General features: G+C 41.4%; 2 protein-coding genes across 2 annotated transcripts in view; one reads left to right on the forward strand and one right to left on the reverse strand.

Moving 5' to 3' along the window:
• Positions 1 to 36,359: 36,359 nt before the first annotated feature.
• PSMB2 (proteasome 20S subunit beta 2) lies at positions 36,360 to 56,284 on the forward strand. The gene is made up of 6 exons (XM_083369726.1): positions 36,360 to 36,536; positions 38,362 to 38,484; positions 39,328 to 39,398; positions 52,184 to 52,346; positions 53,900 to 53,949; positions 56,063 to 56,284. Exons 1-6 carry the CDS (start codon positions 36,446 to 36,448, stop codon positions 56,168 to 56,170), a joined length of 606 nt encoding a protein of 201 aa, XP_083225852.1. The 5' UTR covers positions 36,360 to 36,445; the 3' UTR covers positions 56,171 to 56,284.
• A 7,090-nt stretch (positions 56,285 to 63,374) lies between these two features.
• Positions 63,375 to 65,772, reverse strand: part of TFAP2E (transcription factor AP-2 epsilon) — a gene marked incomplete at both ends in the record, with an annotated part of 70,274 nt that continues 67,876 nt past the window's right edge. Inside the window, 2 exons of the mRNA XM_083369780.1 lie at positions 63,375 to 63,663; positions 65,348 to 65,489. Of these exons, the coding sequence (XP_083225906.1) occupies positions 63,375 to 63,663; positions 65,348 to 65,489 (431 nt within the window). The remainder of the gene's footprint in view (positions 63,664 to 65,347; positions 65,490 to 65,772) is intronic.

The raw sequence follows: 65,772 nt of genomic DNA on the forward strand, positions 1-65,772 counted from the left end.
AGGACTATCTGTAGTTAAGATTTGCCTACAGATAGTCCTTGACTTACAAGCATTCATTTAGTGACTGTTCAAAGTTATAACGGCACTGGAAAAAAAGTGACTCAAAACCGTTTTTCAGATTTACAATTATTGCTGCATCCCTATGGTCATGTGAACAAAATTCAGATATTTGCAACTGGCTCATGTTTATGATGGTTGCAGTATCCCAGGATCACGTGATCCACTTTTGTGACCTTCCAACAAGCAAAGTCATTAAGGAAGCCAGATTCACTTAACAACTGTGTTATTAACAACTGCAGTGATCGATTTAACAACTGTGGCAAGAAAGATTGTAAAATGGTGCAAAACCCACTTAACAACCACTTAGGAACGAAAATTTTTGGGTTTAATTGTGATCATCAGTCAAGGACTACCTATATAGTGTCATGTACAGGAAAGGGGCTGCTTCTTTGGTTGCAACGCACTTCCTCTTTCTCCAATTAAGTAAGAATATCTCCATATATCAACCTCCATTTTTTAAGCTTGGCTGTTTTTGTGTTATGTCCTACAGCAAAAAAAAACTGTCCAGAATTCCTTGAAGATGAAGCCGCTAATGTTTTTAACACAGCGGTATCAGACAATCGCCTAATAATTGTGAGATTAAATGTTTGTGCATGCATGGAAACTTACACAATCACACGTCTTCCTGACTCCGAGTGTAAGCAGTGTTTGCACAAACGAAAGAAATTAGCCTTAATGTGATGACAATCACACCTCAAATAGGCACTGGAGCTGAAATGTTCCTTTCTGAATCTATTTTTTTTTAATAACCAAGCAGTCTTCAGGCAGAAGCATGTTTGGCCACTTAAATAGTTAACCCTTTTTAAAAAAAGAGGAAAAAATACAACAGATAATTTATACAATTTAGCAACATTATCACAAGAGACTGGTTGTGCCATGTCTTGCCTTGCTGCAAAACATACAAAAGGACTAGGGGCTTTTTGCTGGTTGGGGTATTCTGGGAATTGGTCCACAAGTCTTAAAGTTGCCAAGTTTGGAAACCCTCCCAAAAGACCAACAATTTTCTGATAATAAGGTAAAGGTAAAAGTTCCCCCACACATGCGTGCTAGTCGTTTCCAACTCTAGGGGCCGGTGCTCATCTCCGTTTCAAAGCCCAAGAGCCAGCACTTGTCCGAGGACGTCTCCGTGGTCATGTGGCCGGCATGACTAGATGCCAAAGGCACACGGAACGCTGTTACCTTCCCACCGTAGTGGTCCCTATTTTTCTACTTGCATTTTTACGTGCTTTCGAACTGCTAGGTTGGCAGAAGCTGGGACAAGTAACAGGCGCTCACTCTGCTACATGGCACTCGGGATTCGACCCGCCAAACTGCCGACCTTCTGATCAACAAGCTCAGTGGCCTAACCCACTGAGCCATATTTTTCCTCTTGGCAAATAGCAACATCACAAATCCATGCATTTATAAACATGGACACCCCCCAAAAAATCATTTGGGGTTGTCCCAGAATACAGGTACTCCTCAAATTATGATCAATCACTTAGCAACTGTTCTAAGTTACAATGGACCCTGAAAAAGCTATTTATGATCCAGATTTGAAGTTCCAATGATCATGTCACTACATTGGCCTGCATTTATGGCCATTTGCAGCACCACACAGTCATGTGATCACAACTGATGTAGAAGAACAGGCAGAGCTTGGGAGTGGAGTTAAGTGCCTCATCAGCTTAGAATTGTTGCATTCACACAGGCTCTCGAAGTCCAACCCTTCCTGACCTCTGTTGACCCTTATCTGGTGCTAACATACAGATGAAATTTAGTTGACCAGATTTTTGTGTATAGGCCTGAGTAAATCTTCTATGCTGCAACTAACTGGCGGTCCAGATTCTTTGTGCCTGACATTTATGATGTTTTTGCCAGAAACCAGTGTTTACTTTCAATTTCTGACAAACAACACTCCATACCAAGCAATGGATTTGCTTAATGACCACAGCATTTACTTAATGCTGCCGCAAAAAAAGATTGTAAAATTGGGTGCAGTCACATGGTGACCTGCTTATTGACTGTCATGATTTACAACTGTAATTGTGGCTCAGTTAAGATTGTAAGTTGAGGACTATCTATATGCCTAGATTCTTAGTGGCTACTGAGGCCCATCCATGACCATATTACCTTTAATGAGATCTATTATTATTTAATATTAACTTACCTGAATGTTTTTTGGGAAACATGTAAAGTTTTTGAAGTTGCATCCTGACTTTTCCCAACAAAGCTGAAGGCAGCCTATTAGGGATCAACTCCAGTATCCCAACAAATTGAGGGATTTAGGACTAGCTCCTTATAACTGCCTATTGAAAGAACACCTCTGTGAGATTTTTGTTGAAATAGGAAGCAGCACCCAATTCTAAGAGAAAGAAAGAAAGAAAGAAAGAAAGAAAGAAAGAAAGAAAGAAAGAAAGAAAGAAAGAAAGAAAGAAAGAAAGAAGAAAGGGCAGCGCATGGCTTCTTGGTCTGCTATCCAAGGTTCGCTAAGGTCTAGCCATCTTTTGCCTGATTCAGAGCATAGAATCTAAGATCTAGCCATCTTTTGCCTGATTTAGAGCATAGAATCATTGGGTTGGAGGGTACCTCAGAGGTCTTCTAGTCCACCCCCATGCTCAAGGCAGGAGACCTTATACCATCCCAGTCAAATGGTTGCCCAGATTATTTTTGAAAACCTCCAGTGATGGAGAGCACCCAAGTTATTCCATTGATTAATTGTTCTCACTTCAGAAAATCTCTCCTTACTTCTGGGTTGGATCTCTCTTTTAACAAATTTCCATTTGTTACTTCTCGTCCTGCAATCTGGTGCTTTGGAGACAAAGTCAATCCCCTCTTCTCTGTGACAGTCCCTCAAGTAGTGGAACACAGTTATGTCCCCAATAATCCCGCTCTTTGGTAGGTTAGACAGACCTAGTTCCCTCAACTATTCATCATATTTTAGCCTCCAGACTCTTTATCATCTTTGTTGCTTTTCTCAGCACACTTTCTAGGTTCTCAGTAGATACCCAAATAGTGCTAGACTGATGAAATCATGTAGGTTGGCTAATGAAACATCTGCAAGAAAACAACCAAGCTCAGAGAGTACCAAGGACATTGCAGAGTTAAATAAGATTGCATTCAAAGGCAAATTAAACCCACTTTCCCTCTATCCCTCCTGAAAGCCATCGTCAATGGTCAGAGTTCAGCCAGGGAAGCTAACATGGACAATAAGGGCCTTTAGAATCAAGTTAAGCCTGGACCATTGTGCTTTTTTAAAAAAAAACACACAAGATTGCAGCTTCTACTTTCTGACTCCAGCAAGATGCAACTGCCTTGCAAAACTAGCTGCCAAACCAAAATCTGTTCTCTTGTCTCTCCTCCCATCAGCCTTAAGGCACTTTGACACCCTGGAAAGACCTGCTGGGTGTTTGTTTTCAGAAATGGATGAATTTGTTCTCCACACACCGAGTGACCAAGAGGCCTAATCTGCTCTCTCTTTAATTGATTCAACCGGCTCCCCCCACCCTTTTTATCCTCAGGCGATGGGAATGGGGAGCTACAGCCCAAAAAAAGATTAGCGCCCTTTAGTTAACAGATCAGACAGGCTTGCTTCCTTCCCCAGCCTTTCTCTCCTGCTCCAGCCATGCATAGAAATAACACTAATCTCATTAAGGCACAGAAAGGAAACTTTCAGAGTTTATTAATAATGGGAGAGGACAATTATGAATCTGGCTTCTGATGTGAAAACGGAGACATAGGGATAACAGATTCGTTGAAGGGCTTGTATTTGTGGTGGGGTGGGGTGGGGGAGAGATTCTGAGGTGAGCAAGGGATTAAAAAAAGCCCACCTCCTTTGCAAAGTAAAATCCAAATGCCATATTCCACAGAGTAGAATTTCAAACGGTTGTTTAAATGAAATGGATGCACTGATATCCAGTTAGAGATAAGCCATAGTCATTGTTGTGTGTTCTAAAAGCTAGCTATGTTTTCTAGATTCAGTGTTCTAGTAAGAGATGCTTTGATGATCATTTTTTTTAAATATTGAAACCAGCCAGTCAGCCAACCCACCCACATACCCATCCATAAACCAACCTATTTATTTTATTTATTTATTTATTTTATTATATTTATATACCGCCCTATCCCGAAGGACTCAGGGCGGTTTACAGGGTGGTTAAAACAAAAAATACAAAAGTTAAAAACAGATTTAAAAAATTATATCCGTCCCTGAAAAATAAAACCCCAGTTAAAATTAAAATTAAAATTCTCAGCCTGGGCCAGAGAGCTCGAAGAGCCAGGTCTTCAGGTCCCGGCGGAACGAATGGAGGTCGGGGGCAGTCCTGAGCTCCACTACATACCTGAGCTTCAAGACTTTATGATTACAGGTTGTCCTTGACTTACACCCATTCATTTAGCAACAGCACTGACTTATTTTCCACACTTAGGTCCATTACAGCATTCCATGATTATGTGATCAACATTCAGATGCTTGGCAACTGGCGTGTATTTATGATGATTGCAACATCCTGGAGTTATTGATCACCTTTTGTAACCTTCTGAGAAGCAAAGTCAAAGGGGAAGCCAGATTCATTTAACAACCTTGTTACTAAATAACGACTGTGGCAAGGAAGTTTGCAAAAGAAGGCAAAATTCACTTAACAACTGTTGCTTAGGAATGGAAATTTTCGACTCAATTGTGATCATAAGTCAAGAACTATCTGTACAGGCAAAATTTCAGAAAACCAGTGAGAGGCAAAGGGGTGAAGGTGAACAGAACCTGCTTCTTTTTTTTCCATTTGGAAATGACACAGGACTTCTCTTCTCTTCTCTTCTCTTCTCTTCTCTTCTCTTCTCTTCTCTTCTCTTCTCTTCTCTTCTCTTCTCTTCTCTTCTCTTCTCTTCTCTTCTCTTCTCTCCCCCCCATTTATAAAAGGAGAATAAAATAGAATAAGCCCTCCCTACAGGAAAAGGTGTGCCATGTTAAGCCGTAATTTTTATTTTGGAACTGATCAGATAATAAATAGAAAATGTCTCACATGGCTTCAGAGATCCATTTATTCAAAAACCTGTGAACATTGCCTCTCAAATTAGCCAAGAATCATGTATGATAGATCATTTCAATTTCTTGCTAAGTTTCCTGCAGGCATTGTGACTCTGCCTGTTTTTCAAAAATATATTCTGCGTAAAACTGAGCTGTATTGCATCACAAGGATCTTTGATATATCGGCCAACTTCAAAGGAGGAGCCATCATACAAAGCCTTCATTGGCAGCCAGTGTGATTCATGATTCTTCCACACGCAATCTCCGTCTCACACAAGGCTTGTCAAAACAAATCTTCCCACAACATTGGAGCTTTCAGTCAGAGTTTAGGTTTGCTTGCACATATAATTTATTGTTGACGTCCATTCAGTTGTGTCCGACTCTTGGCGATTCTATAGGTCAGATCTCTCCATGTTTTCTGATCTTGCACTCCTTTTTTGAGTTGTTCTAGGCTCTGGCTGATGTCAGCGTTGATAGTGTCCAGCCATCGTGTCCTTTGGCGGCCTGGTTTCCTTTTACAGCTAACTCTATCACACATAATTGCTTTTTCCAGTGGATTGCCCCACATGACATGGCCAAATTAAATGAGATGCAGTTTTGCTATTTTATATTACTCACCGCAGCCATGTGAAGAAATTCTCCTGTATGGTTTTCCTACTAGTTCTCTCTTGGTGGGAGAAATAAGAGTTTACTTTGGACATTTTCTTTCCAGAGGGAAAGAAAAACGCCCCTGGGTGAAGTGGGCTGTTCTTGCACTCATGAGTGACACAAGGGCCAAGCGCTGTTTGTCTCTTTGTGTTCTCTTTTTCACTGTAGAATCCTGGAGGTTCTACAGGGGGTCTGCCATGGGGTTGGCTTCCCACAATCAACAAAATCTCAAGGGGAGATATAGAAATCATTAGGGGGCAGCAAAAAATCCTTTGGAGCAATGAGAAGATACCTACAGTAGACAATCTCACAATGACATTGTAAACCATCGCAGGAGAAACGGGAAGGAAACATTCACACCTTCTGAGAATACAGGTAGTGCTTGACTTACAACCATTCATTTAGTGACTGATCAAAGTTACAATGACATTAAAACAAGGTGACTTACAACCAGTAACTTGCACTTAGTAACATGGCTGTAAAGTGAATCTGGCTTCCCCATCGACTTTGCTTGTCAGTAGCTCTCAAAAGATGGTCACATAACCCCGGGATACTGTGACTGTCATAAATATGAACTAGCTGCCAAGAGTCCAAATTTTGATCATGTGACCATGGGGATGCTGCAATGGTCATAAGTGCAAAAAACAGTCATAAATCTCTCTTTTCAGTGCTGTTGTTACTGCAAATGGTCACTAAACAAATGATAGTATGTCAAGGACAACCTACACTGACTTCCCTTGTCCTACCACCATGATAAATTTGAGCAAAACCTAAATCTGCAGATGTTTCCTAGCTGAAGACTCACCACATCTGTTGGACTACAGCACCTATCATTCACAATCAGCACCGCTATGGGAGGACAACAGGGGCATCTGGAGCAGGGTAAAAATAACCGAGATGGTTGAGCTCAACCATGTGAAGCCAACCTGTCTCCACTTTTTTGATAGACCCCTGCAGATCTTCTGGAGGACAAGAGGCTACAAAATGACAGAGCTTCCTAAAGTTGGTTGAAGCACTGCTGAAATTTAAAATGAACTGTGGTTTCATCCATATCTGGTGACAATTCACCTCAAATATTGGAGGGGGGGAAGGCTTAGAAATTTGGGGCAGGGGGAGGTAGGGCAGCTGAGGGAAGAAAACCCAGAGAAGGGAGGATGGGTCCTCAGTGCCTCTCCCTCTAGGCCTAACCTAATCATGATCTCTCTGCTTTAATACTCTACCTAACACAGCACGCTTTTAAATAAAATATGCAAAGATTTCTCAAATTATTTCCTCAGGGCCTAGCATACTTCCTATCTTCTCTCGTGCATGTTAATCTGAAAAATGTAAATGCCAAAAGAAATACACACACCAGCAATCTGTTGAGATATGCCTATTTATTATGTTATTCCCCTTTTCTCCTTGAATGTATACCCCCCACCATTTCTTACATAAAAATAGCTTTTAAAAATCTGGTTAAAAGCAGAAAATGTTCTGTTTTGTTATCTCGCTCCAGTTCTCTGTCTATATGTATTTAGAGGAAATGGTATTTCCTTGTGAGGATGTGAGTGTGTGTTTTGTATCCATTCTCTTTTAACCAACAGATCACAAAATGCCAGGCTTCAGATCACAGCCCTTTCTCTTAGGGACTACATGAGGGTCTTGTAACAAAATATTGCTGCATCAACCAGCCCTTAACAGAAGTACTTCACTTCAAAGCTCAGTCTCAGTCTAATTTCTCTAACACTGCTTATGAATTTGCAGCCAGGCAGATTCCAAGAACGAGCAAAATGATTTATTTCATTCCCAGCTTTTCACACATTTGCTAAAAAGCATCAAACTAGATTTCCCTCCCTGGTGCTATGCAGATCAGTTGATCTAAAGTTCTCATTTTTCATAGTTATGCCTCATTCTGCAAGTACTAACCAGCCCCAAATAAGCCAGGGTTTATTATCAGTATCTCTAGCAATCCCAATATGGAACCCAAACTACAGTAATTACTGAGCACTGTCCTGTTTCTTGACTTGGATTTCAAAGTAGCATCAGCTTCCAGTGTCATTTTAACTTTCAAGATTTCTTATCTGTTCCACAGGCACCATCTCAGTCTGTCTGTCCATCCATCCATCCATCCATCCATCCATCCATCCATCCATCTCTGTCTGTCTGTCTGTCTGTCTGTCTGTCTGTCTGTCTGTCTCTCTCTCTCTCTCTCTCTCTCTCTCTCTCTCTCTCTCTCTCTCTCTCAAGCAAATGTATTGTTGTTGTTAGTTGCGAAGTTGTGTCCGACCCATTGCGACCCCATGGACAACGTTCCTCCAGGCCTTCCTGTCCTCTACCATCTTCTGGAGTCCATTTAGGCTCATGCCTGCTGCTTCAGTGACTCCATCCAGCCACCTCATTCTCTGTCGTCCCCTTCTTCTATTGCCCTCGACCTTTCCCAACATTAGGCTCTTATCCAGTGAGTCCTTACTTCTCATTAGAAGTATACATGGCCAAAGTATTTGAGTTTCAACTTCAGGATCTGGGCTTCTAAAGAGCAGTCAGGGTTGATCTCCTCTAGGACTGACCGATTTGATTGTCTTGCAGTCCAAGGGACTTGCAGGAGTCTTCTCCAGCACCATAGTTCAAAGGCTTCAATTCTTTGGCGCTCAGCCTTTCTTATGGTCCAACTTTCACTGCCATACATTGCAACTGGGAAGACCATAGCCTTGACTATAAGCACTTTTGTTGGCAGGGTGATGTCTCTGCTTTTTAGTGTGCTGTCTAGATTTGCCATGGCTTTCCTCCCCAGGAGCAAGCATCTTTTAATTTCTTGGCTGGAGTCCCCATCTGCAGAGATCTTGGAGCCCAGGAAAATAAAATCTGTCACTACCTCCATTTCTTCCCCATCTATTTGCCAGGAATTGAGAGGGCCGGATGCCATGATCTTGGTTTTCTTAATGTTTAGTTTCAACCCAACTTTTGCACTCTCCTTCTTCACCTGCAACAAGAGGCTCTTTAGTTCCTCTTCACTTTCTGCCATTAGAGTGGTATCATCTGCATATCTTAGGTTGTTGATATTTCTCCTGGCAATCTTAATTCCAACTTTTGATTCATCTAGCCCTGCCTTTCTCATGATGTGCTCTGCATATAAGTTAAATAGGCAGGGCGACGGTATACAGCCTTGCCGGACTCCTTTCCCAATTTTGAACCAATCAGTGGTTCCGTGTCCAGTTCTCACTGTTGCTTCTTGGCCCGCATATAGGTTTCTCAAGAGACAAATAAGATGGTCTGGTACACCCATCTCTTTAAGAACTTGCCACAGTTTGTTGTGATCCACACAATCAAAGGCTTTAGCATAGTCAATGAAGCAGAAGTAGATGTTTTTCTGGAACTCCCTAGCTTTCTCCATGATCAAGCGTATGTTGGCAATTTGATATCTAGTTCCTCTGCCTCTTTGAAATCCTGCCTGTACTTCTGGTAGTTCTCGATCCACATACTGCTGAAGTCTAGCTTGTAGGATTTTAAGCATGACTTTACTAGCATGAGAAATGAGTGCAATGGTGCGATAGTTTGAACATTCTTTGGCACTGCCTTTCTTTGGAATTGGAATGTAAACTGATCTTTTCAAACATTAAAAATCCACATCATAAAAACCATACCCTTCTCCCATGGCAGCAGCAATATAATTAGACCAACCACTTGATCAGCTCCATCTCCAACACTTCAGGGCCTTTCGGAAAAGCCACAAAGTGGGTAGCAATCATAGCCCCAGAGGAATGATGCTCCAAAAGGGAAGAGGTCACCACCAAGAAGGTTCTTTTTCATGAAGGGTTTAGCTACCGTACCTTGCAAGTTGGCAAAGTAACAAGGTGTCAGTGTGGAGCGAGATGGCAAATGGGCTTTCCCTGAACATGGCATGAGAGATGGTGGAGAGGCTCAAACGAATAGAGGTAGAGAGTGGACATAAACAGTTAAGAGATGGAAAGAAAGTCAACTGGCAACTTATCTTGCAAAAGGCAACTTGGCCTAGCTGCAACAAATGTGGAAAGAATACAATCCCTTCTGTAATCCCTTTTAGGACTGATGATATTATCTTATTTGATGATGAAATTTGTTCAAGAAAACCGTCAAGCTTAGAGAGCACCAAGAACCACCAAATGTGGAAAGAAGCATTTCAAATTATTCAGAGCTATGGCCCCTTAATGTCCTCAGTAAAAAATAAGGGCTGGACATTTCAAATTTCTTGTATTTATCCCAGTTTAGCATTAAAAAGTCCTTCCTGACATCACAGATGTTTTTGCTTCCTTGATCTTGGCTAGTTGATTGGGTTAATACGTGGGTCTCACACCCTTTTGAAAGAGTGATAATCTACAGTATATCCATAACAGCCTGCCTGAAAGTGTTGCAGGGATGAAAAGACGCAGGATGAGCCAGGGCTTCTCCTTCCTGCTTCATCCTGTAATCCCCCTTCACACTCAGGCTGAAAAGAGAAACACAAGTCTTCACAATTCAGTCTCTTCATTTGGGCTCCTTTGTGTCCTGGAGTGATTGCAGGGATCCACAAAGTATCTGAGACAGGGGAGAGACACTCAAGAGGAATACATCAGATGGAGTTGGCTGAGATTTTAGGTACAAGAGACCCGAGATAGCTAAGAGATGCAGAGGATTAAGGAGATGGCCTTGAAGATGGAGAAGGTTGGCCTGGTGCCAGGTTTTTGTTCTTTTTTTTTAAAAAATAGTGCATTCAGTTTTATAGTTTTAATATGATTTTATACGGTGTTTTAACTTTTGATTGGGAGCTACCCAGAGTTGGTTATAAGATGGGCAACTATATAAATGTTCTAAATAAACCAACCTAGAACTAAGGAGAGAAATTTCCTGACAGTAAGAACAATTAATCAGAGGAACGACTTGCCTTCAGAAGCTGTGGGTGCTCCAGCACTGAAGGTTTTTGAAGAAAATATTGGAAAGTCACTTGTCTGGAATGGTATAGGGTCTGATGCTTTGGCAGGACTTTGGACTAGAAGACCTCCAAGGTCCCTTCCCACTCTGTTATTCTGTATTCTGTAAATAAAAGAGTTCAATAACTTTTATATAAGTATCAACATAGCCTGTACTTATACATGGGGGTAAGGAATAAATCCAAGATTGCCCATCTGAATTTTCTTTGGTATAAGAGAAGGGAGAGAAAACATCTGCCCAGGTTGTTGTTGTTGTACCCTGTAACAATAAAGTTGAGTGCCAACAGTTTCTGTGGTATCTCTTTCCTGTCTTGGTCAATTTCCTGATTTAGTCAGCCTTGGAAGGCACCTGAGTGCATCTTCAGTCCCATGACTGAGGGGGCCACACAGATCATGTCCACAACAAAACCTATGTTGGGAGAAAGGACAAAAATAGTAACACTGGAAGAGCTTAATAAAAATTTAAGCTGTCTTTATACAGTGATCTGGGGATGCTATAAAGACAACATATTCCTTAAAAATGCTACATAGAGATTGATGCCTTTGAGCAATTATGTGTTCTTCATTTGTACACAACTGCATTTCAAACTCCACCTTACAATGTTGAAAACCATCCCATGTGAGATAGCTTGATTTATCAACCTTTTATCCCACCACAATCACAAGACTCACAGCCAATATTCTGCTTTTTTCAGAAAGTAGAAAATGACCTGCTTTTATTCCCAAGTGCCAGATGATCATTTTCCTGTGAACATTTAGTGGCTTTCAAAGATGAAGCCTTGAAATTAGAATCCATGGTATCTCTTTGAGATTTGGGTGGCCTGGGTATCTTTGGTTGTCAGGCACAAATAACCAGGAACATTCATTGAGTTCAATGCTATCTATATACAAGAATCTGGTCAACTAATGGTCAAAGCTAAAGTGGCACTACATAAGGGTCATGGAATTCATGGGGGTTGGACTTTGGTCTCTTGTGGCAATGCAATGACTCCAAACTGATAACATGTTTAACTCCACCTTCCAGCTCAGCCTGTTCTACAGTGGCATGGCAAAGTCAAGGTTAATGTATATTTTAAAAATCATTATGTTAGATATGTCTTGTTGAGAATATGAAATAGAGAATATGAAATATGAAATCCAGGTTGTGCTCAGAAACACTTTTCTGGTTCTTAGCACAAAATCCATTTTATAGATGAGAAATAATAGGAAAAATACAAATGGTAACTTTTTTGGAAAAAACTAAAATTTTGTCATACTAAAATTTTGTCATACAAAATAAAATCAAGACAAGAACTGATAGCAGAGGGACATAGTTGCCAATGCTTTTCTTATTTAGAAAGTTATTGTAGAGACCGGTGGTGGTGGAGTGGTTAGAATGCAGTATTGCAGGCTATTTCTGCCAACTGCCAGCAGTTCGATTCTCACTGGCTCAAGGTTGACTCAGGCTTCCATCCTTCCGAGGTCGGTAAAATAAGGACCCGGATTGTTGGGGGGCAATAGGCTAACTCTGGAGACCATTTAGAGAGGGCTGTAAAGCACTATGAAGCAGTATATAAGTCTAAGAGCTATTGCTATTAAAACGATTTAAAGTAGACCAAAGAGTTTATGGTTTTGAACATTGTAAGGTGGAGTTTGAAATGCAGTTGTGTACAAATGAAGAACACATAATTGCTCAAAGGCATAAATCTCTATTGAAATTTGAAACAGAAGAACAAGTGAAAGAATGTATGATAAACTGGGCTAAAGATTTTGTGTATAATACACAGATGAAACAATGGGGCAATGGGCAGTGTTTCTCAGCTTTAGCAACTTTAAGATGTGTGGATTTCAACTCCCAGAATTTCCCAGACAGCACACTAGCTGAGGGATTGTGGGAGTTAAAATTCACACATCTTAAAATTGTTAAGGTTGAGAAACTGCAATAAAACCCCACAATAACGCAGCATTTCAGTCTCTGACCAATAGTTACTGAGAAAACCAAGTTGTTGACCAATGAACAAAGTTGTGACCTATCACATACCTATAACTCTTGCTATTCATATTTGCTTTGGTTTTTCTTTACACCTTGGATGCTTTTTTGCAATCCAATATCTCAATAATGACAGTAACTCTTTAAAGGGGGAGAGGCGGCGGGGTGGGGGGGGGGGAGAGAAGCACATTCTTCTTTATTGCATTTTTTTTTCTTGCGAAAAGATGTCTGCAAGGGGAACTGCCAGTCTGAAAAATGATCCTTGCTTTCCCCCCATTTTCTTGGTATTTTCCTTCTAGCTTGTGATAATCTGTTCAGGTAAAAAAAAAACAACCACCTACAGGCACATTCATTAAATCTTTGTCTTTGACACCTCAGCTGGTTTGTAGCCCTGGGCCCCCTCCATTCCTTGTTTTCCTAATTTCTTTCTCTTTTTTTCCTTTAAAAATTCCTTCTTTCCTGCTTTCCTTCTTTTCCCTCTTTCTTTTCCATTTCTAGCTTTGCCTGGTTGGCAAACAGGAAGGCTGATGGAGAGGGGAAATCTGCAGCTGGTGTCAATAGATCATCTGGGTTTTCTGTCCTTTGTATATCAAATGTTGTGTGCAGCTCATTGTGTTGCCAGCAAGAAGGCATTTATCAGCAAAAAGAAAGGGGAAATGAAAGGGAAAGTATATTTATGTAAGATTTCCAGAGACCAATTTATCAATAGAAATGAAATTTAAAGGGAAACAATTGCTTAATTTACACAGAAATGCAACTCTTTTCGAATTAGGGACCACAAATCTATAGTGTTGTTATGGCTACAGTGATACCTACAATCTTTATTATAAAGGAGAGTCCTTTATTTCAGAAAGGTATCCTTTAGATTTATTTCATGATTTACTTTCTTGGTTTTGCTCTTGAATTTTCTTTTGTAAAGCAAAGTTAAAGCCTAAACATTTTTTATTTTCATGAACTTCTTTCAGATTTGCCCCCTTTTCAGGTTTCTCCCTTATTTTCCCCCCAAGAAAATATGGTCGTTGTAGTTATAGACCAGGGGTGTCAAACTGCCGGCTCATGGGCTGGATGCATCATAGCGAAACAGCGCCCTCCCCATTGCCGGCAATGGGAAAAAAAGTTGCGATACATCGCAACATGTCACATGGCGTTGTGAGTTTGACACCTTGTTAGAGACCATCACTGTGACAGCTACCTGAATCTCTTAGCACATGCTCAAACTTGTCTTCCTGACATGCTTTTCCTGCTTTTATAATCTTGGTAGTCCTTGACCTACAACCTTTCACTCAGTGACTGTCCAAAGTTACAATGGCACTGAAAAAAGTGACATGACCATTTTTCACATGACCATTGCAGCATCCCTATGGTCATGTGATCAAAATTCAGATGCTTGGCAACTGGCTCATATTTATGACCAGGGTCATAGGCGACTTTCTGACAAGCAAAGTCAATGGGGAAGCCAGGTCCACTTAACAACCGTGTTACTAACTTAACAATTGAAGGGGCAACTGTGGCAAGATAGGCCGTAAAATTGGGCAAAACTCACTTAACAACTGTCTTACTTAACAACAGAAATTTTGGGCTCAATTCTGGTCTTAGGTCGAGGATTACCTGTACTAGAAACAAGTTGTTTTATAAACAGGGAGACGCAAATGAGATTATTAATGGCATTGTGAAATTGACTAGATTGAATTGTACGATGAAACATGCTAAGAGGAAAGTAACTGTATGGGAAGCTGGTCTGTGTATTGTATATGCACGCAAGCACACTGGCACAAAATTCTTTTATTACTTAATTGCATCTCTTCCCACCCCCAGACACCTTCACACATACAGGGTTCCTTGCTGAGTGTCATTTTTCAAGATATCAAACATTCTGGGAGAGGCCATTGTTTATCAGGGGTGGGAAGTAAAGCAGGCCCAGAAACGAGGAGGCTATTTTAAGAATCTCAGAAAGAGACAAAACTGTTTGGGGGTTTTTAATAAAGAAAGTGGACTATTAGAAGAGTAAGGGAGTGTTTAATGTAGTAATGGTCTTGAAGGTACCACCATTTCCCATCATATTCCCCCAAACCAGCAGGGTCAATATTTTAACCTCTCTCTTTGTTATGTCTCTGTATTTCTTAGCATAGGGGTAGAAGGTCCCAACTTGCAGCCTCAACTGAACGGCTAATCTGAATGACAGTGATTGGATCATTGATCTGAGGACCCCTTGATCTGAGCAGAATGCTTAGCTTCAAAAGGGGCTATCAGATCACAGCTGCAATAATCCAGATGATCAGTAGAGGGCAGCAAAGAATCAAAGAGCAAACCCCACTTCCTACTAGTGTTACCTAGCTGGGTTATGAATTGTCTGCTAGAAAATAACCAAGCTCAGAGAGCATCAAGGACCCCACAATCAGACCTACCAGATTGGATAGCTGCAATCTGGATCTAGTTAGTCCTAGTCTGCAATCAACAGATCTCTCAATATTGCAAAGGCCACTCCACTTAGCCATCAGTGTGGTTGTTTGTAAATCAAAGCAGAGCCTTGAAGCATCTTAGAAAGTGAGCTTCATCTTATAGAAATCTTACAATCTGCCTTCTTTTTCCTCTCGAAGTTCAGCTGAGCTTGTTTTGGTCATCCTCAGTTCCTCACCTAAGCAGATTTCCTCTCTTTCCATACTCAACTTACACCTGCATCGCTTCATTGTAAAAATCAATCCTGCGATTATAGGTGAGTGCTAAGGTGGTGACATGAGTGGAGCAGCATTGTGGTTTATTAAATGTTTTGCTTTCAGAGAACTATTTCTCATGTTATTCTGTTTGCCAAGGAACTTTGCACACTTCTCACAGAAGTCCAGCATGGGAAAGATAATTTTTTTTGGCGGGTGGGTGGAGGCCAATTTTAGTTTGCACATTCAGTGTATACTATCATTGTTTGGATTCACCCAGCATGCTAGTCTAGCATAAATGTAAGAACAGGGCAGGATGTTGCAAAAACTCAGCCAGTCTTAGCATGTGGTGTAAATTAGGCTATCTCAATAAGCCACGCGTCACTATTGGTGGGGAAAAGAAGACATAGACTGCTATTTGAACAAAGCCATTGGATTTCACATGTGAGAACCCATCCTCACTGTTGGGAACTGGGGAGCGCTAAACATTTTTGGATGCTATCTTAATTGCTAAACCTGATCATCAGTGAAGGACCCAGGGTGTCTTGCATGGATTTTTCCAACAGTGCAATCAATCAATAGCGTATAAAACTCTTAATCTCATGGTTGTGGGAAGAGAGCCAGTTGGGTTTAGTCGTTACACCAGGTTAAAAACCAGGAGATGGTGAATTCAAGTCCCACTTTAGGCATGAAACCCAGCTGGCTAACTTTGGTCCAATCATCAGGAGATGGTGAGCTTTAGTCCCGCCTTAGCCATGAAAACCAGCTGGGTGACTTTGGGCCAATACTTCTCTCTCACCGCACCCCACTGGGTTGTCGTTGTGGGGAATAAAGGAGGAGGAAAGAGTAGGTATGTTTACCACCTTTAGTTATTTATAAAAATAATAATGTCAGAATGAAAAAAAAACAGCAACATTAGCATGGAGATATATCCAGCTGACATGGGGAGGCCTCTTGGAAGCTTCTAGCACAGGGGTTTGCAACCTTGACAACTTTAAGACTTGTGGACTTCAGCTATGCTGGCTGAGGAATTCTGGGAGCTGAAGTCCACAAATCTTAAAGTTGTCAAGATTGCAGACCCCTGTTCTAGCAAGACTGCCTTGTGTCCCAGAGCACCTGGGAGTCGGGAGACCTTTGGAGGTGAAAGCATCTCTGTGCCCTGTGATGCTGTGAATTCCTGCCGAGTTTTGTTCACAGGAGAGGCACCCTGCCCCCCCATGCCCTGCTCTGAATTAATTATCTGCTGACACGATTTCGCTTCTCTCCCTCTTTGTGTTATTTTAATTAACAGAGCCCTCCTCCGAGCAAGCCAGCTGTCATATAAATTGTAAAACTGTCAGTGTGTACAGGAACTTAACTGGGATGGTTCCCCCCCCCCCTTCCTCATTTGTAAACTTTAAGTAAAGTGTGAAAATTGGTCATGGGGATGCATGGGGACAGGAAGCAGGCTAATAATAAAATAAATAAAAGTGACTCCTTCTAAGTCAAGGCTGCTCAACCTCAGCAGTGTGAAGAGATGTGGACTGCAAACCCAGTTAGCTGGGGAATTCTGGGAGTTGCAGTCCACGCCTCTTCACCTTGCTGAGGTTGAGAAATGCTGTTCTAGGTTGTTGGGGAAGGGCCATAATTTAAAAGGAAGTTCCCAGGCATAGGCCTGCCTGAAAAGAGGATCTAGGGAGCAGGTGATGAGAAGACTCTTCATCTCTTGGAGACTAAATAAAATATGCCTGCCCCTCCCATTCATGCGCGATTCCCAGAATTCTCTTAGTAGCATATTCCTTGCCAAGAATTCAGGGAATTGAGGTTTGTGTATCTGAAACGCCAAGCTTGAAAAAAATCTAAACAAATAATTGCACTGCTTGTCAGAATGTTTCCATATTCAGTTTAGGATGATGACAAAGACTTACAAAGCCCTTTATGACAAGGGGCCTGATTCTTTTCCTGATTGCATCTAACATCCCATTAAGAGATTAAAAAAAAAAATGTAAGGGAAGAAAAATGGTATGAATATACAAGATGGATTTTGACTCTGTGTCATTGGGAACTTATTATATTTGGCATCACCATTAGTCCTAAAGACCTCACATAAAATCAGCCCAGATTAAAAATAGATTTGGTGAGGAAAACAGTCCTTTCTTTGCCCTAAAGCCAAAAGATGCGTAATTCACAATGTTATTTTGTGTCATGGCATACTCATTTAGGTTAAGGAACAGTTTTACTCAATATTTTTAGGTTTGAAGGACCTTCAAGATTGATGCTTTCTGACCATTGTGCAGAGCCAGACCTACAAATGTTTGCCCTCTATTGAAATCAAAAAAATGTTTTCCTTGGATGGTCTGAAATATGTCCATATGGGGAATCAATTGTGGTATTTATGTTAAGTGGAATCATATGTTTTTGTTTAAAGGCAGCAGATGCTGACTAAGGATGTGTGTATCTGTATGTCAGAATACCACATGGTTGAAGTTCAGGCAAGGATATGTAGTGGAACATCTTGTTTCTTGCATTTTTTTTCACATACTACCATGTTTTTGATTCATGCTATTCTTATCTAGTATAGAATTTGACTCCATGTTCCTGTCTATCAGAACTGGGCATTTAATTGCATTAAAGAAACACTTCACACCAATTCTGTGTTGCCCAAAATGATACTTCTATTGCTGTCATTTCTGGATTATAATTGGAAAAAAGACAACACAAATGCAGAAGAGGCAACGAGATCCTGATCTGATTCCTAGTTGTAGGATGAATAGGACAACACATAGTTTATCTAGTCCAGCACTTTTTCCCCCGTGGTGACTAGCTACATAACTTTGGGAAGCTGACAAGTGATGAGTGTCATGGAACAACCCAATCCATGTTCCTTAATTGAATGAGAAGGCATTTTGCTGAGAATTTTTTTATTAGAGATCCTATGTAGTCACAATAATTAAATGTCATTAATATAATTATGCTTCTGGAATCTGTCTCAACTATGTCAATGAAGGCCAATGTTTTGTGGGTATTCACTATTTTTTTAAATTTATGTTTAGATGGTAACTTTGCTTAGGAAACTGATGCCCATGGGAAGGATCCCTATTATAGGCTGGCTGAGAGAAGGCGACTTGTCCCAACTTAGAAAGGTAAAGGTAAAGGTTCCCCCGCACATGCGTGCTAGTCGCTTCTGACTCTAGGGGCCGGTGCTCATCTCCATTTCAAAGCCGAAGAGCCAGCGCTTGTCCGAGGACGTCTCCGTGGTCATGTGGCCGGCATGACTAGACGCCAAAGGCGCACGGAACGCTGTTACCTTCCCACCAGAGCGGTCCCTATTTTTCTACTTGCATTTTTTATGTGCTTTCGAACTGCTAGGTGGGCAGAAGCTGGGACGAGTAACAGGCACTCACTCTGTTACGCGGCACTCGGGATTCGACCCGCCAAACTGCCGACCTTCTGATCGACAAGCTCAGCGTCCTAACCCACTGAGCCACCGCGTCCCTCAACTTAGAAAAGGTCCTCTTTAATTGAATAAGGATTTAAACTTGGATTTCCTAGTCCAACTTTTTAACCAGTCCAACACTTTTCAACCAAATCTACCCTTCAGTAACTTAAAACCATTTGATTTAGTCTTATCCTCTTGGGCACCTGAGAATTTATGCTTGCTATCTTTCATGTTTTCTCCTTCTCTTCCTTATGGTGCTCATTTCCATTCCATCTCCATCTCTTCTGAAGTTGCGTAGCTCTATTTAAGACCAATTCAGAGGCTTCCTGAACCTGAAGCAACATCACTGTTCTAGTCTTGAGAAATTTTGAGTGGTGCTGTCCAAGGTGCTGCCTGTTTTCTGAACTCCGACTTGGCAGAATCTAGATCAGTGATTCTCAGCCCTGAGGTTGAGAAATACTGTGCCCACACCTTCTTGTTCTTGTTGGAATAACAATACAGTATTTGTTCCTTAAACCGCTTCTTTCTTTTCCCCATATCATTGATGGCAACCATAGAGTAGAAGTTATGCAATAGGAAACATTTTAATAATTCAACCAGCAATACACAACACAGAGAGAATGACTGTGTGTGTGTGTGTGTGTGTGTGTGAGAGAGAGAGAGAGAGAGAGAGAGAGAGAGAGAGAGAGAGAGAGAGAGAGAGAGAGAGAGAGAGAGAGAGAGAGAGAGAGAGAGAGAGAGAGACCTGCATAGCGGCACAGTCCAAGATAAGTGTAACTCTGTGTTTTTTTGAAAATATGTATATCTAGAATAAATTGTACCCATGTTTTTGCTAATTGTTGAGAAACAAACAATACCATTCTTATGTTGCCAAAGAAGGTGTGGATGGATGCAGAAATCCAAATTAGGAATCTGATAGCCATACTGGCAACTTCTTAACTTTAAATTCTTGCACATGTTTGGGCCTGCAGTTGGAAGTAAAGAAGTAGAATTCTTTCTTTGGAAAGCAACCTGCATTTAGAGATTTTGTCACTGTGATGAGGCAATTAATTTCCTGCTGGCCTTCTTTAGTGCCTCTGTTCTTTTTAGCTTCTGGGCCATTTCCTCCATCTTTCTCTGCAAATTTGACATGGCAGATTTTGTGCAAGTGATGAGAGCAATAAAATGAAAGTGGGGTGGGTAGAGAGAGCATGAATGCATCACAGGGAAAGAAGCAGGACATGAAATGCATTTATGCTCCTGAGTATGGATGAGCGATAAGACAGGATTTTCAGAATGCAGAGGTGGAAACCAGGAGGATTTAAAAGATGTATTATGCAAATCTACTCAGCAAGGATCAAGCTGTTCTTCCTCATCTTCTCCTCTGAGTGGTGACTCTTCCTGGGCTGATTCTGAGCCTACTCCTTGCCTAATTTAATAATATAATTACTATTGGGCTAGAAACCAGGAGAATATGAGTTCTTCTCCTGCCTTAGACATGAAGGCAACTGGATGACCTTGGGCCAGTCACACACACACACACACACAGCTCTAGGACGGAGGGAATGACAAGTCATTTCTGATATCTTGCCAAGAAAACTTCAGGGATTAGTCCAGGCAATTGCCAGGACTTGACATGAATTCAAAGGCAATAATTATTGCCTACATAACTCAACAGTAGTGCCTGTGAGAGGGATCTAAGTGTCCTGGTGGACCACCACTTAAGTAAGAGCCAGCAGTGTGCTGCAGCCAATGCAGTCCTAGGCTGCATCAAAAGAGGGATAGCATCAAGATCATGAGAAATGGAAGTACAGCTCTATACTGCACTAGTGAAGCCACATTTAGAATACTGCATCCTGTTCTGGTCAGCACAATACAAAAAAGATGCTGAGGCCCTAGGAAAAATGTAAAATCAGCAACAAAAATGATAAGGTGTCTGGAGGCTAAATCGTTTGATGAATGTCTAAGGGAACTAGGTATGTTTAGCCTAACAAAGAGAAGGCTTAGGGGCGACATGATAGCCATCTTCCAATACTTGAAAGGCTGTTACAAAGAAGAGGGCATTGATTTATTCTCCAAAGCACCTGAGGGCAGGACAAGAAGCAATGGAGAGACATCCAACCTAGAAATAAGGAGGAATTTCCTGAGAGTGAGAATGTTTAATCAGTGGAACAGCTTGCCTCTTGAAGTTGTGGGTGCTCCATTGCTGGAGGTTTTCGAGAAAAGATTAGACAACCATTTGTCCAGGATGGTATATTGACTCCTGCCTTGGGCAACAGGTTGTACTGGAAAACCTCCAAGGTCCCTTCCAACCTTATGATTTCATGATGCTAATATTATAGAGAATAAGAATAAAAATTGATTAAACTTGTATGCTGCCTGGCTCTCAATGATGCTGGATTTCCAGGACATATAACTGTAAGCAGGTTTCCCTAGAAAAATGGTCCCCAACCTTTCCAGCTTAGCTGCCTGGTTTGGAGGGGTGAGGGGGGGATGGTTTTGTGTGAGTGGCAGGTGCACGTGCCCTCCACTTGCACAAATGGAACATCACACCTGAGTGTGCTCACCCACTGCTGGCGCAAGTGGAGCTGCACAAGCAAGCGTGCCCATCTGCTGCTTGCATGGCCTGATTCCAACTGGGCCACAACCCAGTAGTGGGTTGCAGCCCAGGGGTTGGGGACCCCTGCTCTAGAAGAGATGTTTAGAATGTTTGCTTCTTCTATAATATGGTCTTACACGTAGTTGAAAGTAGGGTCTTTGCCAGACACTAGCCATGGATCACAGGCTACAAACAGAAATAATGTGATATTATATGCAATAACTTTCTTAATCATATGGAGATGTATCCAAATCAAAGCACCGATTATGTTAGGATATGAAGCTGCCATCCCTTTATCACATCTGTACTTTTCCTTCCCTTTCCCCTCTGCCCTCCCTGTCATCTCAGGTTGAGCTGGCAAGGCAACGTGTGGGCCCAAGGCTGAAAGGGCAGGAAGGTTGAAACATCACATTCATTTTCAAGGAAAAGATCCTTGTTATCTTTGGGAAGTATCCACATCAACCTAAAACATCCTTGGCAATGCCTTAGAGCTGGATTGAATCCAGCTGTTTGCCATACCAAAGCAATGTTTTTGCTCCTCAGGGTTCATCCTTCATCTTTGACCCCATCTGGTTGCTGAGGCAAAGCTTTAATGTATTGGGGCTTCTAATTAACAAGATTTGGACGTTAATTGTGATGATCTTTCAATCTCATTTAGATTTTCAGTTAGAGCAAAGCATTCTTGATGAGCTGCTGGGAAGTAGTGTTTCATCTGCGTAGAACGTGGCCTGAGTGTCTGTTAGGACTCAAGTTGAGAGCCCTAGATGTCCTTTCAGATAATTAGCAAGTTGCAAGCCTTACACCTTTCTACATGTTTTTAAAATATTTTTAATCAACACCTTCTATTTAGTTAAAGTAAAAATTCACACACATCTAACATTCTCCAAAATATCTAAATTGAGTATTTGGATTTGGGATTCTTCATCTTCTCAGATCTTTTTCTCTTTTATTCTTTTGTGTATGTTGAATTTCATATTATTTCTAATAATATAAAAGGCAAGACAACATCTTATATTTTCTTGAGGAACTTATCCTCAATAAAGAAATTTCATCCTGCTACCCCTGAATAAGTAGGAATGAAAATTCTGAGAATTGGCCACAAATGGTTTATCTGGAAATCTATATCAATTTATCTGAGCTAAACGTTTGAAAATCTGTTCTAGTTCTCTAGCACAGGAGTTCTGCCATGTTCATTTTGGGGTTCATTTTTGCTTTCTTGAAGTTCAATATTATGTTATTTTTTGCTAGCTATTAATCTTGTAAATTATTTTATCTGATCTTAATTTTACCACTAGCTCTTATTAGTAAATTTTGATTTTAGTTTTGTGCTATTGATATTTTATTTTTTCTGTAAATTATCTAGAAAAGGAATTTTTAATATATGGCAGCAAAGAGTCACAGGGACAAGATAATATTAGGTCACAAGAGAGGATTAGGCAAGCTGTCACATATGTCAAGATATAACTGCACAACTGAAGACCTGCCTCTACATCCATGTGCTACCTCCATGACACATATAAAAAGGGCAGTCATAACTGCCCTCTTGATGTTTTTTGCTTCCTCCCCATAATGCCCCTGAGGCTGAATGCTGAAGGCCATTGAAGATTTAATGTGTCTCTTTCCATGATTTCCCACTGATTTTTTTTGGCAATCCAGCAGCTCCAGAGGTGTCTGTCTGTCTGTCTTTGTCTCTCTGTCTCTCTTCCCCCCCCCCACTCCACACACACTTTCATACATACACATGAATTAAGTGGGCCCTGCATTGCTCAACTGTAAATTAAGGTCTGCACCACCATGGTCTAAGCCAGGGGTAGGCAACCTTGGCTCTCTTATGACTCGTGGACTTCAACTCCCAGAATTCCTGAGCTAGCCATGCTGGCTCAGGAATTCTGGGAGTTGAAGTCCACGAGTCATAAAAGAGCCAAGGTTGCCTACCCCTTGTCTAAGCTACCTTTTTTGGACAAAAGTAGAATTAACACATCAGTTTCTGCTAGGCAAAATCCCTCTTGAATCTAACTACAGATAGTCCTCAACGTACGACCTCAACTGAGCCCAAAATTTTCATTGCTTAGCAAGACATTTGTTAAGTGAATTTTCCACCATTTGACAACCTTTTGTGCCACAGTGGTTAAGTAAATCACAGCACTCGTTAAGTTAGTAACACAATTGTTAAGTAAATCTGGCTTCCCCATTGAGTTTGCTTGTCAGAAGGTTGCAAAAGGTGATCACGTGACCCCGGGACACAGCAATCGTCATAAATACCTGCAAGTTGTCAAGCCTCTGAATTTTGATCATGTGACCATGGGGATGTTGCAATAGTGGTAAATGTGAAAAATAGTCATAAGTCACTTTTTTCAGTGCCACGCAGTGGTGGGATTCAATCAGTTTGCACCACTTTGGCAGAACCGGTAGCTAATTTTTCGTTGCCCAGGCCCAGAACAGACTTCTAGAAGCAGCATCCATACAGAGAACCGGTTGTTTACATATTTGAATCCTACCACTGGTGCCATGGTAATGTCAAACAGATATTAAACCAATGGTTGTAAGACAAAGATACCTGTATAGAAATATGATTGCAACAAAAGCTAAACTAAGAAGCTAAGACAAAAGCTAGAACTAAGAAGAAATTTCCTGACTGTGAGAACAATTAACCAGTGGAACAACCTACCTCCAGAAGCTGTGAATGCTCCAACACTGGAGGTTTTTAGGAAGAGACTGGACAGCCATTTGTCTGAAATGGTATAGAGTTTCCTGCCTGAGTAGGGGGTTGGACTAGAAGACCTCCAAGATCTCTTCCAACTACATTATTCTATTCTGTTCTGTTCCGTTCTGTTCCATTCCTGTCCATTCCATTCTATTCTATTCTATTCCATTCCATTCCATTCTAAAATTTTCAGAGGACAACGTCCTCTTGATTTAGATACCTATTACATGTAATTTGAAAACTGGACAATGTAAATGGATTCTCTGTGTCCTTACTATGGCAAAAGTCTAATGTTGCAGTGTTGGAAAGATAAATATATGACCCCAGTTATTCAGTGGATTAAAGACCTGATTACACTTGTCAGCTGTGAGTAAATTACCTAAAGACGTAATTTTGTACAGGTAGTTCTCCACTTACAATCATTCATTTAGTGACTGTTCAAAGTTACAGTGGCACTGAAAAAGTAATTTACAGCTAATTCTCACAGTTACAACTGTCACAGCATCCCCACGGTCATGTCATCAGAATCTGGGTGCTTTTCTAATTTCCATCCATATTGCTTCAGAATAAGCAAGTGCAATGTTAGGTGAGGGTCAAATGGATAGCAAAATGGTCCTGGAGTATTACAAAATACAAGTTTTGCCATATCTTCCTGAGACATCACTCAAGATTATGCTGAAAATGATATGATCAGTGTAATAGTATTGTTGGATTGTCCCTAATTAGTTCCTCTCTAATTATATTCCGTACCTCGGAGAAATCTTTTAAACAGCATGGCATTGTCTGAAGGGCTTTGTGCCTTGGACAGCTAGGAAATGAAATGGGAAAAAGAAATGTGTGAGATATTTGGAAACTTGGGGGCAAAGGTTCCCCCCGCCCAATCTGACAGTTTGGTGCAGATGATTGGATGGTGCCCAGCAGAAGAAGAAAATAACATATTGCAGGTAAAGATAACCAGGAAAATACCAAAGCTTGTATTTAAATAGCAAACATTTTAGCAAGCTGCCCAGCAGCTTTTCCTCCCAGGCACGTTGTCCCTGGTAGAGGTCAAAAAAAGCAAGATGGCAGCTACAGCTCTGACTGAAACTGACGCTTTGCCCCCTTTTTATTTATGACTCATGCAAAAAGGGGCAAGGCTTCTACCACACTGTTGCGTTCCAGCATGGCCCAGACAAAGTATCTGGACTGACAGCTGATGGTGAGGCAATGCAAGGCCAGATACAAAGAGTATGTGTGGCTGGTTGATCTTAGCCTTTTTAACAGGTTCCACACCTATCCCAGGTAAGTTTTGATTGACTACTTGTGTCTGGCTCCTTCCACATCCCTGACTTGCCCTACACATTCCCTGGCATCTCTTTGGCCCTTTGTTAATTCAATAATAAATGTTCTAATTTAATCTTATCAGAGCCCTCAATATTATGAGTTTCAGATTCAGATGGCCCCAGCCCTGTTAGACTTTGGCAAGGCATTGAAGACCTCAGTAGGGTTTAATCCTTGGCAATTGTGTTTGGTGGGTTTGTTTGTTTAATCTTGTAAGCCACCCAGAGTTGCTTGTGCAAGATGAGCAGTTATAGTACTACGTATGTGCCTAAGCAATTGCTCTGAAGTCGACTTGATAGTACCATAATTTTGGGTCTCCTTCTGACTGCTGGCACATGGAAGCTACAGTTCTTGATATAATAATAATTAGGGGAAAACCTATTTATCATCATTACTGTATCATCACTATCAACATCATTTTGTTTACATTACAGTGAATAGAATATAAAAGCAAAATACAAGATTGATTGATTGATTGATTGATTGATTATGTGTAATACCTAAGGAACCAAGAATGACATGTGGAGTTATTTCTGAGTAGTTTCTTTATTGTGTATGCCTATGGGGAAAAAATCTTGCCAGACTAAAACTACAATCTACATAACTATTACTGGTAGATATACTCTGTGAATTACTAAGGAGGATCCACCTTCGCCTTTTCCCTGGGTGCCAAGGATTTCAAGCTTTGTTGTCTTTTGGCTCTCTGGGAAAACTCCCCTCTCTGTTGCATCTCTGGGCTACATTCCACCATTTTATGTGCCATCAACTTGGTGTCACCTCTTAGTGATTACATCCTCCAAAATAATCTTTCCCCAGCTTAGTCCTTCAGGTCTCCTAATGGTGCACCCATTGCAAGTGTAATCAACTCTATCCATCTTGTGGATGGTCATCCTCTTCTCTTTCCTTCCACCTTTCCCAGAATATTTTGGGCTTCTCCAAAGAGTTAGACCATCCCATAATATGTCCAAAATGTGATAATTTGAGCCTGGTCATTTCTGCCTCAAGTGAGAATTCTGAGTTGATTTGTCTGATGATTGATTGGTTTGTTTTCTTGATGTTCCACAATATTCTCAGGAGTCTTCTTCAATGGCAAAATTCAAAAGCATCAATGTTATTTCTATTGATATCTTCAAAATCCAACTTTTACTTCCATAAAGTGTCACATTAATGCCCTATTCTGATTTTTCTTGGTATAGATATTTCATGATATCTTTCTATCTTTTCCAATGACTTCACTGTTCTGTAGCATATTTGTTACCTCCAGTTTCTTTACTGTCAACAATCCTACATGGTAGATAATCTAGATAATATATACACAAATAATCATATTAAATTACCTAGGAAAGAACCTGAAGTTGGATTATAAATAATGTCTTTGCTGCAACCAAGTAATAATTTTAAATCATATTACATAAAAATAATTCCCAGAAAGATCATAATAATGTAGAGATGGGTGGAATAGAAATTTACAAACTTTTGCTTAGTTTTAGATGTAATCATATGACTGGATTCATGTTAAGATATTTCCCAGTCTCTGAGTTCTGAGATGCATTTCTAACAATTATTCATATGGATCTGTAGCTTTAGCCTGCCCATTTAAGTAGTAAACTTAACCAGGCTAAGTTCAATATTATCCTTATTATGAGATGACTATAGAAAAAAATTAACCTGGTGCAATAAGGCAGCTGTTTTCAGAACTCATACTTCGGATATTTTGAAATGTGCCTGAGGGGGGGGTAGGTTGGTTTTGTTCTAAATTAAATGAACCCATTTTATTATTAATGCAAATAATGAATATTGGGAGAAATGAATATCAGTGCCTAATTATTTTCTTATACTGAGAGGATAGAAATCCAAGTTTTCCAGTTTCATTGCAGGCTGATTATCTACAATATGAAATTATATTAGCCTTTCTTCTTTCCCACCTTCAACTGCCATCTTAGTGAAAGGGGAGAAAAAAGCCTAGAATAATAATTAAAAGATGCCTAGAAACGCTCTTGGAAGAGCATAAATTCTGAAGATGAAAGTAAATTATTAAAATAATTAAATACTTCAAGTTGACAAGCAGAAGCAGAATCTTGCCAACGGACATTTGTCAGTAATTAGTTAATTAATCCTAACACAAATTATAAGCCATAACAAACCAGTCAGGCTGAACACAGCCGGCTGTTCAGAATAGGAAAGGAGGAAAGGAGAGGGAGAAAGGGTGGGGGGGAGAAGAAAAAGTTTGCAAGTTTCTGGCTAATGGAATGAAGGTAGTGTAGTATATCCATTTTTTGTTAAGTGTGAGGTGGCAAATGAATTTCTGGAGAGAAATCACAATGGACACTTTATTTTATTAATTCTTATTTATTTAATTTGCACACTACCAAATCCAGCTGTATTCTTGGTAAGTCATACAAGGACAATTATAAAGCTTCCACAATTTAACATTACAATATCAACAATGCAATATCGGCAGTAATGCTGTAAAACTAAAACATTCACACTCATCAAAATCAGTAGACAGCCACATACACGTTTTCATAAAACAATTAAACTAACCATGATAATTAGTTTAATGACCTCACTAACATCCACCCAGAACAATCTCATGATGACATGCAAGATGATACTCCACCATTATTTCAGCATATAGGAAACAGCCTCTGGTCCCAACCTGCAAAAAAGACCTTTGCATCTGAAGACTTATGATCAAGCTACACATTACACACAACCTTTAGTCATGGGAAACATGTTGGACACTTTAAAAAAGAGATGCACAAAGACTTTTGGTTCCATGAAGCCCATGAAAACTTGGACTGTGACCCTCAAACATCTCAGTGTCATTTTCAATTTTCAAGTGGTAACTTATAAAGTGATAGGAAAGTGAAAGTATAAAATGCACAACTGGCATCTGAGCTTCTTAATTACTTCTAGTGCCACAGATTGTCCTCAAGCACAATTGGGACCAGAATTGCCATTGCTAAGCAAGGCAGTTGTAAAATGAATCATATCTGATTTTACTATCTTTTTTGCCACAGTTGTTAAGTGAATCATTGCAGTTGTTAAATGAACCATGAGGTTATTAAGTGAATCCAGTTTCCTTCATTGACTTTGCTCGGAAGGTTACAAATGGCAACAAAATGATCCTCAGACAACCATCATGAATATAGGCCAATTGCCAAGCACCCAAATTTTGATCGTGGGGATGCCGCAACGTTTGTAAGTGGAAGGACAGTTCATAAGTCACTTTTTGCAGTGCCATTGTAACTTTGAATGGTCACGAAACGAAAGGTTGTAAGTTGAAGAATATCCATACTTATTTTAGTAGATGGTTTTCACGGGTCACCTCAGCAATTTGTAGCATTGAAGTGATGTTGTCTGAGTTGGGAAGCTCAGCAGGGTTATCCCAGGGTAGGAAGGAAAACTTGGAAGGAAAACCATCAGAAAAATCTCACTGCTATCGGGTAGACCGAAAACCTGAAATAAGATTCTGAAACAGTGTTTCATAATCTTGGGATTTTAAGATGTGTGGACTTCAGAGTGGAGTTTGAAGTCCAAACATCTTAAATTTGGCAAAGTTGAAGAACACTGCTCTGGATAAAAGCAGACCCTTTTTATGCTTTGCCAAAAAACAATGTGCCAAGAAAACAGCGATGTGTCTTTGGAGTTGCCAGGATTTGAGGCTGACTCTTAGACACGTTGAATTCGGAGACTGTTCTTTTTTCTGTTAATGTATATTATATAAATCCTTCTGTAATTTAAAAACATTTGTCTTGTTCTCGACAAAGCAAAAGTTCTATTACATGCACGGTTGTGTTTGTGCATGGATGCACAAGTGTGTTTTTTAAGTGTTTGGTACAATGTGAGCTCTGACCTTCAAAGCTTGAACAGCCGGAAAATGTGGTTGCCTGAGGCTCTCACTGTCACTGCGATGTCTGTCTTCCTTAATAATTTCAATCTGGCTGACAGGGGACCAGGCATTTTTGCTCCGAACGGATCTACTGCAAAACCTGTCAGATGGGATTTATCTCAAGTCATGGTGTTTCCATCCATTCACGTTCACAAGTGCTTGCATCCAGACCTGTGGAACATAGTGATTCCCCTTCCCACCTGAGGGGACCTTTTCAAGACCTTCCAAACGGGATACTTGGCTTACTTCATCCACTCCTTGGGCACCTATGCAAAGGAATCAACCTGTTGCAGTCCTGGGTTTTCTTTGTCCCTTTTCCCTTTCAGAGCCAGTTAAAATCCACTTCAAAAAGGGCAGAGTAACAAAGGAATTTCTTCTCTGATCTGTTGCCATCAAGGTTAACAGAACCAATAACAACAGAACAACACATTAACAGAACTGGAAGGGAGGTCTTCTGATCTAACCCCACCCCCACCCCCCACCCCCGCTCAAGCAGGAGATCTTATACCATTTCAGACAAATGGCTGTCCAGTCTCTTCTTAAAAACTTCCAGTGTTGGAGCATTCGAAACTTCTGGAGGCAAGTTGTTCCACTGATTAATTGCTCTCACCAACAGGAAATCTCTCTTTGGCTCTAAGATGGTTTTCTCCTTGATTAATTTCCATCCATTGTGTCTTGTCCTGCTTTCAGGTGCTTTGGAGAATAGGTTGATCCCCCTCTACTTTGTGCCAGCTCCTCAAATATTGGAAGACTGCTATCACGTCACCCCTAGTCCTTCTTTTCATTAAACTAGACATAACCAATTCCTACAACCATTCTTCATACAGTATGTTTTAGCCTCCAGCCCACTAATCATCTTTGTTTCTCTTCTCTGTACTCCCAAGAGTCTCAGCCAGTAGGCTGAATCAGGATTTGTAAACCCAATCCAGCCAAGAAACACTGCGCTGAGGACAGTTAGGGTGCTTTGATGCAGTTTTTTTTCTCAATACAAGCAAAAATATATATGGAGAACAGTACCAACAGATAGGAAAATATCTCTTTATGGAGATGTGTATAGGTAGTCCTCGACTTACATCCATTTGTTTAGCAGCTATTAGAAATTACAAAAGCACTGCTAAAAGTGACTTATGACCAGTCCTCACATGTACAACTGAAGCAGCATCCCCACAGTCATGTGATCAAAATTCAGGCACTTGACAATTGGCATGTGTTTATGAAAGCTGCCGTGTTCTAGGATCATGTGATCTCCACTTGTGGCCTTCCCAGCCAGCTTCCAACAAGCAAAGTCAATGGGGGAAGCTGGATTTTCTTAAGGATCACACGATTCACTTAACAACTGCAGTGATTCACTAATAACAGTGGCAAAAATGTCATAAAATTGGGAGTGACTCACTTAATCACCACCTTGCTTAATGGAGGAAATTCTGCTCCCACTTATGGTCATAAATCAAACACTACCTGTATAATAGAGCTGTGTAATGGAGTGCTTAAGACAGAGTTTCTCAACCTTGTCAACTTTAATACATGTGGACTTCAACTCCCAGAATTTCTTGTGAATGTCAGCTGGGGAAATCTGGGAATTGAAGTCCATATGTATTAAAGTCGACAAGGCTGAGAAACACTGGCTTAAGAGGTTGAATGGGGCTGTGGAAACACAGGTTTACTACCTCTACTCAGCTAGATAGTTTCCTTATGTCTTCAGGCAAGTCATTCTTTCTTAGCTCAACCTATCTAACTGGATTGTCACTGGGGGAATTACAGAATAACAGAGTTGGCAAGAAAATGAGGAGAGACACCCCCCTCATACCATCTTGTGTTACAATAGAAAAAATGAGGTATCAATGGCACTAACAAAATAAAAGTTTCTCAATTGCTATTTTTATATTATTTAGGTTTTTCTAATTATTGGCTGTTTTTTATCTTGTTTTATCTGTCAGCCACCCAGTTACATATATGAGATGGGCAGCCATACACATTTAATAAATCAGATTATATCAAAATTGAATATACCATCCAAGACCAACCCAATTAAAGATCAGCATAGCTAAAGGTAAAGGTTCCCCCACACATGTGTGCTAGTCATTTCCGACTCTAGGGGCCGGTGCTCATCTCATTTCAAAGCCGAAGAGCCAGCGCTTGTCCGAGGACGTTTCCGTGGTCATGTGGCCGGCATGACTAGATGCCAAAGGCGCACAGAACGCTGTTACCTTCCCACTGTAGTGGTCCATATTTTTCTACTTGCATTTTTACGTGCTTTCGAACTGCTACGTTGGCAGAAGCTGGGACGAGTAACAGGCGTTCTCTGTTACGCAGCACTCGGTATTTGACCCGCCAAACTGCCGACCTTCTGATCGACAAGCTCAGCATCCTAACCCACTGAGCCCATAAAGATCAGCATAGAATACAATAATTTAGAACAAAAAACATTCTAAAGGAACATTTTAAAAATTGCAAGAATATCCTGTGCAGACATGTCAAACTCGTGACATCACATGTTGTCGTGCGACGTATCGGAACTTTTTCCCCATTGCCGGCAATCGGGGGGGGGCAGTTTCTTCGTGATGCGTCCGGGCCGTGGGCCGGCAGTTTGACACCCCTGCTGTTAGGGGGTTAACAGTTAATAGGATGGAAAAGGTTTCAAAGAACTATAGCTATTAATAAGAGATTTATGGGGAATGGTCATCCAGGCGAAAGTCAACAGCCTCCTGGTCACAATAGCAATTAAAACTATTCACAATTAACAAGCATTTTGAGAGTACATGTCAGACAGATTCTACCTCCAAATCTGAACAGAAATAAGCTTGGCTTTTATATGGGATACTCATATATCTATTGATCTAATTGTTAGCACCCTGATTCGGGCCAGAGTAAATACAGGTACGGTAATCCTTACGACACCAACTGAGCCCAAAATTTCTACTGCTAAGTGAGACAGTTGTTGATTTTTTTTTTGCCCCATTTTACGACCTTTCTTGCCACCATTGTTAAGTGACTCACTGCACTTGTAAAGTGAATCATGTGACTGTTAAGTGAATCCGGCTTCCCCCATTGACTTTGCTTGTCAGAAGGCTGCAAAAAGTGATCACACGACCCTGGGACATGGCAACCGTCATAAATATGAACCAGTTGCCAAGCACCTGAATTTTGATCATGCGGTCATGGGGATTCTGTAATGGCTTTAAGTGTGGGAAACGGTCATAAGTCCCTTTTTACAGTGCCGTTGTAACTTTGAACGGTCGCTAAATGAACTCTTGTAAGTCAAGGACTTCTGCTTTGTGAAGCATTTAAGAAGTTATAGAAATACAGGTAGTCCTTGATAAACGATCACAACTGAGCCCAAAATTTCCTTTGTTGAGCAAGACAGTTAAGTGAGTTTTGCCCTGTTTTACGGCCTTTCTTGCCACCGTTGTTAAGTGACTCACTGCACTTAAGCGAACCACTAAATGAACAGTTGTAAGTCGAGGACTACCTATATCTATAGGCAGTCGAGGGAGGAAGAAAGTTGGTGCTCTGGGGGGAATAGTAGACACTGGCTTTGCCATTTTAGATATCCGGATGGCAAATCCTAAATCACATCAATTATAGAAGGTCTAACAAGGTGGTCATCAGGATCTGCGGGAATGAAGGAACATTTCCTCTTTAAAATAAATGGATGAATCAATATATTAATAGACATAATGAAACATGTCCAATATCTCAAAATGACACCTGCATTTTGAGGCTTGAAGCCCCATAGTTGCTGGGTTTATACAACACAGCACATCCCAACCCAGGTTAACAAAATGCACTGCAGCATTCAGAAGATATGCTGAGCCAAAAACAAATCCACCACACATGGTGCTTTAAATGACAATCTGGTCTCACTAATATGGTAGAAAATGAGATACGTTCCCACAACACAGAATCACAAGCTGCACGGTATCACTTGGTGTGTCTAGTTTTATGGTTTTCTTGAACTAGCCAGAACATGGATTTATTGTATATATTTAGTAGTTAAGACCTCTGAGTTTTGGGCTATCAATCCTGAGATATTGATTAGAGTTTTTGCAGACATTATTTTACATTTTTAAAAATCTTTTGCACTGTGCTGCAGTTGGAATGTCTGCAAAAAACCCCTGAACAATTTCTCAGCACTGATCTTCTGAAGCCCAGAAAAACCTGTTTACTAAATATAGTCTGTAGTCCATTAAATTCCTTCCTTCCTTCCTTCCTTCCTTCCTTCCTTCCTTCCTTCCTTCCTTCCTTCCTTCCTTCCTTCCTTCCTTCCCTCCCGCCCGCCCTCCCTCTCTCATTCCTTCCTCTTTCTCTCTGCTGGCTGGACTTCTGCCTGTCCTGAGCATCTAAGTGCAATCCACCCCCTTTGGTTCAGCTGGCATGTCTTGTCCAAACTGACAGTTGACAGAAGCTAGTCTAAAGTGATCCCAGTGGCTTTGATATGATTCTCGCCTTTGCTAGCGAGTCCCTGGGAATAGATTGGAGTGCTAATAGCTGCCATTGGCACGACTGACAGAGGGAATTTAATCCATTTTCACCTGCAGGGACCAGTTGATTTTCCTCATTTCAGGTGGAGAGTAAACACTTCTTCTGCTAATTGATGAGAGGCAAAGTGGGGAGGGGGAAAAGAACTGGTGCTATGTTAACTATCAGATGTTATTTTCGAGAACAGGAAGATACTTGCATCACAGATGGATCCATACACCAGTTTCTGAAGCAAGCCTCGAACCCGACACAGCACATTCTGTACCATACACAGTCACCATCCATGGGAATTTCCAATATTCATTCATTCATTCATTCATTCATTCATTCATTCATTCATTCATTCATAGTCACCTATTTCATATATGTGACTCTGAGACGGTTACAAACAAAACAAATATAAAAACAAAACACAATCACAAAACCACAATTGAAAAACAATAAAACCAAATAAAAAATACATAAATGTTACTGACAAGGAAATCCCACTCATCAAAATAATCAGTACAGCCACTTCACTGGTTCCACAACATCTCTGGTCCCCAAAGCAGTTGGCAAAGCCATGCAAAAAACCAGAAGGGTCAGGGCCAATCTGGAGATATGATGTTACATATGGTGGTTGCCAAGGTAGAAACAGCTGTTCTCCTGAGTCCCATAAAATGCCACTTCTTTGTAGATGGGACCCACAGCACGCCTCTTGCAACTTGCAAGGTTCTGTTACTGTAACTTTAAAATACAGGTAGTGTTTGTACTCGAGATTGGTGCATTTTGTCTGGACCACCTCGAATGGCTGAAATCAGTCCTGCATGACTTAAAGGACCTCTCCCCACCCTTATTATTAGTCTCCTGAAAACTAAGGGAAACTCTCCTGAATTGCTTTCTTTACCCTATCCCTTCAGACTCAGATTTTCTTTATCACAATACTGTATTGCCTAGGCTAGTGCTTTCTCACTTAAGCTTAGCAAAATACATGGACTTCAACTCTTAGAATTCCCCAGCCAGCATTCTGGAAGATGGTCCCACTCAACTTAAAAGTTGCCAAGGTTGAGAAACACTGACTTAGGGAGAAAAAAAACCAGGTTTTTCAAACGTTGCAAATAGACTAATAGTTCAAACATTTAACCAAATCTTGTTTCTCTTTTGGTCTAATGCAGGGGTCTTCAAACTTGTCCTGGCGTGCCTGGCTGAGGAATTCTGGGAGTTGAAGTCCATAAGTCATAAAAGGGCCAAGTTTGAAGACCCCCGGTTTAATGCCTGCAGTCCAAATGTTGTTCGCAATAGTATTTTCATTTCTGACAGCTTTCAGGCATGAAATGTCACTCTGAAATCCCCTTTGCGTTGCTGCCTGTCATTGAGCAAATGGGAGTCTTGTCCCTTCCTTCCTAATAGGAAAGTTTAAACGTAATGTTCGGATTGCATTCATACAGGAGTGGCAGGAGAAGGGGTGGGGGAAAGTGTCCACACAGCCAAAATGATGGTAGAATAAAAATAGTATGGTTGCATCTTGACTTCTTTGATGCCCTGTTGTAGTGATGACCTTGGGAGCCGCAGCCAGGGGAACAGGCAGATTAAGACAGGGGTCCTCAACCTTGGCAACTTTAAGACTTGGTGGAACATTCAAAAGATTTTTAAGAGAAAGATAAAGTTTTCCCCGCAATTGTTTTTATTGGGCATTGTTGTAGATTGTGATGTTAAAGAAACTAACTTGATGTTGAACATGATAACGGCAGCACGGTTACTGGAGGGACAATATTGGAAGAAGGATAGTTTGCCCACTGTAGAAGAATGGGTGTTTAAAGTTTCGAATCTTGCAGAAATGTCTAAGATTTCTGCTTATCTGAAGGACCATTCACAGGAAAGATATATTTCAATTTGGAGGAGATGGATAAATTATATTCAAAACAAATATGAGACTAAAAAGTACCATTTAGCTTATGAGTAGATTTTAGTGGGATATTGTTATTGGTATGTTGTTGGTAGTTATGTTAAAAGAGAGTTAAAGCGCATTATGAATTTGGTTAATTGTATATTATGCATAATTTTTATTTAGAATATGATTATTGTAACTATAATCCTGTATTTAGCTCTGGGAAGTGGGGGGGGGAGTGGGGGGGTTTGGGGTGGGAGGGATTTGGGGATATGTTGTAAAATTTTGTTTTTGTAAAACTCTTTAATAAAAAAAAAAGACTTGTGGACTTCAACTCCCAGAATTCCTCAGCCAGGCACGCCAGGCCAGCTTGCTGTCTGAGGAATTCTGGGAGTTGAAGTCCACAAGTCTTGAGGACCTCCGGATTCAGAAGCAGCTGAGACCACAGGAGTATGGACCTGGGAAACATCTCAGAAGAGACCCTCCCTAGTTTCGTGGACTATGAAAGTGAAGGAGGGGAAAGCATTTTCAGAAGCTCAAGATGTTACTAAAGGCTAAAAGGAAAGCGGAAGAAAAGCCGCTCTGGGCGTCGCTTGAATAAAACTCGAGGGAGCCTAGAGGAGACCCTCCCACGTGACCTCCGCGGGAACCATAGACTCTCTACGCCTTGGTAGAAGGTAGTTCAGGGGTCGGCAACCTCGGCTCTTTTATGACTCGTGGACTTCAACTCCCAGAATTCCTGAGCCAGCATAGCTGGCTCAGGAATTCTGGGAGTTGAAGTCCACGAGTCATAAAAGAGCCGAGGTTGCCGACCCCTGAGGTAGTTGATCTCGCGCGACGTGCCCGTGACGTCACTCCTCCGCGCCGTGGCGCCCCGGCTTCTCGCTGTGTCACCGAGGCTCGCAATTCGCTTTCGGTTGCTCGGGGCAGTCATGGAGTATCTCATCGGCATCCAAGGGCCTGACTTCGTGCTGATGGCCGCCGATACCGTCGCGGCTTCCAGTATCGTTCACATGAAGCGCGGTCAGTCTCCGGGTTTTACTTAGGCGGGCGGCGGCGGCTGGGAACCGTTTGAATGACCCCCGCCCCCCCGTGTGGTTTGGGGCTGAGGGGCGAAGGCAAGCCAAGGGTGCTGCGGGGGCCGAGTTGAGGCCGTGGGGCCTCCTTTAGGTTTCCCTCACGGCCGTTTGCAAGACGACGCTCTGGAGGGGTCGCGCTGGGCACCTGCTTTGCCTGGCTCGGGATCGAAGAGGATCCAGTAAAAGCCGAAGGGAAAACAAAATTGGATCTGAGCTTCTGGGAAGAAGCTGCCGGTTAGAGTAGACCAGGGGTAGGCAACCTCGGCTCTTTTATGACTCGTGGACTTCAACTCCCAGAATTCCTCAAACAGCAAAGCTGGCCTGGCGTGCCTGGCTGAGGAATTCTGGGAGTTGAAGTCCACAAGTCTTAAAAGTTGCCAAGGTTGAGGACCCCTGTCTTCATCTGCCTGTTCCCCTGGCTGCGGTTTTTCTGTCTCCCAAGGTCATCACTACAACAGGGCATCAAAGAAGTCAAGATGCAACCATACTATTTTTATTCTACCATTTTGGCTGACTCAGGAATTCTGGGAGTTGAAGTCCACGAGTCATAAAAGAGCCGAGGTTGCCTACCCCTGGAGTAGACAAAAGAGTGAGGGCGTGACCTTTCATAAATTCCTGACTTACTTTTATTTCCCCCCCCCCAAAAAAATGTGTTAAATTGCCCTTCTCACCTATTGATCCCAGAATGCATCGGAGGTCATTGGTGACATTTCAAGATGTTTGGAAAGTTGGCTGGGACAGAGCGTTTGGTTTGGGGGGGCTTCATAACAAAATGGAAGTCCTGGGGAAAGCGGAGTGTACTCTACTCGAATGAAAATGTATATGTGACTCTGCACTATGTATTTAACTTGGTTGCTAAATTGTGTTCTGGGTTTGCCCAACACAGTCTGTAAAGTAGCCATCCAATTTTTAGGGTGCAAAAAAACTATTCAAATATAAAAAGAAAAATAATGAAGCTTTGCATGTTGTGCAAATAAAGCCATTATGTTGGCAGATGACTGAGCTAAACATATATATGTATGCCTAGCCATAGAATTAGTTTTTTAAAAATATTCTGTGATTTTATGTTTTCAATTGCCTTTTTCAACTTTTTTGTTAGCTGCCTTGAACATTTAATGCATTAAATCTATTACAGAATTGCCAACTGATCTGTCATCTGCACCTTTTGACTGTTTTGTAAATAAATATTTTTACATTACAAAAGCTTTAATATTGATTATTAGAGAACAAGAATCTAAACAACTTGGTTACTTTTTGGCTCTTCAGTCATCTGTAGGGCTTGTTTATACATTTATTTCAGATCATGGAAAGTTAAATGCTGTGGAATTAATTGGAAGAGTCATTATTCTCCCTTTTTGTTTCTCAGTTTGAAAACTTCAAACCAGCCACTTAGTGACTGTTCAAAGTTACAATGGCACTTGAAAAAGTGATTTATGACTGTTTTTCACACTTATACATTGCAGTATCCCCATGGTCATGTAATGAAAATTTGGGTGCTTTGCAATGGCATGTATTTATGAAGATTGCAATGTCCACAAGCAAAGCCAATGGAGAAGACGGATTCACTTAACAACTGTGTTACTAACTTAGCAACTGTATTGAGTCACTTAACTATGGCAAGAAAGGTCGTAACATGGGGCAAAACTGTTTTGGTTAGCAATGGAAATTTGGGGCTCAACTGAGTCATAAGTCAAGGATTACCTGCACCTGATTATTCTTTTTATCTGACACTGGTGCCTGTTCTTCTTTTCTTCCTCTATAATGTTAAGATCATGACAAGATGTTCAAGATGAGTGAGAAAATCTTGCTACTGTGTGTTGGGGAGGCTGGCGACACTGTACAGTTTGCAGAATACATCCAGAAAAATGTCCAGCTCTATAAGATGAGGAATGGTGAGTGGTGCAGCTGAGTCTCTCTGGAAAGTAAACAATAAAAAACTAGGTCTCCATATTACAAGTTATTTAGGTGCTAATGTCTTCAGACCCTGTACAGATCCTTCTATTCATTCACCTATTTGTTTTTATCTCAGTTACTAGACACTTTTGTTTTTTCACTTGTGTTGAACGATATTTCAGGGTGACAGCCAAAGTGTTGTAAACATTTAGTTTCTTGTACTTCTGCTGTTGTCTTGAAGTTTCTTAGGTCCAATTTGTATATTCAGATTAACAGGAGTGTATCTAAGTGAAGAGGGTTTTCATTAAATGCTTCTTACATTTGAAGTAAATACAACCAACTCTGTTCAAGTGTGAGAATAATAGCTTTGACTATTCCCCATAACATACATGGAATTATTTTAATCCACTTTAATTTCTTTGTGTATCACATGAGTGCTAAATTTCAGAAGTACTATAAAGCAGTTGACATATTTGATCATAATTACTCTGTATATGTTTGATAAGAATTTTCTCTGACTTTATGTAATCCCAGTTCTATCAATTTCTAGCTTTGTCTACACATAGTTTTTGTAAGCACAAAGTTTGGGTATAACCATTTTTGTACATATATTTATATATTGCAAAAGTATTTATAAATAAGATTTAAGAGGTTTAGGGTACATAACTGTTAAGTCATCTTTCTATGTAGTCACTGCAGTTCACACAAAAAATGAAATCTTGCATTCCTATTTTAGTATTGTGTTGCACTATAAAATTTAGCTGAAGCAGTTTCTTCCATTGAGTCTAGAGTAAATTTCCAGGTACCCATAAGATATGATTGTGTCATTGTCTTAACAATAGGATATGAGCTGTCTCCAACTGCAGCTGCCAACTTCACACGCAGAAATCTGGCTGATTATTTGCGGAGCAGGGTAAGCCAGTCAGCTTTTATTGGCTGCTTATGTTGGGATGTATCATGTGTTTTCTCCAAGTCTTATGATAAATGTAATGGAACTTGCAGATGTGTCACCATCATCCTTTCCTGATAGGATTATTTATATTTCATATTTCTAAACTGCCCATTGCCCTCAAAAAGGGGCTATGGATGGTGTACAATATAATGTCACCAATAAATAGAACTACCAAAATTAATCCTAATTAAAAATTAGGATTAAAAGTTTTAAAATTATAGAAGAATAACAAACATCAAAAGGGGGGAAAAATCTAAGATGGGCATTTAATGATGAAGATACAGGGTTAATCTGAAAATAATTTCTAGTATAGGAAGGAGTAGGGGAGTGTGCTGGGTAAGGAGTCAACTGCCCAGTCTACTTAGAGATTCACTTTAGTTGGTGGATTTGTCCCTTTTTCACTTTTTCCATGCCCAGCCCTTCATTTTTGCTAATACTTCTGTGGGTCAAATACAAATGAAAATACAAATGGCTGCCAAGAAGGAGGGTTTCTCCTGTAACTTTATTTTAGTTCATTTCTTGCAATTCTGCCACTGCTTGAAGGAAACTGTCTACACACTGGTGCCTCCCCAATGCATTGAGCTTCATTTTCCATAATCCAACAACATGGATATTTAAAACTGGGTTTAGTCTTTTAATGTTCCATGATTCTTTGTAATAGCTGCATGTCACTTTCCAAGTGACACTTCCTGCTTCAGTAAGATCTTGAGGATGTTGCAGTTAAAGGTGGCAATTGACAACCAATAACTATCATGCCTGAGGTCATCTGTGAGAGATTGTGGGAAGGCTTGAATGTAACAGAAGGTAGGTTAGATACAAACCACCAACAGTTCCAAAGGTCACCACATTAGAGAAGTTTGTGTATACAGGACTGAGGTAATGAACTGATAGCCTATTTCAAAGGTAGCTTTTTATAATCCAGTGCATCACAAATGCCTTCCCACCTGAGATCTGAGGGATCCCACCTTTTTAGCCTTCTTGGGGGCTTTGAAGGCCTAAATCTTCCCTTAAGCCTTGGGATAGGTTGGGAGTTGAGCAGGGAGGCTGCTTGGTCTGGTACCTGGGGAGTTGGGCACTTGGGGATTTAGGGATTGTTGTGAGCCTCCTAGAATTATAAGATATAGGCAGCCATATAATTCTTCTAAATAAAAGAATTGTTTTTAGGAAACCATAACAAAAAAGTAAAGTTTGAGGCTTCTGTATACTTAATAAAGCTTAACAAAAGTGTCTAATTCTGGAATCTGGTTTTTTGCCTCCTTTATTCTGATGTGCTAATTTTAGGGATGTTAAGCCAAAACTGGAAATCAGATTCTAGCCCAAGGATTGTAAACATATATTTGTAGTTCTGAGGTCTTTGATTGGGCTTTTTGATTAACATGAGGCTAAAATGCAGCCATTGTAGTATTGAAGGATCCCAAGGCATAGTTGCCACAATTGAAATTATGCTCTGAATACTAGAAAGTGTGGATTGTTCTAATCCAGCGTTTCTCAAACTTGGCAACTTTAAGAAGTGTGGTCTTCAACTCCTAGAATTCCCAGGAGCGTGAGAATTCTGGGACTTAAAAGTTCACACATCTTAAAATTGCCAGGTTTGAAAAACACTTTCTAAACCATGAAATAAGCACTGAGTCTCCTCCATTATTTAAGGAAGGTGATGAAAGGTCTTAAGCTCAAACCTGGTTTATTTGCTGCAACATCTGAAAGATGACACTCTTGCCAGGCTAACACATCCTTAAAGTAGGAAGGAACAGTCCTTGCACTGTAGATTAAAATTCAGAAAGTGGCTTTCTAAAATTCCTGAACACTCTATGGTGGGGACATGATTCAAACCATCATGAGCTTGTGGCAACTACAAAACACCTGTTCTGAGCTGGGGCTGTAGAAAGACAAAGAAGCATTTATGTCCACTTTCTTCCTTCCCCTAAGTTCCTTGATCCAGCATTTTTCCCCCAGCTGCTTCTGATATGGTTGGTGTACTATCCCCCCCTTTAAAAAAAAATAAATACAAGCATGTGCGTACACAATACTAAATACTGCAGGGCAGAAAAAACCAAATAAAAATGGAAATTGCCTATGATTAGCCTCAGGTTTAGAAATGGTTGGGTTTTTTTACAGGAGGGGAGGGATCATGGCTTCACGGAGAGAATGAATCTGTGGTAGGCAGTAGGGCCCAGGTTAAACTTTTGCCATCTACAAGTGAAATCTCAGACTCAGACTAAACCAGCCTGTGCCCTAGATCCACTCAGTGCCAATTCCAATAATCATCAGTCCCATTTTTTTCCTTTCTCGCACCTGTCCTGACATCCGTCTTTTTCACACGCACATCTGTGCACTTTATTGTTGCTCCATTGGCATTTATGTTCTTTCCCCTCATAGACCAAGCTAGCCTGGCCCGTTGATTGATTGATTTAACTTACTGTATTTCCAGTTTCTCTTTGAATAGGTATATTGTTTATCTTAATTTTTATCTGCATAGAAGTGAAGGAATGGGCAAGCTGTAACAAAGCATGAGACATTTGGGATGGCCTGTAAGGCAAATGCCAAACTATTTTATTGCTTAGTAAATTTTCATGGGTCATTTTGATTAATTATTTATGATTGGTTTGTTTTGTACACCTCCCAGAATCACATAGTTTGAATTGAGTGGCCATGTAGATTGCATGCATGCATTGATGTATGACTGGACGAATAATTTTGTCAAGTGCTTCATTATGCCATCCTGCTTTTGCCGTTATAAAACTTCTTTTCAAATCCAACACTTGCAAAACAAGACATAACCCTCCCCACAACTACACACTAATCTCAAATAGCTGATAGAAATTGAACCATAAAAATAAGCTGAAATAAGGCTTCCAGTTCTCAGGCAAACAGAAGATTGTTTAATTTCTTTCTGAAGACAAATTAATACAATAAAGTAGAGCAATGTTGTTTGATGTAAAAACTGAACCTTAGGATTAAAATAAATATGGTAATATAGTAAATATTGTAAGATGGTATTTGTAAATAATACAGTCTGGGTGTGTCAGAATAGTTACATTTTCTTAATCTTTTTGCAAGAAACTGCCTCATTTTTTTAAAAAAAAGTATATGAGGGGAGGAGGTACAAACATGCAAGTGTGAAGGTCATTTGCTGTCGAATTGCGATGTGTATAAATTTGCAATATAGGCATCACTCAGTTCATACCAACTTCTACCTTTAACTAAAAGGTAAATCTGTCTCTCTTAAAATCTAATCTGCAAATTGGATGGTTAGCAATCCCTGCCTTGTATGGTTAAAGCCAAAAACCATTTTAATTTCTACTTACAATGGTTAAATATCAATTATGTCATTGAGTTCAAGTTTCCTAATAGTTTTTTTTATTATTTGTTTCTATGCTTCTGTTCCTGTTTTAATTCTAATTTCAAATAAACACCAACCTGGCCATTTTTTTCCTGCTGTTATATATTCTGCAGGTTATCTTTCTCCTCCTCCTCCTCCTCCTCCTCCTCCTCCTCCTCCTCCTCCTCCTCCATAGGTCTTAAAAAAAGGAAGATGAAGATAGGAATATTTTACAAACTCCCTTCTCCTCCTCCTCCTCCTCATTGTAGGCTGTAAGGAAGATCTCTATTTCTCCCCTTTCACCCCTCCCCCCCAGCATTTGTCTGCATACAATTACTGCATGCTGCCTGTTTTCGTGGCCTTGCAAGTTCACGTGACCTTTGGAGCAGATGGCCAGGTGACACTGGCTTGGAGCATCTTCACTAACGAAGGCAATTTAACATACCGCTTGGCAAAGCTGGGTTAGCAGGATGTGACATAGTGAGACCATGTCTCCTTCCTCTGCATGCCAGGTCCCTGGAGGCCTGATCCTGCCTCTCTCTCTCTCCTCCCCCCCTCCCCTCCTTCCATCTCTGAGTTTGCCTTCTAGCTTACCTGCTCCAGATGGGCTACGCAGCAGGGAGGACACTGGCAGAAGCAGATGTGTTTGTTTACCGGAGATGAAATGTTGCGCTCTTGCAGATGGCTGGGCCCTCCAGCAAACGGTGCACTTTGACACCACAGTCATGCCACTTGGGGCAGCAGGGAGGGAAGTGTCCTCCTCTTTTAGCATTGCCCCATGTGGCATTCTGAATAAAAGGCAAATCCACCTTCAGCACTGATTGGCACTTGACGGCATTGGAGAATCCTACTTTTTTTAAAAAAAATATATCTCCCAATCTCTATGTTAGAAAGGATGGTGACTGAAATTGCTTGATTTGAATGTAATCTAGCTGTTGGTTATGTATAAAGTCATTATGTTATGGGCACATTATTTTCAGTTTATTTTCTAATGATTCAAAATTCAAAAAATTTCATTTTGGGTGCTGGATGCGGGTGGCGGTGGGGAATAAGGGCAGCTCACTAGGTTAACATTTATCTGCCATAATTCCTAAGGTTCTTTCTTTGTAAGTCATATGAAATCTTTCTAGTGCAGTCCTAAGTGGCGAATCCTAAGTCAAAGCAGTCCTTGACTTATGACTAGTTACTAGCTGAACCCAAATTTGAAGTTCCAAAAGCTGCCCCCTCGTGGTCACATGATCACATTTTGGGCACTTGGCAACCAGCCCCCCCTTTATAGCTGTTTGCAGCATCCCCTAGTCATTTGACTGGAAACTAGCATTTACATACAGTTTCCAACGAAAAGCGCCATTCCAGACAATGGGTTTGCTTAACAACTGCCATAAAAATTGTCATAAAATCAGGTTGGTCACACTAGTGCCTCGACTTACAACCATCATGACATACTAAGGAAATTCTGGCTTCATTATGATCATAGGTCAAGGCCTACTTGTATAGATAAAATCTGTATATAAGTTGCACAAAAGCTGAGAATGTAGCCAGGCAGAGAAGGGACTTCCTGGTAGAACTGGTGCTGTTTATTTATTTATTTATTTATTTAGATTTATATACCACCCTTTCCCGAAGGACTCAGGGCGGTTTACAGGATATTTAAAAGAAAATCAATACAAAAGTTAAAACAAATAAGATTAAATGAAACCCTGAGAAAAAATAAAAACCCAGTTAAAATTAAAAATTAAAAAATTCTCAGCCTGGGCCAGAGAGCTCGAAGAGCCAGGTCTTCAGGTCCCGGCGGAATGAACGGAGGTCGGGGGCACTCCTAAGCTCCGCGGGCAGCTGGTTCCAAAGGGCAGGCGCGCCCACTGAGAAGGCCCTCCCCCTGGGTGTTAATTCCTAGAGTTTGGGTGTGCCCAGTAATTCACTGCTCAAGCGATTCTAACTGCAAGATGCATTAAAAGGGAATCCTAGCATTTGCTCTGAAGGCTGAAATGTCAGAAGGGCAGTATTTTGCACCCATGAAAGCTCATGTTAGGATAAAGCGGTGAGATCTATGTAACATCCAGTTACATAGATATCCTGACCTAGAGCCAAACTGGTTTGCAAATCTACATGTGGTTTCATTGATTTGTTGGTAATAGTTTAGCATTACACCTGCATGCACCTTTTGCTCATCAATAATACCCATCATATTTCATCCTGCAGGGGTTGGTGAATGTGTATGCATGTGTGTATGTATATAGGTAATGGGGGGGGAGCATGAGAGGGACCTAAAAACTGTTGTGATTTTCAAGTTGTTTGCTATGCCGAGTAGCTTTGTAGGACCAGATAAGCTTTCCTTTTCAGCAGATTCTCTCTTTATAAACTTGGAATAAACAAGTGGAAAGTTCCATTGAAAATCTTTCCATGTGAATGACTGGGAATTGCCCCAAATGAATTTTTCCCCCAGTGACTTTCCACATTTGCTGTAAAATGAGGAGAATTAGAAGAGTCGTATTCTTGGAACTGGGATACTGAGATTTCACCCGCATCAATCTATTTTCCACATACAAAAATGGCAACTTTTCCGATTTGGCACTCTCTGTCCACTGCTTGCTGCTTTGCATTTCCTTCTCTGTGAATTCATATTTTACACACTGTGAACATTTGTATTTTCCATGTGCAAGCGAATGTTTCTTATTTTATAGTATTTTGTTTTGTGGTTTGTAATTGTATATTGCCCATGCTAAATAGTGGTAATTTTCTACTGTCCATGTTAAATACTAGGTCATATCTAGTAAACCAAAAGTAATTAACTCCAGAAGTAAATAATATTACACATTTGGTGGCCTGGTTAGAGAGAAAGGCATCAGTTTATGTTTGCATGTGTGTATTGGCCACAAAATGCCACTCAGTGACTATGTGCAGCCCAGATTTAGAATTACCCAGAAAATTTGGTTGGTGGTAGGTTTTCTTAATACTTTCTTGAGGTGCAACAGCTACCTATTTGAAAGGCTTTTAAGGTTAGAAGTGGAATTATCAGGTACTTCGTTTCCCATTATTCCTAAACATTAGCCATGTTGGTTTTGACTGATGTGAGTTGGAGCCCAAACAACTTCTGGTGGGTTTTAGAGCCCTCTGAAGATAGTTGGGTCTACTATCTTGGCTAACAGACAACAGGACTCATGATTTAGACCGATGCTCTCATGCCCTACTTGGGAATTTCTGGGGCAGCTCTTTGTGGCCTCTGAAATGGATTGGGGTCTAATTGAGCCTGACAGTTTTTGAGCTAAAATGTCAAAGCACATTGCTGGTCTTTTTAATAAGATGCATAAGTTTGATAGGGCAATCTGTTTCATGTTACAGCTTCCCTCAAAATACGCTGGGTGCTCACATTTGTCTCACAAAATCCCACATTTTAGCTTGCTTTATCATTCAGAGAAGCATCAGAGCTTGATGGCTCTACAGGATTGCCATTTTTATTTTTTTTACAGAGCTGTGTGTTATTAAAAATGACTAAATAAGAGAAGTAATGTTTTTGAGAGAGAGGGAGGAAGACATAGCAGTCTTTTCAGGCAAAAAATTGACCTTTCAATTGCAACAGATCATTTCTCCCCCCCCCCCCCAACACACACGGAATGTCCCTTTGAGTTCTTGCAACATCTTCAAGACAATTTTCCTGGTGAGATGCTCCCTATTCAGACCCACCTTCCCTGGCCTGACGCCCTCCAGACATGTTGGGCACTATTCTAGGTCTTCCTTGTGGGCCTGGGAATGCCCAGGCCGATAAGTAATTCTGGGTGCTTGCTCTTTTTTTTTTTTTTAGTATAACTTTATTAAGCGTTTAATATAAAAACTGAACGAAAACTAATATTTAGAAGGAAGAAAAGAAAAAAGGAAAGCCAAGACTGTAGAAAATAAGGAAAAAAGGAAAATGTGAAGAAGTCGTCTCCAGTTTTCTTTATAGCAGTTATTAGTTTATAAGGTTATTATATGCAAAAAAAGAAAAACTCTTTTGAGCTTTTACTTTTCGTCCTCCTAAAGCAGGGGTGTCAAACTCAATTTCATTGAGGGCCGCATCAGCATTGCAGTTGCCCTCAGGGGGCCAGGTGGGTATGGCCTGGGTGGGCGTGGCCTACTGGGTCGGCGTGGCTAGAGTGGGTGTGGCCTACTGGGTGGGCATGGCCAGCTCTACATCGTTTGCATCAAGGGTGCCTGTGGGGGCCTGGGCAGGAGTGGGGCAGATCTGAGGGTCTCTGGCAGAAGGAGGGTCTCTGGGCCAGGGCCAAGGCAGTGGGGGCCGTTCCCTCACTCTTTCCAGGATGGCTTCGCGGGCCGCATGAAACCGCTTCACGGGCCGGATCTGGCCCCCAGGCCTTGTGTTTGACATGTCTGTTCTAAAGGTTGCTTGATGGAGTGTTTTGAAGCCATCAACGAGTATAGATAAAGTTAAGATTTTCCCCCTTCGTTCATTGTGCATCAGCTTATGGGGAGCTGAATCTCTTTGGCTTTCCTGTTCACTCTGTCTCACTGTTCTTGGATTTTCTCTTTTTCCACAAATTACCATTTCCTCCTGGCTAGATAATGTAATATATAATGTAAATATAGTACCAAGTACCCACAAAGTACTTCCCTCTGCTCTTAATGCTATTCTTTCATCTGTTCCTTTTCTCGGCCCTTAAGAAGTCATTTTTCAATAGCTGTTTTCTACTTGGGAAACCTGAGCTGTATGGATTTAAACAGTCTTGCTCTTTCTGGGTTGTTTGTTTGCCTTCATGAACCATGTTTCTTTTAGATTTCCACAATTCAAATGCTAACTTTCCCACAATCTGGAATCTTTCAAATATCAAGCAAATTGTCAGTCCTCCCAAGTAAACCAGACATGACCAGATGAGCCAATTCTACTTCATGGTAAGGCTGCATTAACAGAACCTTGCAAGTCTGAGAATACAAATCTCCCACCGTCTCCTTAACAGCCTGATCCATTAAGATGGGGCCTTCCTAAGTTTCTTTTTTGGACTGTTGAGTAATTGTGGGCTCCGCCTCCTCTTGTTTGATAGTTCACTTGGCAGCATCTCTTCCCTTGGTCCCTCAAGGCCATCCCCACATCCCATTACACAAATTTTAGAGGGCTTAAAGTCAAGGGTCGTGCTTGATTTTGCAATTATGTCCCAGGAGCTAAAAAATAGGCAAGACCAGGAAATAGGGGGAAAATGCAGTTGAAAGCAAAATGATATTAAATATATTTCTGTTTATGATGAAATTAATTATATGCAGTTAATATAATTACAGTGTAGCACAGGTGATTTTTTCCATGTTTGGACTTAGAATTCAGTGCCTACTTTGTGTGGAGCTGTGAGGCCACACTTGAAGTTTTTGCTGGCCTTAGGATGTGCTTGTGTGAGTGATGTGTGGGTTTGTGCATGTGTACAGATGTGGATCTACACTTCACAACACATTCATTTTGAGAAGATATTCAAGACTCCTAAGTTTATAGATGATATGGAAACTGAGTACCTGTGAATACCTGGAGCAGGTAATGCCCCAAACCCAATGATAGTCTGTAGGCATCTCATCAGCCAGAGGATGCCTTTATGTGCTACGCATGTCCCAAGGCCACAGCACACATGGGACAGTTAATGATGTGCCATCGCATATCCAGAGAGTTTTGATTTAAGTTGGTTCTTGCTGGGTTTGCTCAATGAATCATTCGAGTCCCTGGAAACCGAGTGGGGTCTGCATCTGTTTGAAATGCAGTTTCTTATCAAATACAAATTAGGAGTTCTGAATTTCCTTGAGTCCTTGTCTTCCGATTTATCTCTGAGAATGCAAAGGTGAGGTTGCATGAAGAATTGCGGGATGCCATCCCTCTCTTTTTCAACACTGGCATTACCCTTCCTCAGTCAAGTGTGGCTTCTTGTGAAGCAATTAATTATAGGGGCCTCAGCCTGGCCTGGGTCCAAAGGCAGGTTATCAGCTCCTTGCTGATTGTCCACGCTTGGTGGGATGCCTTCCTCGCACCCCTATTTCCTTTTCTTCCTCTCACTTGTGACTTTGGCTTCCGCCAGATGTCGAATGCCAGTCTCCCCCCTCCATCGTTTGTCACCAATTTTGCTGTGCGTGTTGGTGGTGTAGTTGTCACCCCTGTTCCTTCCAGTTGTAAATGTTGAAGGATGTCGCGCTCTTTCTAATCACTGTTGTTGTTTTAAATCAGAATAATGGGGTAGAGATGCATTCCCTTCCCCTGTTTTTCTAGCATTGTACTGACATTAGAAATAACGTCAGTACAATGCTAGAAAAATGGGGGAAGGGAAAACACTCTGCCTGAACATTCCCTTTTAACCTTCCCACCCACAAGTGAAACTTTCCTAATTGCCCTTTAAAAAGTTACCAATCGCTGTAATTGTAAGTTGTAATTATAAAATCTAAAGTGAATCTTGATGTTTGTTGCTAGGGTTCACGGTTTACAGGCAGGTAGCAATATTTAATTGAGGTTTCAGTTGTTACTCAGCTACAACACCCTGAGGACCAGCTATATTTTCCCCCCAGCAAGTCAACGTGTGCCCACCTTGTCAGCAAAGGCAGACCAGATGTCAGGTGCAAGAAGTCAGGAACCAGGATAGGGTTGGAAAGTACTACAAGTTTATTTCATGCCGCCTGTACACAAGAATCTGAACCCTACTGAGCAGTGAAGGCAAACTGGCACCAGATAAGAGTCAGTGGACTTTAAGAGGGTTTGGACTTAGGTCTCTTACAGGGGTATAAAGACTCCAAACTACTGATGCCTTTGACCCTGCCCTCAGGCTCAGCCTGGCCATCTACATCAGAAGCAAGTAAACATTTAACCTACCCTCTTCCTTACTTAAGAACACTTAAGTTACCTCTTGGTGGGCTTTGCGTTGTGGTCTGAATGAAGCCTTGAAGGGGAAAGCTTGCATCTTTTCTCCATTCTTATGTCTTCCAACTGCCAAATCCCTCATCTCCCTAACCAGCAGGGCCATTGTTGCTAAGGAATTAACACAACCTTACACAATGGGATCTTGCTGCCTTGTCCCCAGTTTGTCTCTGGGGAATGTCACAAATGTTGCTCTTGTAATCTCTGCCTTTTATTTCTGGATATCCCATTTTTCCAGTCAAAAGGGTAGATAAAGTGCTGAAAACGTAGTCGAAAAGAAAACACTTAAAACTATTCAAATGAAGCAACCCCCCAAAGCAAAAGACATGCAAACTTCTTTTTCTTAAAAATACGTCAGACAATTTGCTTTCAGGTCTACATCTCAGCTTCTTTCCTAAAGTTGAGAGGAAAATACGGGTAACACCTCAACCCCCCCCCCCTTGCATCAATCCAATTAAATTTTGAAATTTGTAGAACTTCTTTAAAAAGGCGTTAGCAGTAAAAGCTGCCTTGACAGGTTCAGAAGAAGAGAGTTCCTTCATTCAATCTACCAACTTATGGGGCATATTGCATGTATCTGTTATGAAATGTGCTGGGATGCTGTGGTGCATTGCACCAGAGTTGCTAGTAACAGCTCTATATTGTGGAAATGTACCCAGGTTAGTAACAAGATGATGGGTAAATTGAATTTGATTTGCATCTGCTGAGAGCAGAAGGTGATCTGGGGGCAGCTTCTGTCCTAAAACACAGCTCCCCATATCTACACTTCTCCCTGCAAACTAAGGAAAGGGTGAAAGGAGACATTTGAAAGAACTTGAAGTGTCTCCTGCAGTCCCTTGTACCCAACCAGCTTTCCCAATCCAGTTGCTGCACAGCTGTCTGGCTCTAATTAGCTTGCACATCATTTATGTATGTATGCTTTGACATCTGATACAGACATGGCTCAAAGTTGGCATCTAGAAGCCATGTTTGTGGTGCGGAACTTGATTCGCCAATTACAGTAGAACTTTCCGTTGACAGCTTCTAGATGTGCAAGATGCTTAGGTGTAAATAAAGGAGTGTTAACACAGGCTAATTAATCAATGCCAAAATTGAGGAGCAGCTTTTAATCCCAAACCCTTCTAACATTTTCCCAGATTTCTTTCTAAAAATAATCTCTTACTGGCACAGATTGCTTGCTTAATAATACCGTAAAAGGAACGTATCCTGTTGGATAGTGGTGAGAAACCTGCAGGCCATGGAGTCTACTCTAACCATACTCCCAAATTTCATGGACAATTGGTGAAAGTTGGCGATCCTCTTTCTTTTTTTTCAGGAGGAAAACAACCAATGTATAAGTCTTCAGTAGTAGCTGTTAACCTTTTAAAAGAAAGGGGGAAAAGATCTCAATGCATTTATCCCAAAATGGAGATGGGGAGACCTGGAGCAATCATAAAATGATAAGACTTTTTCTAGCCACCCTTATTTCTGGGGAATTACCCTTTTTTTAAAGTTTTGCTTCCAGCCGCCTTAAGCCCTCTTGCTGCAAGACTTTTAAGTGGGAATTCAAAAGAAATGGCCACAGTTGTATTTATCATCATAGAGATGAATCTTAATCATTTCTGAATTTTAGGTTTAAATGAAGAAACCTCGCCGCTTCTTTTCTGTACATGAGGTTCAAAATATTGTTGATGTTAGGTCATCGTAGATGTCTGCTGCTTCAGCCATCTTGGCTTCTTTGGGGGAAAATGAATAAAACTATATTGTCCAACTATGGTTAAACAGAAGTCTCTTCCCCATACTGGTGTCTTGGTCTTCAATTCCCATAATTAGGTTATATGGACAGGAACAGGATGTGAAATGTTGATTTTGAGTCTTCTCTGCCTTTGTCTATTGTTTTCAGGAAAGGGTTGGTACCTACTAGTCAGTTTTGACTCCTGGCACCTGCTTAAACTAGTTCCTGCTTTTTATTAGGGGATGAGGAAAGAGAGAGAGGCCCACGGTCACCCAGCTGGTTTTGTGTCTAAGGCAGGGCTAGAACTCAAGTCTCCCCAATTCTAGCCTGCTGCCTTAACCACAACACCAAATTGGCTACTTGCGTTTGTTAACTAGCAATTCAACTTTCTTCCCTTTGTGAGCAATGATAGATTACAAATATCCCATCTCAAAACCTTAAGTGGGACTCCTGCAAACTCACCAAAAATTTCTACTGATCTATAGAAAGAAGGGCTGAAATATTAAACATATGACAACCAAGTTAACAATCAATGTCATGTTTAACTTCAGTCCAGTCCACTTTATGGAGGGTCAACATTCAAATGTTAAGTTCAGCTTTTAAGTTGAAAATTGGGGTACCCCATCCGCACAGCTTGGTGATCTCTAAAGGTGTTGGGATAGCAACTTATACGTTGAAGGATAGCAATCACAAATCTAACTCTGTGAGTTCCTATCAGTGTTAATCTGATTCATTCTTTGCCAGTCTTAACTTTCCCAGATAATTTGGGCTATATCACACATTACCTCAAGCCAACATGGTTTATTGACACAAACGCATCCTTCCCCTTGGTTTTGTTACAGAGTCCTTATCATGTCAACCTACTCCTCGCTGGCTATGATGAACACGATGGTCCTGCCCTTTATTATATGGATTATCTTGCCTCTTTAGCTAAAGTTCCCTTTGCAGCCCATGGCTATGGGGCGTTTCTCACGCTCAGCATTCTTGACCGCTACTATAAACCAGGTGAGTTTGACAAATGTGAAGCAGGACACTTGTGGCAACGTGGAGGTTTCATCTTTATAAAGCAAAAAATTTATCCATTGGGATTTGTAGAAGGCAGGTTTGGCATTGGGTAAGCCAGATATTAGCAATCAAAAGTTAAGCACTTGGAGCTCACCAACATTTCTGGACATTTAGAAGCAGAGTCGCCTTGGACAAGTGAGATAGGCGGCATATACAGTTAATAATAAATCTAACACGTTACAATGCTTCTCAAAATCTGTAGAGAATGTTCTATAGACTTTGGTAACATAAAATCCTCCCCGTTTCCCCAGATAATTTTTGTAGGTTCCAGATTCTTAATGCAGATTTTTTTTAAAAAAATCAGAGATTTTTTGTATCCTGCCTTTATTATTACATTATAAGTAAGGTGGCGAGCATATACAACACACCTTCCTCCTCTTGTTTTCCCCACAACGACAATCCTGTGAGGTGGGTTGGGCTGAGAGAGAGGGACTGGCCCAAAGTCACCCAACTGGCTTCTATGGCTAAGGTAGGACTTGAACTCGCAGTCTCCTGCTTTCTAGCCCGGTGCCTTAACTACTAGACCAGGGGTAGGCAACCTTGGCTCTTTTATGACTCGTGGACTTCAACTCCCAGAATTCCTGAGCCAGCATAGCTGGCTCAGGAATTCTGGGAGTTGAAGTCCACGAGTCATAAAAGAGTCAAGGTTGCTGACCCCTGTACTAGACCAAACTGGCTCTGGTTTCAACCCAGCATGTGCTTTGTTGGTTGCCCTTGGCTCTTCTGTTGTCATCCGGGTGAAAAATTCGCTCAGGCTAACTGACCTCCTGCAGAATTCAGCGGGATAAGACGTCCCTGCATGCGGCACTAAAAAGCCAACGTGTGTGCCGAACTTGCCCTTGCTTTTAAGTTGTTTTAAGATGTTTTGGGCTGCCTTTTCTTTCCTGCAGCTCCACCCCACCCCCACCCCACCCAGAATGGAGCAGAATTATACCCCCACCCCGCCCCGCCTTCTCTCATATTTTTATCACATTTTGTCGTTCTCGGCATGGGCGAAGCTTTCCTCTGAAATGTAAGAATAGCGGAGGCACTCTGCGCACGTGCCAGTTTCATTGTTAAAACTCAACACCCAACAGGGAGCAAAGCACTAAAAAGTCTGCGGAGGAACACCTCCTCGCTCCCTTGAGGGATTCGCAGCCAAGCACGGACAGATGGAGCTCATTTAAAGCCATAATAAGCTCAAGAAGGCCGAAGTGCCTAGTCTCTCCCAGCCCCTGGCCGTGGGAGGCAGGATTCTGCCGGGTTTCCCATTAATGCAGAACAAATCGATTTTGGACGGCTCGTTGGGCCACAGAGCTGGGGCACAGGTGATCCTCCTTACATGTGGAATGAGTTTTCTCCGAGCTGGGAAAGCAACTTCAATTCCTTTGTGCACTACTGAAAGGCGGTTCAAACTTCATGAAAGAGTTTCTTTGGCGGTGGGGGGGGGGAGGGGGCTCCGAGACTTGGCCACTAATTAAAACTGTCTGCTGGGCTCTCCTTTCTTCCTTCAGGTATCACCCGTGAAGAAGCAATAGAAGTTCTCAAGAAATGTCTGGAGGAGGTGAGTGACTCACCTCAGCCCAGGAAACCAGTGCAGATTTGCTTCTCTTTGTTTAGCCAGCCCTTTTGCCTCTCTTCTGCTGCTGAATTCTCATCTCCACACACACACACACACACACACAAACACACACACAAACACACACACACACACACACACACACACACACACACACAAAATATTCTTGCCAGCAGGAGGAATCTCATACAAGGCAGCCAGACGTGAAATTGGCTACCAGGGAAGAATTTTTTTTCCCCCTCCTGATCTTCATTTTCTTCATGTCTTCCAGATTCCAAATCCCAAATTTTCTTTTAAACAAGAGGAAAGAAAACTGATTTTGCTATATTTAATGCCAGTTGCCTGCCCTTCAGCCTCTTCTGGCCAAGAATTTTGCCTTGTTTCATTCTTGTGTTCAGTGATGTTATCATTTTCACTAAAAATGGGAAAGATGGAAATTGGTGTGCCCTTAATAAGGAGGATTTGGAAGACGTTTGATCGTGAGAAGGTCCCAGTCTAGCCAAATATAACTTTTTAAATGCTATTTCCGGAGAGGATGGAATGAGAAACTATTTATTTGTTTATTTATTTACCTTTATTTACCTTTATGTATTTATCTTTATACGCTGCTCATTGCTATGTGACATTATTAAGAATCCGAATTCTCTGGCTGAAGGTGAAATTTCCTGGTTGCTATTGAGAGCCTCCTAAAATATCACCAGGAGTAGGAAACTCCCAGTTGCCTTCTCAGTATAAAACTGGCCCAATAGCTGCTCTCTTTTTTCTTTCTTGCCTATTTTATTAACCAGTTCAGAAAGTATTTTGACAGATCTGGTGGTTCATATACCAATTCTTTACACTGACAAAAGGAGCTTGCCATGTTGAAATTGCCCTGTTTCTCTTCTGATCCCTTTGATCCACTTCAGTTTATAAGTAAGCTTCTCCGCTGGTTATACCGACTACGCCAGTGTTTCTCAACTTGGGCAACTTTTAAATATGTAGGCTTGTAATTCTTCAGCCAGCCGTGGGATCTGCAAGTTGCCAAGGTTGAGAAACACTGATCTGCCCACTACCAAGTGTAGAAGTGAAGGCACCCTGTGTCGTTTCAAATTGTGCGCCATTCCTCCATCTGAAAAGATGTGAGTTTCTTGTTCTCTTACCATCAACATTGCAGAGATGACGATACACCGTACTCCAGCCTTTAATAATATAATTTGCAGAACTACAATTAATATAATTTATAGGACTACATTTTTACCACCGGGCATTAAAAAAGCACATGGAATGAAATTCTCTGTGATGGGTACCATAACTCTTCCAACATTCATAAGAGGAGGCTGAGGGGTTTTTTTATTCCCTTTAGGTGATGATAAATGCTGCTCAAACGGAATTTTCCAAGGGCTATTGTTAATTTGTGAGGAGGTGGGACCTGGACCCTTTTCTGGATTCATTCCCCTGATAGGTTCAAGCTGACTTTAATTTCAGAGATGCTTAAATATGGACCATAAAAGTTTGCTGTTGGTGAAAATAAGACCTTTTTTTCCTAAAAAGATCCAGCATGGAAAAAACGCCACAGCAGCGGTTCAGATGGGCAATCTGCTGATCGCATATTTTCCAGATGTCCCCTTTTTTGCAGTTCTCAGTCCTGCTGAGATTTGCAGGGCCGGAAATCAGTGATGTGATTTTTCCATTTAAAAACCCTCAATTCTGGATAAAGGATGCCTCTGATTCACACCTTCATTGCTCTCCCCTGGGAATGTTTTGTGGGTCTCTGTTTAAAAGAAAAGCAACCTTCCTTAACTGAGCGTGCTCCAGATATCTTGGGACAGCAACTCCCAGAATTCCTAGCCCTAGTTGGGGATGATGGCGGGAAAATCAGTTCTTCCTCTTCTCCGTGTTTGCAACTTGATTCTAACCGTCTGAGTTTCTTAACTGTCAGAGCTGGGGTGGAAGGCAGTTTTAATAGGTGGGATTAGTGTGTGTTTGTGTGTGTGTAGGGTGGGGGGGGGGAAATGTAAGGACATCAGTGGGGCAAAGAAACAAAGAGACGAGAAATAATACAGATCTTACCTGATTTGCTGCAAATGCTGAACGAAGTGGGTTTCTCTCCCTCTCACAGCTCCAAAAACGCTTCATCTTGAACTTGCCTTCTTTCAACGCCCGGTTCATCGATAAAGACGGTATCCACGAAGTGACCAATCTCCCGCTCCTGAAATCAGTGGCCTGAGTGTCCAGGCTCTGCTTCCTTTGTCAGTCTTTCGATTTCCTTTTTGTACTTGTTGGAAAACCAGAACATCTTTAATTCTGTTTCCAAATGCAAATAAAAATTTGATCTCCCCCCACCTACTTTTTAACTACTTTTGCAACATTTTTAAAAAATGGTTTCTCATGCAGGGGTTAGGTCAACGTGTGTGTGTGTGTGTGTGTGTGTGTGTGTGTGTGTGTGTGAAAGAGAGAGAGAGAGAGAGAGAGAGAGAGAGAGAGAGAGAGAGAGAGAGAGAGAGAGAGAGAGAACTATTGGCCTAGCTCGGGTTGCTAGTTTTTTTGGGTTTTTTTAATAAAATGGTTTCTAACTTTTGTTTTAGGCAACAAGTTGGTCTGTAGCATTTAACAGTGGATTTAAGTTTCCATGAAATAGATGTGAACAAAGCTCCCTTATTCAAATTGGTTCATATCTCCCCATTAAGGCATTGTTTATCAAACTACAATTGCTCGGGTTCAGACATAGAGTAACCACTTGTAGCTACGCATATTCTGTGAACTCAACAACACAAGCAGACACTGATCCATCTGGCTCACCATGCCTCTAAAACAAGTGTTTCTCAAACTCAGCAACTTCAAGATGGGTGAATTTCAGCTCCCAGAATTCCCCAGCCGATTCTGGGAGTTAAAAGCTACACATCCTAAAATTGTTGAGAAACCCTGATACATTCTGTATAGTACGTTACTGTGCAACATTAGAAATCGAGGCTGAGTTGACACAAAATGCTACAATAGTTGGTTTGGGTACATTTTATAAACCCATTGTCTTGGGGTGCATGAATATCTACCTACCTACCTACCATCTTACATAGCCATGCCTCTCGACAGAAGCAACTCTGGGTGGCATATTTAGAATATGAACTTAAGGTTTTCTTTTAAGTCAACATTTTCCATTTTCAGTTGCTTGGTCTTGAAACTGTGACAAGATTCTTGTTTTCCTTTGCCCTTTCTACTCATTGTCACCAAATGTTGGGAGTCGTAGTCCCAACATATCTCAAGGGTGGTCACCAATATAACTGTAGCGGTTCTTTCTGAACCGAAACAGCGACGACCAATTTCCAGCGCTGTTACTTCTCTCCCCTTTTCACCTTGAATTAATGTCACTCCTTTAATCGGCCTTTTAATTAATTTCACCGTGGATCCCCGTGGCTTTCTGCGTATTTTGTCATCAGCCAGAAGTCACAGATGCTTGGATGACACTTGAGTTTTTTGGTCATGGTTTCTGTTCATTAAATATTGGGTTGAAAAATGTGTTTTGAACAGAGCTGCAAGTCAAGATGATCTTGGTTGTGGATCAAAGGAAAGTGAAAAGAAACTCAATGCGCATTTTTTTTGAAAGTAAGTGTGTCTTGTGTATTGCACAAAGAACTGCCACTATTAAATTGGATAGGCACTCTCTGTGTGTGTGTGTGTGTGTGTAAGTGTGTGTGTTTGTTTCATAGCTGGTCCTTCCCGACAGGCAGGTGATAGTTTTATGTATATTAATGATTTCACCACCACCCCCCAAACAGCCTGGTGGAGTTGGATTAGAATGGAACATATGTTTTGCTTCAGGGCACCGGACCAACTACGAAATCCCCTCTGACTATAGATATGGGGATATGTTATACTGGAAAAAGGCAGAGTTGCAAGCATTGCGGGGGGGGGGGGGGAATAAAAATGTTCCTGCATTAAGGTGCAGACAAAGAACTGCCCAGTTCTCCCAAGCCATTTATGTAAATAGAACACTTTTTTTTTACTTTATCCTACTATTTTTGAATGGGGAAAAAAAACAACCTTCCAAGTTTTGCTTGAATTTCACTTGGATTTTTTTTTTATTTATTAAGAATCTTCTCTTCCATTCTCCTGATTGATTCAACCTTGTGTGTGCTTGTCTTGAGCAAAAAGAGAAACAGCTAGAGGCAAAATACAGGAAATAAATCACTGCCATTTGTAATTGAAGTTAGTTATATATGCGGCAGAAGCTTTTACACTCCATGATTTCAAGAAGGAGCAATTGCCAATATCGGACCTGAGCAAAAAAATAAATAAAAAGTTTATTGTATTTGTTTATATTAAATTTATATGCCACTCATCTCACTTTGCAAAGCAATTCTAAAGTTGCTCTAGCTGAGCTTGGGTGTGTGGTGAAGTTTCAGGTGTACCCTTTAGAACAGACCTCCCCAACCTTTTGGGCACCAAGGGACCAGTTCAGTGGAGAAAGGTTTTTCCACGGACCAGAGAGTGCGTGGTTTTGTGTGCTGCCTGCATCCCACAGATGGAGCTTTGCTTGTTTGTGCGGACCGGTTGGAGACCCCTGCTTTAGGAGTTGAGAAGTGCAGTTCAGGCTGTTTCAGTTGTCCCATCTCAACATCCACACTTTGTGGACACCCTTGTCCCACCTGCTAATTTTCCAGGGAAGATGCCTTTAATTCAGAAAGTAGCAAACATAAAACTAGGAAGTCACTGAGAATCCGATGCTGCCTGTCCTCCTTTTGCAACCACTTCAATTCCTGGCCATCAGCTCATTTGGAGGGCAGTACTTCTCATAGTTTAACAATGTATTAGATTGGGATGACCAACCTTGGCAACCTCCACTCCCACAGTTCCCCGGCCAGCCATAGTGTTAGATAAAAGAGAAAAATCTGCTATTGGACTTGGATTGCAATTTCCACACCATGCATATTTTTAAACAGACTGCATTTCTCTTTCGGTCTCCCTTGGCCATCTTTGCAAAAAAAATGATTGATCTTTTCCCCTGATCTACAATATCAAATGTTCCTAGGGTGCTCCCAGATGTGACAATGTTATCTTTATTTCCATTCCTAATAAATCGGGGGGCAAGTCCTCTGCCTACTTCTCGGCAAAGCTCCCTTCTCTGACAGATCAATTTGCACTTTGCATATAGGCAAAATTTGACCTTTTTTTGTACCACTTATACCTTGCTTTGCATTGGCTTGTGTGAAATGGCAGCCACCAATTGAGAACTCCATCATTGTGGAGAGATCGCCTTGAACTCCTGACCAGTCTTATTTGATTTTTCCCACCCTGCCTAGCTTGGTGTTATCAGCAAAATGGATCCACTTTGGCTTGTTGAAAATGGACCCCTTGCCATTTACCCTCTGCAAGGAGTCCTCAATTGACAACACTTAGTAACCATTTAAAGTTACAACAGACCCTGAACAAGGAACAACTCAGATTTTTAAGTTCTGACAGCCAGCCCTGGTCAAGTGATCCCATTTGGGGTGCTTGGCTACCAGCCCACATTTTACAGCCATTTGCAGCATTCCATGGTCACATGATCACAATTTACAGCATATGGTTTCTGGCAAAAAAAACCCAACTGCCTGTAGAGAACAATGGATTCACTTAACAACCATGGTATTCACTTAATGACCATTGCAAAAAAAGGTCATAAAGGCACAGTCATGTGATTCTCTGCTTAATGACTGTCATGACTTGGGGCTCAATTACAGTTATAGATCGAGGACTATGTGTAGTTTAGAAAAAAGTTTAAAACATCAGTCCTGAAATAGATCTTTGGGGGAGAGGGACCCCAGGATGAAATACGTTCTTCTTTTTCTGCATCATGGGGCAAAATTGGTTGCTAGGGAGCAATGGGATAAAATACTGCTGTTTTTAATGTCGTACAACCACCAGTTAAAAAGTCCAAGAAAAATGCCCTTCATTGATGAAAACTGATCATTCAAGGAAGCAGTGTGTTGAATAACCCCCAAGGCACCAACCTGCCCTTCATATTAGCCCCCTCCACCCCCACCGCCTCTGCTCTTCCCACCCACCCCTCTCCCGGCCACAGACCTGCTCTGGATTCCAGGTCAGGAAGGTTTTTGATACAGAGGCTGAAACAAGCCTTGTCCAAATCTTTGTTAACGAAATTAGCCACTCCGGAAGTGGCAAATACTTGTAATCCCAGAATAGGCCTTTTCATTTTAAAATGAGAGGAAGGGGGAAAATCAGCCCTCACATTGACATTCAAGACTTTCCTCCCTTCCTCTGGACAGCTGGCTCCAGTTAAGCTACATGAATGCACTTATTGGATAACTACTTAATAGCACATTAGCGCTGGACCAAATGGCTCAGAACGTCATTTTCCATTTTCAAGATGGCTCCATTTGCTGCAATGCCTTACAGGGTTGAGGGTGGGGAGCATCAGAACTAGGAACAAAACGTGCTGGTGGGACAAGGAGAGAACCAGCAGAGGAAGCTGACTCTCTTCTAAACCAGCCATCTGGGTTTGCACAGCTTGCAAACATGGGTTGTGTGCATGTGCACTTGCACACATACTCATTACATCTGAGCCGTCTCAGCACATTGTGATAATTAAGCCATTCCAGGTAGTCTTCGAAGTGCAACTGTAATGGAGCCTGCCCATAAGGGTCGTAAAAGTCGTGAAGGTCGTAAAGTGGATCACCGATATGACTGATCGGATTTAAATCATGACCTTTTTTCTTGCAGTGATTGTTAAGTGAACCCTTAGTTTGCTATGAGACGTTTCTGCCGACAGTCAGAAGTAAATGCTGGGTTTTTTTGCAAAAACGTTGTAAATTACAGGCATGTGACTGCGGGACACTACAAACAGCAGTGAACGTGGGCCAGTTACCGAGCTCCTGAAATACAGTTATGGGATTGTGGGGAATAACCATCGGAACTTTACAACTCAGTTATAAGTTTGGGGGGATTGTTGTAACTTCAAACAGCCGATAGGTGACCAGTAGCAAGTCAAGAATTATCTATAGACTGTTCAGTGAGGTGTTTATGTTGTACAAATCAAAATCATTTTCCCCATAGCTAACTTTTATACCTTGCAAAGTCCAGCATCTCATTGTTAGGTTTAGTTTTAATTTTATTCATAATATACAGGTCCTCTGCATTTAGCAACCACAATTGGGACTGGCAATTCAGTCGTTAATTGAAGTGGTCGCTAGTGAAACCATGACCATGCTTACAATCATCAGCTTTCTTTTGCTTTGTGGACCTGCACAGGGCATAACTGCTGAGATTGGTCGTGTCGTTTTATTCATTGTTGGTGTAACTGCAAATAGCCACTAACCTGGGCGGTTGCCAAATGAGAACAACCTGTACTTTGACATTTCATTGTTCTGTGTTTGTATTCTATTCACTTCTATTTCCACTACAACACAACAGCTCTCTTCTGTGTTTTAATTGTGAAGTATATACTGATTTGAGAAGAAGCCTCATTTTGCTTGGAAAAGTCATAGTGTTTTAGATGACTGATGGAGAGAAACCATCTGGCTTTGAAATGTTGGAGGGAGGGAGGGAGGGAGGGAGGAAGGAAGGAAGGAAGGAAGGAAGGAAGGAAGGAAGGAAGGAAGGAAGGAAGGAAAGATAGGGAGGGAGGGGGAAGGGAAGGGAAGGAGGATGGGTCTGTCTTCTGGCGTTCATGTTTCAGTTGGCACAAGGTCTTTGTTATGGTCCCCATCACTAACCACTTGGGGTCCCTACTGAGCTTTGGGCAACTTAGATTGCATCACCATTTGGGAAGATGTGACTCAGCACTTTCACAATTCCATTAGGGTGGGCCACAAGAAGCCCTACGGCCGTGCCACATATAACAACACACACACACACACACACACACACACCATCACCACCTTGCTTTGATGCCCCTAGTTTCTTTTCCAACCTCATTGCTGAATTGTAGCAATGCAATTTGTCACTCTTTTTTTAAACAGGAAATGTCTAGACTAGCTGCTGTATGACATTAGGATAGGCGTATAAAACTTTACAAGAAAACCTGAATCGCTCCCCTCCCCCTTGCGCCATTTACTGCCATAGCAAAATACAAGTCTGGAGAGGGTTGCAAATAAAAAGAGATTTTATTCAGATAATAACGGTGACATTTTTGGTTTGGTGGAATTCATGCATTACTGCAGCTTTTCCAGAGAAACCATAGGAAGTACAAAAGGCAGAAGAGGGGGAGGAAGATCCAAATGTGCTAAAAACGTCTCTTCATTTATTTGCATTGCAAACTGTAGTCCATGCTACCCTGTTTTTCATCCAAAACCCTCATTCCCAAAAATTGCAAGGACTGACTTTTATTTTTTCATAATAATAATAATAATAATAATAATTAAAAAAAATCATAGAAGTCTCAACTTAAATCATTTTAAATAATGTACGCTGGACATGTTAAAACTTTTTTTTATTTCTTTAATTACACATAAATAAATATATACAGATTTCGTTACAGTTCGATTTGGCCTCTCCTGCAAGGGCTAGTCTTGTGCTTCAAATCAAATGATTAATTTATTGTTCCCTTATTTAATATTAATAGCACTATGAATGTTTTAGAACTTGGGAGGGGAGGCTAGCTTGGACCACCTCCCTCTTTTTCAGTCCGGAGAAGCTGAAACGACACTTTGCTAGAAGAGATGAGGCTTAAGAGCAGGGGTCTTGTCCCCTTTCGCGTTGGGGTGGGGGCTGTCAAGATGGCTCTGTCAGCACCTCTACCATGAGGTCTAACTGGACCCAAATCTGTAAACAAAATTTTAGAATATTTTCCATCATGGGATGTTTTATTTCGCCGTGAGACTGTAGCAAAGGAAAGCCACGTGAAACTTTAGGATTGGCGATTCGTAAGTTTGCGATTAAAAGCCTCTCTCTGGTACAGTTGTCTGGACCTGACCTGCTGCATGAGTCAAAAAATTCCAGTACTCTTTGACTCTAAGCAAGCTTTGATTCTGAAAGGTTCTCCTCTAGATTCTACCCGAAGACCTCTTGGTCATGGTTTGCTCCTTTGCAATGCTGCCTGGAGCCGCCCCCACCTTTGTCCGAGCACGGACTTTTCCAAAGGAACGCCATAAAATCATCAAAATAATTGCACATAATTGCCAGGCTTCCAGTCTCTGCTATGGAAAAATCAGATGGGTCAACCCAAAGCACTAACTAATTTCTTCTCATCGTGAGATTGGCTCGCCCTCTTCTTCTTCTCCTTCAATCTTCTCTTTTTCATTGACTTGGTTTCAAAAATGCATCCCTCGCAGTTCGGAAAAACCCAGCAGGAGAGAGAAGGGCTCATAATTTCCCCTCCTCCTGTCCCTGCAACACTTCCAAGAGCGTTGAAGGACCTTCCCGTCTCTCACGTCCTGGAAATGGGAAGGAACCCCCTCCGATGGGGAGACGTGGCGGGTCACTGCCTGCCGAAGGGGTCATTTCCGATGCTTCGCCTCCTTTTCTGAGGTTTTGGAGTCGCCAACCGAGTGACCGTTGCCCGTGCTGTTCATGAACATTTTGTCCAGTCCTTTCAGGGACTCCACCAAGTAGTTCTGGAAGGCCGTGAGAGCCGCGCAGATCGCCGGCCCTCCGAAACCATGGGTTATTAAACTGAAGTGCGTCAAGCAGCTTTGAACGCCAGGCTCCAAGATGAGAGTTGGGCGGCTGTTTCCCAGCGGGGAGCGATCCTGAGCCATCAGGTCAGCAAACTCTTTGCAGATTTGCCTGGAGTGGAGGAAAAAAACAAAAAAAGGGGAGAGAAATGGGATATTTAAGGTGGGAAGAAGGGCAGGTGTAATCTTGTAGCCGCCATTATCCTCATTCTGACAGCCACCAATTGCTGGTATACCCCTGCAGGCCCTCCCAGGTTTATTTCCCGCCCTTTTCAAAGGACCTGCAGGCTCTTTGCCCAGGCTTTTTGTGCAGGTGGTCCTCGACTTATTGGGACTAGAATTTCCATGGCAAAGCAGCGCAGTTGTTAAGTGGGTCGCATCCCATTCGACGACCTTTTTGCTAAGTGAAAGACTGCAATTGTTCAATGACTCGTGCAGATGTTAAACGAATCTAGTTTCCCCTCCTTGAGTTTCCTTCTCAGAAGTTGGCCGGGGGGGGGACAGGGGGTGTTTGCAGATGGCGGTCACGTGACCCCCCCCCCCAGGATGCTGCAGCTCTCCTAAATACATCCTGGTTGCCAAGCGCCTGAATTTTGACAATGTCGCCGTGGCGATGCTGCAATGGCTGTAAGTGTGAGGACTGACTGGAAGTCACTTTTTCCAGTGCTGGCGTAACTCCAAACAGTTGTAAAATTAATGGTTACAGAATTGCAGAATGACAGAGCTGGAAGGGACCTTGAAGGTCTTCTAGTAGTCCAAGCAGGAGGCCCTAGACCAGGGGTAGGCAACCTCGGCCCTTTTATGACTCATGGACTTCAACTCCCAGAATTCCTGAGCCAGCCAAGCTGGCTCAGGAATTCTGGGAGTTGAAGTCCATGAGTCATAAAAGAGCCGAGGTTGCCTACCCCTGCCCTAGACCCAAGGGGTAGGCCACCTTGGCTCTTTTATGACTCGTGGATTTCAACTCCCAGAATTCCTGAGCCAGCTTGGCTGGCTCAGTTTGCCTACCCCTGCCCTAGACCATTCCAGACAAATGAGTGTCCCGTCTCTTCTTAAAAATCTCCACTGGTGAATTGTTCTAACTGACATAAAATTTCTCCTTAATGCTAAACTGGATCTCTCTTTGATAAGCTGCATCCAGTACTTCTTGTCCACTTGGTTGTAGTATAGATGGAGCACCACCTGTATTTTTAACGATCAGTGCAATGGAGAAGTCTGTATATTTATCATTTGCCACCTGCAACTAGTCCTACCCTTCCATGAAATATTCCCAATATTTTATTAAGGTTCTTTTATAATATAAAATAAAGGTCAATTAAAATAAAAAGGTGGTGAAGGATAAAAGAAAGTAATGTGGGGGGAAAGTCGTTGACTTCTGACTCTTTCCAGTACAGTACAGTGTAATAGAAACTAGATTTACAGCCTTTACTTTTTGCATTACATTTAGTTACAATAAACCATTTCTGTAACTAGGCAGTTATTCGATCTTCAAACTAAAGTCTGTATTTTTTCTTTCTTTTTTTTTACTATTTTGCGTATAAAAAAACAGAAGTGATTTCCCAGTGGAAACAGGACTGAATAAAATCTTCTCTTTGTTTAAAACAGCTTACTTTCCACCAAATCCACTTATTCCCATCCATTTTTTTCCCATTGTGAGAAATAATATAGCTTTCTACGAACACTTATTGGGTTTTCTGCACTGTCATCATGTGTAATTGCTAAAACGTGAGCCTTATCCTTCAAGCTGACTTTGATGTTAACATGCCTTCCACCACAGGTGGGATCCTGTTACTTACTTGGTTGCTAAAAGCATGTTTTTCCGGGCGTGGAGCTCGCTGGGATCCGAGTGCTGGCGGCAGAGGTATTCAGCTGCTGCCTTGGCTGGGAACTCTGTTTCGCACACATAGCCAAAGTCTCGAGCGAGATGAACAGCTTCCCCTGGAAAATTAGAGCACCCATAAGAAGGAAAATCAAGCTCGGATGGTACAGGTAGTCTCAACTTACGACCACAGTTGGGATCAGACTTTCCATTGAGTTTTGCCTCATTTTACAACTTTTCTTGCCACAGTTGTTAAGTGAGTCACTGCAGCTTTTAAGTTAGTAACATGGGTGGCAAGCGTATCTGGCTTCCCATTGACTTTTGTTTGCCAGAAGGTCGCCAAAGGTGATCACATGACCCTGGGACATTGCAAACGCACGCCAGTTGCCAAGCCTCCAAATT

This window comes from Vipera ursinii (genome assembly GCF_947247035.1).
Source record: "Vipera ursinii genome assembly, chromosome: 9".
NCBI lineage: Eukaryota > Metazoa > Chordata > Lepidosauria > Squamata > Viperidae > Vipera > Vipera ursinii.

Excerpts from the sequence above, each read along its gene's own strand:
- PSMB2 (XM_083369726.1), top strand. The coding sequence starts at position 36,446 with ATGGAGTATCTCATCGGCATCCAAGGGCCTGACTTCGTGCTGATGGCC. Across the intron at positions 36,537-38,361 it reads TATCGTTCACATGAAGCGCG|ATCATGACAAGATGTTCAAG; the intron begins GTCAGTCTCCGG and ends TATAATGTTAAG. Across the intron at positions 53,950-56,062 it reads TCAAGAAATGTCTGGAGGAG|CTCCAAAAACGCTTCATCTT; the intron begins GTGAGTGACTCA and ends TCCCTCTCACAG.